The 70,490-nt window shown below is 48.4% G+C and overlaps 4 protein-coding genes across 6 annotated transcripts in view; 2 read left to right on the forward strand and 2 right to left on the reverse strand.

Annotated features, from left to right (window-relative positions):
* Window positions 1–4,744: 4,744 nt before the first annotated feature.
* LOC309562699 (uncharacterized protein) lies at window positions 4,745–10,036 on the forward strand. Its single transcript, XM_082266983.1, has 5 exons — window positions 4,745–5,142; window positions 7,666–7,782; window positions 8,465–8,620; window positions 8,693–8,771; window positions 8,970–10,036. Exons 1-5 carry the CDS (start codon window positions 4,780–4,782, stop codon window positions 9,836–9,838), a joined length of 1,584 nt encoding a protein of 527 aa, XP_082123109.1. The 5' UTR covers window positions 4,745–4,779; the 3' UTR covers window positions 9,839–10,036.
* An 11,968-nt stretch (window positions 10,037–22,004) lies between these two features.
* On the forward strand, window positions 22,005–37,704 carry LOC309562667 (uncharacterized protein). The gene is made up of 7 exons (XM_082266944.1): window positions 22,005–22,122; window positions 26,308–26,358; window positions 28,113–28,458; window positions 30,917–31,063; window positions 33,280–33,450; window positions 35,507–35,615; window positions 35,701–37,704. The coding sequence occupies exons 3-7, from the start codon at window positions 28,171–28,173 to the stop codon at window positions 36,795–36,797; spliced, it is 1,812 nt and encodes a 603-aa protein (XP_082123070.1). The 5' UTR covers window positions 22,005–22,122; window positions 26,308–26,358; window positions 28,113–28,170; the 3' UTR covers window positions 36,798–37,704.
* Window positions 37,705–48,829: 11,125 nt separating this feature from the next.
* LOC309562989 (uncharacterized protein) lies at window positions 48,830–56,032 on the reverse strand. Its single transcript, XM_082267315.1, has 5 exons — window positions 55,981–56,032; window positions 54,336–54,464; window positions 50,630–50,734; window positions 50,418–50,541; window positions 48,830–50,319 (listed from the first exon to the last, which is right to left on the reverse strand). The coding sequence occupies exons 2-5, from the start codon at window positions 54,405–54,407 to the stop codon at window positions 48,914–48,916; spliced, it is 1,707 nt and encodes a 568-aa protein (XP_082123441.1). The 5' UTR covers window positions 54,408–54,464; window positions 55,981–56,032; the 3' UTR covers window positions 48,830–48,913.
* A 10,110-nt stretch (window positions 56,033–66,142) lies between these two features.
* LOC309562625 (uncharacterized protein) overlaps window positions 66,143–70,490 on the reverse strand; it is a 12,647-nt gene continuing 8,299 nt past the window's right edge. For 2 of the 3 annotated variants that reach the window (XM_082266879.1, XM_082266880.1), the window contains exons 2-5: window positions 69,957–70,067; window positions 69,316–69,483; window positions 69,106–69,229; window positions 66,143–68,732 (exon numbers count right to left, since the gene is read on the reverse strand). In XM_082266879.1, the coding sequence (XP_082123005.1) occupies window positions 66,229–68,732; window positions 69,106–69,229; window positions 69,316–69,483; window positions 69,957–70,034 (2,874 nt within the window). In that variant the 5' untranslated portion in view covers window positions 70,035–70,067 and the 3' untranslated portion in view covers window positions 66,143–66,228. The remainder of the gene's footprint in view (window positions 68,733–69,105; window positions 69,230–69,315; window positions 69,484–69,956; window positions 70,068–70,490) is intronic. The other variant, XM_082266878.1, reaches the window with a different exon arrangement.

The raw sequence follows: 70,490 nt of genomic DNA on the forward strand, positions 1-70,490 counted from the left end.
TGTGATCAGGAAAGAGGGAAGAACACTGAGGTGTCATGTGATCAGTGAAGAGGGAGGGAACACTGAGGGGTCATGTGATCAGTAAAGAGGGAAGAACACTGAGGTGTCATGTGATCAGGGAAGAGGGAGGGAACACTGAGGGGTCATGTGATCAGGGAAGAGGGAGGGGACACTGAGGGGTCATGTGATCAGGGAAGAACACTGAGGGGTCATGTGATCAGTGAAGAGGGAGGGAACACTGAGGGGTCATGTGATCAGGAAAGAGGGAAGAACACTGAGGTGTCATGTGATCAGTGAAGAGGGAGGGAACACTGAGGGGTCATGTGATCAGGGAAGAGGGAGGGGACACTGAGGGGTCATGTGATCAGGGAAGAGGGAGGGGACACTGAGGGGTCATGTGATCAGGGAAGAGGGAGGGGACACTGAGGGGTCATGTGATCAGTGAAGAGGGAGGGAACACTGAGGGGTCATGTGATCAGGAAAGAGGGAAGAACACTGAGGTGTCATGTGATCAGTGAAGAGGGAGGGAACACTGAGGGGTCATGTGATCAGGAAAGAGGGAAGAACACTGAGGGGTCATGTGATCAGTGAAGAGGGAGGGAACACTGAGGGGTCATGTGATCAGGAAAGAGGGAGGGGACACTGAGGGGTCATGTGATCAGGGAAGAGGGAGGGGGACACTGAGGGGTCATGTGATCAGGGAAGAGGGAGGGGACACTGAGGGGTCATGTGATTAGGGAAGAGGGAGGGGACACTGAGGGGTCATGTGATCAGGGAAGAGGGAGGGGACACTGAGGGGTCATGTGATCAGGGAAGAGGGAGGGGACACTGAGGGGTCATGTGATCAGGGAAGAGGGAGGGGACACTGAGGGGTCATGTGATCAGTGAAGAGGGAGGGAACACTGAGGGGTCATGTGATCAGGAAAGAGGGAAGAACACTGAGGGGTCATGTGATCAGTGAAGAGGGAGGGAACACTGAGGGGTCATGTGATCAGGAAAGAGGGAGGGGACACTGAGGGGTCATGTGATCAGGGAAGAGGGAGGGGGACACTGAGGGGTCATGTGATCAGGGAAGAGGGAGGGGACACTGAGGGGTCATGTGATTAGGGAAGAGGGAGGGGACACTGAGGGGTCATGTGATCAGGGAAGAGGGAGGGGACACTGAGGGGTCATGTGATCAGGGAAGAGGGAGGGGACACTGAGGGGTCATGTGATCAGGGAAGAGGGAGGGGACACTGAGGGGTCATGTGATCAGGGAAGAGGGAGGGGACACTGAGGGGTCATGTGATCAGGGAAGAGGGAGGGAACACTGAGGTGTCATGTGATCAGTAAAGAGGGAAGAACACTGAGGTGTCATGTGATCAGGGAAGAGGGAGGGAACACTGAGGGGTCATGTGATCAGGGAAGAGGGAGGGGACACTGAGGGGTCATGTGATCAGGGAAGAACACTGAGGGGTCATGTGATCAGGAAAGAGGGAAGAACACTGAGGTGTCATGTGATCAGTGAAGAGGGAGGGAACACTGAGGGGTCATGTGATCAGGGAAGAGGGAGGGAACACTGAGGGGTCATGTGATCAGGAAAGAGGGAAGAACACTGAGGTGTCATGTGATCAGTGAAGAGGGAGGGAACACTGAGGGGTCATGTGATCAGGAAAGAGGGAAGAACACTGAGGTGTCATGTGATCAGTGAAGAGGGAGGGAACACTGAGGGGTCATGTGATCAGTAAAGAGGGAAGAACACTGAGGTGTCATGTGATCAGGGAAGAGGGAGGGAACACTGAGGGGTCATGTGATCAGGGAAGAGGGAGGGGACACTGAGGGGTCATGTGATCAGGGAAGAACACTGAGGGGTCATGTGATCAGTGAAGAGGGAGGGAACACTGAGGGGTCATGTGATCAGGAAAGAGGGAAGAACACTGAGGTGTCATGTGATCAGTGAAGAGGGAGGGAACACTGAGGGGTCATGTGATCAGGGAAGAGGGAGGGGACACTGAGGGGTCATGTGATCAGGGAAGAGGGAGGGGACACTGAGGGGTCATGTGATCAGGGAAGAGGGAGGGGACACTGAGGGGTCATGTGATCAGGGAAGAGGGAGGGGACACTGAGGGGTCATGTGATCAGTGAAGAGGGAGGGAACACTGAGGGGTCATGTGATCAGGAAAGAGGGAAGAACACTGAGGGGTCATGTGATCAGTGAAGAGGGAGGGAACACTGAGGGGTCATGTGATCAGGAAAGAGGGAGGGGACACTGAGGGGTCATGTGATCAGGGAAGAGGGAGGGGGACACTGAGGGGTCATGTGATCAGGGAAGAGGGAGGGGACACTGAGGGGTCATGTGATTAGGGAAGAGGGAGGGGACACTGAGGGGTCATGTGATCAGGGAAGAGGGAGGGGACACTGAGGGGTCATGTGATCAGGGAAGAGGGAGGGGACACTGAGGGGTCATGTGATCAGGGAAGAGGGAGGGGACACTGAGGGGTCATGTGATCAGGGAAGAGGGAGGGGACACTGAGGGGTCATGTGATCAGGGAAGAGGGAGGGAACACTGAGGTGTCATGTGATCAGGGAAGAGGGAGGGGGGTGTTCCGTGAAAAAACCATACCCGTGAGAAAACCATACCCTCGTCACTTCCGGTTCAACTACGGAGGGTATGGATTTCTCACGGTAGTTAAACTTGCGGCGCTTACATTAAAACAGCTCCTCTGCAACATAAATCATCTCCGCTCTTCGCCCTGTCACTGCCCTCATCTCCGGTAATAAATATAAAAGCGGATCACGGAGCCGCGATCGCCGTCACATTTACATCTCATACACCCACCGCCGCTTTTATATTTATTACCGGAGATGAGGGAAGATACAGCGATAGCAGAGGAGATGATTGATGTTGCACCCGAAGTGTTTTAATGTACCCGCCGCAAGTATTACATCAGACACTGTGCCGTGAGAATTTCATGCCCACCGAGCATGCGCACTTCTCAAATTCTTTCATGTTTATTTACGTCTCCGGGGCTCTGAGCATGCGCACTACTGCGCTGCTCAGCTGTTTCAGACCGGAAGTGACGAGGGTATGGTTTCTCCACGGGGTATGGTTTTTTAACGTTACAGGGGACACTGAGGGGTCATGTGATCAGGAAAGAGGGAGGGGACACTGAGGGGTCATGTGATCAGGGAAGAGGGAGGGAACACTGAAGGGTCAAGTGATCAGGGAAGAGGGAGGGGACACTGAGGGGTCATGTGATCAGGGAAGAGGGAGGGGACACTGGGGGGGGTCATGTGATCAGGGAAGAGGGAGGGGACACTGGGGGGGTTAATGTGATCAGGGAAGAGGGGGGGAACACTGAGGGGTCATGTGATCAGGGAAGAGGGAGGGAACACTGGGGGGTCATGTGATCAGGGAAGAGGGGGGGAACACTGAGGGGTCATGTGATCAGGGAAGAGGGAGGGAACACTGGGGGGTCATGTGATCAGGGAAGAGGGGGGGTGTAACATTAGAATTCCATACCTCGTTAGAATTCCATACCCTCGTCACTTCCTGTCCGAAACAGCTGAGCAGCGTAACAGTGCGCATGCTCGGAGCCCCGGAAACCTCATTGAACAGCTGTGAATTAGAGAAGTGCGCATGCTCGGAGGGAATGGAATTATAACGGAAGTGTATATAATGTTATACTTGCGGCGGTTACATAAAAACAGTTCGGCTGCAACATCAATCATCTCCTCTCCCTGTCACTTCCCTGATGTCGGCTAGTAAATGTAAAAGCAGCGGCGGGTGTATGAGATGTAAATGACGGAGATCTCACTTGGGGGTCATGTGATCAAGGAAGAGGGAGGGGACACTGAGGGGTCAATGTATAATGGCGGGACAAAGAGGAATATCAATGTATAATGGTGGGACAGAGAAGAGGAATGTTCCATCACATCAATGTATAATGGTGGGACAGAGAAGAGGAACGTTCCTCCACATCAATGTATAATGGTGGGACAGAGAAGAGGAACGTTCCTCCACATCAATGTATAATGGTGGGACAGAGAAGAGGAACGTTCCTCCACATCAATGTATAATGGTGGGACAGAGAAGAGGAATGTTCCCTCACATCAATGTATAATGGTAGGACAGAGAAGAGGAACGTTCCTCCACATCAATGTATAATGGTGGGACAGAGAAGAGGAACGTTCCTCCACATCAATGTATAATGGTGGGACAGAGAAGAGGAACCTTCCTCCACATCAATGTATAATGGTGGGACAGAGAAGAGGAACGTTCCTCCACATCAATGTATAATGGTGGGACAGAGAAGGGGAACGTTCCTCCACATCAATGTATAATGGTGGGACAGAGAAGGGGAACGTTCCTCCACATCAATGTATAATGGTGGGACAGAGAAGAGGAACGTTCCTCCACATCAATGTATAATGGTGGGACAGAGAAGAGGAACCTTCCTCCACATCAATGTATAATGGTGGGACAGAGAAGAGGAATGTTCCCTCACATCAATGTATAATGGTGGGACAGAGAAGAGGAATGTTCCCTCACATCAATGTATAATGGTGGGACAGAGAAGAGGAATGTTCCCTCACATCAATGTATAATGGTGGGACAGAGAAGGGGAACGTTCCTCCACATCGATATATAATGGTGGGACAGAGAAGGGGAACGTTCCTCCACATCAATGTATAATGGTGGGACAGAGAAGTGGAACGTTCCTCCACATCATTGACCTTTTTATGTGTTTTCTCTACAAATATTTCTTATTTCGATTTTTCAGAATTCCAGGTAGAAAGATGCCAAAATGCATCGTGGACTACTGCCGAAACTATGCCGGAATGAAGAAAAACTACACCAATGTCATTCTCCATGCCTTCCCCACCACACTGGACCGCATTAAATTATGGCTACAGGCTATTGAACAGAGTGGACAGCTCTTTGACAACCTGGATGAGATGGCAAAAAAAATCTATGAAGGAAAAAAATTTGACTCGTACCGAGTGTGCTCCGAACATTTCACCATTCAATGTTACTCTGTGAATGGAGACAAGAGAGTCCTGAAAAAGGAATCCATTCCCACGGTCTTTGTTAATAGACATGCCATGCACGTTTCCAAACAGATCAGAAAGAGGAAGAGGCAGGAGATGCTGAATGCCCTGGTAAGTGAAGGGGCACCTCTGACTACCAGGAGATCGGTGGGGGTAAATTGAGAAAGTAGTATTTACCTGAACATTGGCATAGCTCCTGCAATGGAGTAGCCATAGATTAAGGCCTGTGTGTTCCTGTAAAACTTGGGAATTCCTTTAGCGTTACCAGGAAGGCTGTTGAAGACTTGTTCAATTCAGTCCCTGTGCTTTTAAAAGCTAGGAATTGACTTCTCAGAAAGTCTACGATGGCATAATTCTCATGTCACAAGCAAGGAAGTTTCTTCCCAGAATATACTCCATAGTATGACTCCGTTTTTTCTCCAGTCTGGTCTAGGTGAACATTAGACCTTGAGTATTATCTAGGATCAAATCTTGGCCATAGTATTTCCTTGTCTAGAACCTTTAGTGATAGTCTTTATGCAGGGTGTTGCTCACAATGTTCCCCGGTGACTCCTTTGAACCTGTTAGGCATATTCCTCTGTCTACTCTCATTTATGAGGGGAGTCAATGAGTTGGGTTCCTTAACCTGTACAAAAACCTTTCTTGTGCTACACAAGGACCAAGTTGTCTGAAGCCTCTTGTCTTCTCAAGGTTTTTTTTTCTTTTCACTGTACCCAGGACATTACATAGTAGGTGAGGTTGAATAAAGACAATAGTCCATCCAGTTCAACCTGTGTAGGTGTGTGTGGCTGTAATCATCTCTCATACCCCTGAATGTTCTGATCCTTGAGATGTAAGTCTAAGAGTCTTTTGAAAGCCACCATACTACCCGCAGAAACCACCTCTTGTGGTAGAGAATTCCACAATCTTGTAGCCCTAACAGTAAACAACCCCCCACGTTGCCTGAGGTTAAATCTCTTCTCCTCTAAACGCATTGTGTGCCCCCGAGTCCTCATGCAATCCTTGTGACTGAATAGCTTTTTTTCTATGCTGAGATCACCATTGAGGTATTTATAAATTGCTATCATGTCCCCTCTCAGGCGTCTCTTCTCCAGGGAGAATAAATCAAGCAATTGCAGACGCTCTTCATAGTTTAGGTCCTCCAATCCCCTAATCAGTTTAGTTGCCCTTCTCTGGACTCTCTCCAGCTCCAACACATCCCTCCTGAGGACTGGCGACCAGAACTGGACAGAATACTCCAGATGCGGTCGGACCAGAGTTTTATAAAGTGGAAGGATTATAGTCTTATCTCTGGAATACATCCCTTTCTTTATGCATGCTAATATTCTGCCGGCTTTGGCAGCTGCTGCTTGACATTGCATTCTATTACTAAGTCTATCTTCTACTAAGACTCCCAGATCTTTCTCCATTTTTGATTCCCCCAAGGGTTCCCCTCCTAACGTGTATTGTGCTTTTACGTTTTTAGTCCCCAAGTGCAAAATCTTACACTTCTCCACATTAAACCTCATTTGCCATGTGGTTGCCCACTCCGTTATTTTGTCCAGGTCATTCTGTAGGATATCTGCTTCATGCTGTGCAGTTATTGCCCTGCCCAATTTTGTGTCATCTGCAAAAACTGATAACGAACCACTGATCCCGTCCTCAATGCTGTTTATGAATAAATTGAACAAGGTTGGTCCCAGGACTGAGCCTTGGGGGACCCCACTTACCGCCCCAGACTAGTCTTAGTATGCGCTGCTTTTTACCACCCTTTGGACACATTGTTCTCCTATCTCCTGCTTTATGACATCCTTAGGAGATCTCCTTCCATTGTCTGTACGGGGTACGCACTGTTCTGAATCTATCTCTCAGTTACAGATGGTCTGACTCTCTGTTGTTCCACATAGCCTCCGTAGGGGACAGCCTGCTTCTTCATTATCGCCAGGTAGATAAACCCATCAATCAAGCCTATGGACTGAACGACAAGGTTTCACCTTTCCTTGTAAAAGCACTTCACTGGATAGGTCAGTGCTTCTTTGCTTGTCCAGCATTGTGCATCTGTTTCTCAGATTTGTTGGTCAGCTTGTGGACATCCTCATAATCCAGAATGACTTCACTCTTTGTCCTACAATGAGCCGTTCATAAAACAGGATTTTATGTCTGACTGTAAAGTCCTTTTCTTGGAATACATTACAGGACGTGGGTCCCTCACCTCTCTTCTTATCTTCACTCCTAATATTGCTTTGCTACAAAACTTGATGGGAGTGGAAGGGATTATACAGGGCTGTCCTTACAGTCTACTGAAGGTGGCAGCATAACCCAGAGTACCTGAATGCTTCATCCTGTGCCCCGTAATCTACTCCAAGAAAAGGATATTATAGTAAGTCAGAAATCCTGTGTTTGTCACCAGCAATAAAACGGGGATAGTGAAAACAACGTTTGGAAGCCACCATCATACTGAGAACAGGTTGGATGTTTTTCTGACTGTCTATGACCAGGCCATCCCGAAGCTCCAGTAGTCTGGTCCCTTAGGTAACTCCATTTATAAAGGAAGAGGAAAAGGCTGAATAATAAGAGGAGAAGAAATGTCCATTGCCTTCAATATATTATTCTTCTATAGATCCTGTACAAAAAAAGTGACATTTGTGTTTTTAGGACAACAGACATCTAAAGAAAAAAGGCACCGAATCCACTAATACAAAAAATGGGCAAGAACTAGCACAAAAAATACTGAACCTCACCCTGGAGATCATCGCTCTACTGACCGGAGAGGTGAGGAGGATTCTGGGAGGTCACATGACATCACTCTTATCTCTATTAATAAAACACAGACCTGCCCGGAGAGGTGAGGAGGATTCTGGGAGGTTACATGACATCACTCTTATCTCTATTAATAAAACACAGACCTGACCGGAGAGGTGAGGAGGATTCTGGGAGGTCACATGACATCACTCTTATCTCTATTAATAAAACACAGACCTGACCGGAGAGGTGAGGAGGATTCTGGGAGGTCACATGACATCACTCTTATCTCTATTAATAAAACACAGACCTGACCGTAGGGGTGAGGAGGATTCTGGGAGGTCACATGACATCACTCTTATCTCTATTAATAAAACACAGACCTGACCGGAGAGGTGAGGAGGATTCTGGGAGGTCACATGACATCACTCTTATCTCTATTAATAAAACACAGACCTGACCGGAGAGGTGAGGAGGATTCTGGGAGGTCACATGACATCACTCTTATCTCTATTAATAATACACAGACCTGACCGGAGAGGTGAGGGGTATTCTGGGAGGTCACATGACATCACTCTTATCTCTATTAATAATACACAGATCTGATCAGAGAGGTGAGGGGGATTCTGGGAGGTCACATGACATCACTCTTATCTCTATTAGTAAAACTGGAATGGAGAAGGATTTAGTAATTGTTCCTCCTGTTTTGTAGGATTATATTGTTGTGAAGAAGTCGTGTCCAGAGGTCAACTTTGACAGAAGGACCCAATGTTCTGAAATGGTGCCTCAGTCCCAAATGCTGGACTGGGTTAATGAACACAAGATCCTGGAACTGACCAGCACGATGTTTGATCTTCTGACCGGAGAGGTGAGCGGTGCTGGGAATTCTGGGACATTATTCATATTTGATTGAAGGCTTAGTGTCTGTTTCTTTATGCAGGAGGAGGATGGCACAGATGAAAATGAAGAGGCCTGTACAGAAGTCATGATGAAGAATCCCCAGAGCTTCCCCCCACCAGGTAAGAAGAAAGTTGTTCTCTCAGGTATTGGTCTGCAGTCACCTTCTGTTCATTTTCTGGTCTTCTTATCATTGTCCATATTAAGTAGATTTTGGGCTGATTGTATATCTAAAGGTAAGGGTGGGTGGGGAGTATGGACAATTGGGGGGGGGGTCTAGTATCAAGGTGACACCATCATTTATGTGGTTTATATTCCAGGTGTCTTCCAGGAGACCAATACAGCCCCCCCACGTTTATCATCTTCCGGTTCTACGGATGTGGAAGAAGTTGTTGTCCAGGATGTCCGAAAGGCCAAACTCTTTAAAAAATCCACGTGGACGGCCATATCAGAGGCAAATGGGACCAAAAAGCTGGTCTTGTGTGAAGAAGATGCCGTACAGGATTCAGGTCCCAATGAGATACAAACTTCATCTGCACATGTTGTGGAGAAACCTCTCTTATCTAGAGGGGGAAATTTTAAAGTTTATACCCAACATGTGTCTACTCAAGAGAAGCCGTTACCCCAGAGCCGAGGAAATCAGCCACACACAGACCTGTACACTCATTGCTCATCAACTGGAATTAAAGACCATTCCCCATGTGACGGTGTCATCCCGCCCCCGGACCACACAGAGCAGAGCGCTGATAACATGGACAAGGAACCCGGAACATCAAAAAGGCAAAACATGACAGTGACCGGCTTTACTGAACAGTCAGACCATCAGCAACAGGATTCATCGGCACACATGAAGGAGGAAACCCAAAGTCTTCCATCATTGGAGCATGTACAATATACGTCTGTTATCATCAATGAGGAACACCTCTCACTATCAGCAGAGAACCCCCATATCCTGGACACTCATACATCCGTCGTCCATCCACAGCATACAGATTTATTTATTAAAGAGGGACCTGAATACTGTGCAGACGGCCATTTCACCCATACAGACACTGCAGCTGGAGATCAGACACGGATAACAGCCGGGTGTCTGAAGGAAGAACCTGGCTCATGTGGAGAAACCTTTACCCAACCTACTATCCATACTGTCACCAGTGATACACACTTTATATCTTACACCATAAAATAGAGGAACCCTGGGATGGACATTATGGAAGTCCTACCTCACTGAGCTTGAGAAGTTTACACAGCCATTAGGCCTCATGTAGATTGGCAGCTCCTAAACTCAACTCCATTAAAGTCGATGTGTCCATGTTCACATAGGCTTCTAGCAGAGTTTAGGAGATGCTGCGGTTAGGGGAGCTTCAACCTCCCTCTCCTGAACGCAGAAGAATCGCGCTCAGGATAAAAATGGTTTGACTGCCAGCCGTGGGAAAACGCAAAACTGCTGCAAAATCGTGGCGTAATTTTGTCGCAAGTAAATGTAGGCAGGATGTACATAAATGTAGGCAGGATGTACATAAAGCCTTAGAGAAGTGGACCTACCAAACCACAAGGAGGATAGGACCTTTGTGAGGGCTGAAGATGTAGCCTATGAGAGAGGTAACAATAGCTTCTGTAAAATCAAAGGCCTCCCCTTGGGTAATTCAGATTGGCCATGCTCTTTATCCATGGAGGCTGTGATCCTTGACCTCTCCTGAGAATGGCAGCTGTTTGGCTCTCATTTTGACCCTTTGGTTTCATGTTGACTTTCATGATATGCATACTGAACTTCTGAAGGGGCTGGGTAGGTCGGGGTATGCTCTTCTGCATGTAGAAGGTGATAAGGTGTCCCGGGAGCCGCCCATCAAGTCCCCAATGAGTAAGCTGCAGTGGGTGGAGTAAAATGTGTTGGGTGTGGCCTGGGGGGAGGGTCCAGGCTGAGACTGCCATTTACTATCATACAGCATGTTTTGACTTGATGTCCAAAGGACACCTAGTTTACTCTACAATTTCCTGGAGCATTGACGGGCTCCCTTCCTGACCGGCACTCACAGCGGTGAACACAGGACTCCATTCACATACAGCCTGAGCGGCTCACACACATATCTTGGTTCGCTCTGCATTTAGAAGGTCGCCTTAGTGCATAGTACAGTAGGTGCTGATGGTCCCACACTGCAGCGCACCACAACACAGACGTCACACTATAGTAGTACACTGCTATGAAAAGCAGAAGGTGCAGTCAAATGCTTGTTCCATCGCCCTGTCATTCTACACAAATGGGCTGCCTTAACCCAACACATGTTACCACACAATGGAACGTGCAGGTGTAAAGGGACCTCAATGCCAAGCCAACAGAATTTGTAAAGATCATCTGTGGCTGCCCTTGTAAGAATCCAGCTTCTAGAAGATCGGAACCACCCATACAGAACAATGCTCCACATGGACACCACATGACTACTGAACCTCTAGGCAGACTACCAGGAGGAAATACACCAAGAAATAATTCTCCCATCTCTGGGGAAGGGTGCAGGTGCTGGGCAGGACAGTACGATCCTTCACATGCGTATCATTTTCTCTTTGTCTAATTAATAAAACATTTTTTTACCTGCCTGTTCCCACACGTGCTTTAAATGGAAACTAGAATGGTTTTAGGTTCATTTTATTTTTTAATTTACACTTTTTTAAACTGATATTTATATATTTTTATTTTATGGTGGGTATGCATTGTGGGAATTAAATGTGACGGAAATGACCCAGATTCCACTTGTGGGCTTCCGTCAGTATACCGCTTCCTCAAGTCTTGAACATAGATATCACATATTATAGCCGCCCTACATACAAGACTAGCCGACAAATAGCTTGTATGAGATCTGGAACTGTTTATTGAAAAAACTCACATAATATATTATAAATAACATAACTAAGGAACAACCCACACAAACAGTATTCTACTTCCCCACTAACAACTAATAGCTGACAGTGATTTAATTAACATACTAATTAACTCAGCACTTAAACCAGCCTGGATGACCAGACTAACCAGGAAACAAGGCTAAAACAAAGTACATTACACATTATCCTACGTAAAGACAATAGCAGGAGACCCCAGTAGCAGACTGTCCGGCTTCGACCTACAATAGTCTATGTGGCAAAGCTTTTACAATGTTCCATCATTCTGATACAGTGGAATTAATGTATTATAGATTTCTTGAGGGATATTGTGAATAAATATTACTGTCCCATTTGATGTAATAAAAATCATACTCTCAGTGTCCATTAAGTAGTAAGTAGTTGAAGTAGTTGTCCATCATTTTCGTGGTCAACCTGTGCCCCTAATAGACACAGGGTGTCTTACACATAAGAGGGACCTGGGGAGCTGAGACAGGGATTTTCCAACCTCTCTAAGGTAAGCTGGATTCCAACTTAGAGCCTGAGCCAGCCACTCCCACCCCCTCCACAGCCCAGTGTTCCAATGAGCACGGGGGGGGGGGGGGCAAAGCAGACAATGGTGACTGACAGTCACCAGCTCTCTGCTCAGGGAGCTCTGAGAACCGACCAATCAACAGTGTTTGGTATGAGTCTTGAAAAGAAAATAAAAAATTCCCGAACTTCTCTTTTAAGTGTGTTTAATAAAAGTGGGCTGCAAGGCCCTGAACTCCAGTTCAGACTGCTGTGGACTCACTAAAATGGCTTCTACCACTGAGCTAAATTCCTGAATATCACAATATATGGTGGTATAATAAATGACGGTGGAGGAGGGATATATTATATCTAAAACTGTGGGTACCAAGCTGCGGATCCATCTACTGTACAATACAGTCTAATGTTCTGTCTTTGGACTAGTCTGTGTATTATTCTGTTGATCCGTTCAAGGACCAGACCAATATGGATTGGTCTGTGCAGGAGTCTAGGGATCCGTCATTGTTTCAGTCTATGGAGCAATCTACGAGAACACTCTATAGATCAATCTAGGGATCACTCTGTTGGGCAGTCTAGGGTTCCATCTGTTCCATCTCTGAACCAGTCTACAGATCAGGCTACCTTCCAGTCTATGGAGAAATCTAGGGATCCATTTAGGGATTAGTCTATGTTTTAGTCTACAGTGCATTGCAAAAGTATTCAGCCCCCTTGAACTTTTCAACCTTTTGCCACATTTCAGGCTTCAAACATAAAGATATAAAACTGTAATTTTTTGTGAAGAATCAACAAGTGGGACACAATCATCAAGTGGAACGAAATTTATTGAATATTTCAAACTTTGTTAACAAATAAAAAACTGAAAAATTGGGCGTGCAAAATTATTCAGCCCCTTTACTTTCAGTGCAGCAAACTCTCTCCAGAAGTTCAGTGAGGATCTCTGAATGATCCAATGTTGACCTAAATGACTAATTATGATAAATAGAATCCACCTGTGTGTAATCAAGTCTCCGTATAAATGCACCTGCACTGTGATAGTCTCAGACGTCCGTTTAAAGCGCAGAGAGCATCATGAAGAACAAGGAACACACCAGGCAGGTCCCAGATAATGTTGTGGAGAAGTTTAAAGCCGGATTTGGATACAAAAAGATTTCCCAAGCTTTAAACATCCCAAGGAGCACTGTGCAAGCGATAATATTGAAATGGAAGGAGTATTAGACCACTGCAAATCTACGAAGACCTGGCCGTCCCTCTAAACTTTCAGCTCATACAAGGAGAAGACTGATCAGAGATGCAGCCAAGAGGCCCATGATCACTCTGGATGAACTGCAGAGATCTACAGCTGAGGTGGGAGACTCTGTCCATAGGACAACAATCAGTCGTATACTGCACAAATCTGCCCTTTATGGAAGAGTGGCAAGAAGAAAGCCATTTCTTAAAGATATCCATAAAAAGTGTTGTTTAAAGTTTGCCACAAGCCACCTGGGAGACACCAAACATGTGGAAGAAGGTGCTCTGGTCAGATGAAACCAAAATCAAACTTTTGGCAACAATGCAAAACGTTATGTTTGGCGTAAAAGCAACACAGCTCATCACCCTGAACACACCATCCCCACTGTCACACATGGTGGTGGCAGCATCATGGTTTGGGCCTGCTTTTCTTCAGCAGGGACAGGGAAGATGGTTAAAATTGATGGGAAGATGGATGGAGCCAAATACAGGACTATTCTGGAAGAAAACCTGATGGAATCTGCAAAAGACCTGAGACTGGGACGGAGATTTGTCTTCCAACAAGACAATGATCCAAAACATAAAGCAAAATCTACAATGGAATGGTTCACAAACATATCCAGGTGTTAGAATGGCCAAGTCAAAGTCCAGACCTGAATCCAATCGAGAATCTGTGGAAAGAACTGAAAACTGCTGTTCACAAACGCTCTCCATCCAACCTCACTGAGCTCGAGCTGTTTTGCAAGGAGGAATGGGCAAAAATTTCAGTCTCTTGATGTGCAAAACTGAGACATACCCCAAGCGACTTACAGCTGTAATCGCAGCAAAAGGTGGCGCTACAAAGTATTAACTTAAGGGGGCTGAATAATTTTGCACGCCCAATTTTTCAGTTTTTTATTTGTTAAAAAAGTTTGAAATATCCAATAAATTTCGTTCCACTTCATGATTGTGTCCCACTTGTTGTTGATTCTTCACAAAAAAATACATTTTTATATCTTTATGTTTGAAGCCTGAAATGTGGCAAAAGGTCGAAAATTTCAAGGGGGCCGAATACTTTCGCAATGCACTGTATATATAGGGACCAGTCTATTGAGCAACCTGGGGTTCAGCCTATAGGGCAGACAGTGGATCAGTCTAGGGACCAGTGTCAGCGTCACCTGCGAGACCAAGTGATGGGGAGTGCACAGCAGAGATTGTGAACCCAACGACTGACTGGTGAGGGTCGATGGCTCAGAGAAGCAGCTACACAGGGTCACAGCCACGGTCTTGGACAGTGAGCTAGAGCATAAGATTCCCCAGGACGTGGAGTCTAAGATCCAGCAGGATTTTACCAGAGCCTCTGATGGTGAGGATGGACTTGGCTGCAGCTGTCTCCAGGTCCCGGCCCCCAGGGTCTCCCAGCTCATGCTCATGGATGGAGGGGAAGCAGCAGTTCAGGACCACAAGGGATAGTCAGGAGAAGAAGCCAAAGGTTGGGGCAACAAGCAGACAGGGATGGTCAGGTGAACAAGCCAAAGTCAGTACACAGAAATCAGACGTAGAGCACACGGCAAGAAACACTCACACAATTGTTGCTCGGACAAAGCTGGCTTGCAGTGCGGGGGTTAATAAAGTGATTCCTGTTAGAGGCTGGGGTCGAGTCATGCAGAGAGAAGATTACTTAAACGCACAGGTGTGAAAGTACGGTCCCTAAAGCTGATACACAGACCAGAGAGGTAAGCAGACACTCAGGGCATGAAACATTACTGCAGATTCATGACAGTACCCCGCCCCCTCTTCGAGGCACACCCCCCTCCCCCGCTTGGGCCCAGGCGTGGAGGGGAGCTTCAAATGAAACCTCCTCAAAAGATAAAGTGCAAAGACATCAGATGCAGGGATCCAAGACTTCTCCTCAGGACCAAAACCTTTCCAATGGAGGAGGTACTGAAGAATGACTTTACAGAGCCGAGAATCCAAAATTTGACCAACCTCGTACTCCTAATTATTCTCAGAGACCGGAAACCGAGGTAGGGAGAGGACGAGAGAACTCATTGAGGACTAAAGGCTTCAGAAGGGAAATGAGAAAGGAGTTTAATACCTCAAGGTTTTTAGGGATCTGAAGTTTAAAACAAACTGGATTAAGCTTAGAAATTATAGTGTATGGGCTAATAAATCTTGGGGTGAATTTCAGAGAAGGAACGCGGAGCTTGATGTTCCTGGTGGAAAGCCAGACTTTGGCTCCTGGCTGTAGAGAAGGCAGGTTACGCCTGCGACGTTCGGCAAAGCCTTTGAATTTGTCGGCAGCTGCCCGGAGGGAACCATTAACGTCACCCCAAATAGAATTGAATGATTCTTGAACCGTAGCCAAAGCTGGAATATCCGGAGAACAGGCCATAGGAAGAGAGAGCTGAGGGTGTCTTCCATAAATTGTGAGAAAGGGAGTTTTCTGAAAACTGATTTTAACATGTCTATTGTGAGAGACTTTTGCACGCGGGAGTAGAGAGGAACAATCATCTTGATGAGCAGAAACTAAAGTGCGGAGAAAGACCTCTAACTCCTGATAAACCCCTCAGTCTGTCCATTGGATTGAGGGTGGTAAAAAGAGGAAAAATCCAAGATAATTCTGAGGGATTAAAAAAGGCTCTCCAAAAGCGAGGTGTGAATTGAACACCCCTGTCAGAAACAATATCGGAAGGAACCCCATGGAGGCGGAAGATTTCTCGAATAGAGATGGGAACCAGAGCAGAAAGGAGACCAGGAAGAGGAACAAAATGAGCCATCTTGGAGAATCGATCGATTACCACCCAAATGACCATATTATTTTTAGACGGTGGAAGATCGGTGATAAAGTCCATTGCAATGTGAGACCAGGGCTCCTTCGGAATGAGCAAGGGCATAAGAAGACCAGCAGAAGCTTGCGTGGAGGATTTAGACTGGACACAGACATGACAAGCCTTAATGTAGTCTTTGACATCCGAAGGGTGTCCGAAGTAGACCACCAGTAGTGGGGACTGATGAGAAGGAAGGATTGGAGGAATCCAGCATGACCTGCCAGTTCCCCAGTCCATAAAATTGCCAGCGGCTCCGGAATCCAGATATGCCGAGACCGAATGAGAGGAAATGCCAACATGGAGAAACATAGAAAGAAGGAGGCGAAAAGGTGATATCTCTGGGTCCAATACTCCACCTTCCAGATGTATTAGAACCGAGCGTTTCCCGGACGAAGTGAACATTTCTCCTCTACAGGTAAAGGGGCCACACACACTCCTGGGGGGCCCTAAATCCCACCACCCTCAGAGGCCCCATCCTTTAAACACGGTGACAGGGTCTCTTTAAACACTGTGTGCTATGCAGTGAGGAAAACAAGTATTTGACCTCTCTGCTGATTTTGTATGTTTGCCCGCTGACAATGAAAGGATCAGTCTATAATTTTATTGGCCGGATTATTTTACCAGTGAGAGACGGAATAACAACAAAAATATCCAGAAAAACGCATTTCATAAAAGTTATAAATTGATTTGCATTTTAATGAGTGAAATAAGTATTTGATCCCCGACCAATCAGCAGATTTCTGGCTCCCAGGTGTCTTCTATACAGGTAATGAGCTGAGATTAGGAGGATTCTCTTATAGAGAGTGCTCCTAATATCAGCTTGTTACCTGTATAGAAGACACCTGTCCACAGAATCAACCAATCAGATTCCAATCTCTCCACCATGGCCAACACCAAAGAGGTGTCCAAGGAGGTCAGGGAGAAGATTGGAGACCTACACAAGGCTGGAATGGCTACAAGACCATTGCCAAGCAGCTTGGTGAGAGGTGACAACAGTTGGTTGGAAGAAACAGAAAATAACTGTCAGTCTCCCTCAGTCTGGGGCTCCATGGAAGATCTCACCTCATGGAGGTTCAATGATGATGGAGAACGGTGAGGAATCAGCCCAGAACTACACAGGAGAATCTTCTCAATGATCTCAGCTGGGACCATCGTCACCAAGAAAACAATTGGTAACACTGCACCATGGAGGACTGAAATCCTGCAGCACCCGCAAGGTCCCCCTGCTCAGGAAATCACATGGTACAGCCCGTCTGATGTCTGCTAATGAACATCTGAATGATTCAGAGGAGAATTGGGTGAAAGTGTTGTGCTCAGAGGAGACCAAAATCAAGCTCTTTGGCATCAATTTGTTGTGTTTGGAGGAGGAGGAATGCTGCCTATGACCCCAAGAACACCATCCCCCACCGTCACACATGGAGGTGGAAACATTATGCTTTGGGGGTGTTTTTCAGCTAAGGGGAGAGGACAACTTCACCACATCAAAGGGGCGATGGGCGGGGCCTTGTACCATCAAATATGGGGTGAGAACCTCCTTCCCTCAGCCAGGACATTGAAAATGGGTCATGGATGGGTCTTCCAGCATGACAATGACCCAAAACACACGGCCAAGGCAACAAAGGAGTGGCTCAAGAAGAAGCACATTAAGGTCCTGGAGTGGCCTAGCCAGTCTCCAGACTCAAATCCCATAAAAAATATGTGGAGGGAGCTGAAGGTTGGAGTTACCAAACGTCAGCCTGGAAACCTCAATGACTTGGAGAGGATCTGCAGAGAGGAGAAAATCCCTCCTGAGATGTGTGAGAACCTGGAGGCCAACTACAAGAAACGTCTGACCTCTGTGACCCCAACTACAAGAAACGTCTGACCTCTGTGACCCCAACTACAAGAAACGTCTGACCTCTGTGACCCCAACTACAAGAAACGTCTGACCTCTGTGATGGCCAACAAGGGTTTCTCCACCAACTACTAAGTCATGTTCTGTGAAGGGGTCAAATACTTTTTCCCCTCACGGTAAACTCGGGGCATCGCATAAACCTCAGGGGCCCCTACACCCCACCTCAGGGGCCCCCATCTCTCTCAGACACAGTGACGAGGTCTCTTTATACACTTCCTCCTCTATAGGGGGAGGGGGGGGTGACATATAACACTGAGGGGCCTCTTTGTCACCCCTCAGGGGCCCCCATCTCTCTCAGACACAGTGACAGGGTTTCTTTATACACTTCCCCCTCTGTAGGGGGAGGGGGTGACATATAACACTGAGGGGCCCCTACACCCCACCTCAGGGGCCCCTATCTCTCTCAGACACAGTGACAGGGTCTCTTTATACACTTCCCCCTCTGTAGGGGGTGACATATAACACTGAGGGGCTCCCATCTCTCACAGACACAGTGGCAGGGTCTCTTTATACATTTCTCCTCTATAGGGGGGGTGACATATAACACTGAAGGGCCCCTCTGTCACCCCTCAGGGGCCCCCATCTCTCTCAGACACAGTGACAGGGTCTCTTTATACATATCCTCCTCTATAGGGGGGTCGACATATAACACTGAGGGGCCCCTCTGTCACCCCTCAGGGGCCCCCATCTCTCACAGACACAGTGACAGGGTCTCTTTATACATTTCCTCCTCTGTAGGGGGGGGGGACATATAACACTGATGGGCCCCTCTGTCAACCCTACACCCCACCTCAGGGGCCCCCATCTCTCTCAGACACAGTGACAGGGTCTCTTTATACATTTCCTCCTCTATAAGGGGGGGTGACATATAACACTGAGGGGCCCCTCTGTCACCCCTACACCCCACCTCAGGGGCCCCCATCTCTCTCAGACACAGTGACAGGGTCTCTTTATACATTTCCTCCTCTATAAGGGGGGGTGACATATAACACTGATGGGCCCCTCTGTCACCCCTACACCCCACCTCAGGGGCCCCCATCTCTCTCAGACACAGTGACAGGGTCTCTTTATACATTTCCTCCTCTATAAGGGGGGGTGACATATAACACTGAGGGGCCCCTCTGTTCCCCCTCAGGGGCCCCCATCTCTCACAGACACAGTGACAGGGTCTCTTTATACATTTCCTCCTCTGTAGGGGGGGACATATAACACTGAGGGGCCCCTCTGTCACCCCTCAGGGGCCCCTACACCCCACCTCAGGGGCCCCCATCTCTCTCAGACACAGTGACAGGGTCTCTTTATACACTTCCCCCTCTGTAGGGGGTGACATATAACACTGAGGGGCCCCTCTGTCACCCCCCATCTCTCTCAGACACAGTGACAGGTTCTCTTTATACATTTCCTCCTCTGTAGGGGGGGGTGACATATAACACTGAGGGGCCCCTCTGTCACCCCTTAGGGGCCCCTCTGTCACCCCTCAGGGGCCCCCATCTCTCTCAGACACAGTGACAGGGTCTCTTTATACACTTCTTCCTCTATAGGGGGGGGGGTGACATACAGTTGTGTTCAAAATGATTCAACCCCCACTGAAATTGATTGTTTTGGCCAGTGTGACATTGATTTTGATCATTCAGTCATCCTGCTTACAATGAAATGAAAGAGGCAGACAAATATAACATTTATAATGAAATAACCACAAATGTCTTTTCTGTGCTCACATCATTATCAGTTTTATTCAATCTTAGTACTTAGTACAACATCCTTTTACAGTTATAACATGAAGCATAGCTTGACACAAGTGTCTTGCAGCGATCTACGGGTATCTTCACCCATTCGTCATGGGCAAAAGCCTCCAGTTCAGTCACATTCTTAGGCTTGTGCACTGCAACTGCTTTCTTTAAGTCCCACCAGAGGTTCTCAATCGGATTTAAGTCTGGTGACTGTGATGGCCACTCCAAAATGTTCCAGCCTTTAATCTGCAACCATGCTCTAGTGGACTTGGAGGTATGCTTGGGACCATTGTCCAACGTCTCCCAAGCCTCAGGTTTGTGACGGACTGCATCACATTGTCATCCAATATCTCCTGGTACTGAAGAGAATTCATGGTACCTTGCACACGCTGAAGCTTCCCTGTACCTGCAGAAGCAAAACAGCCCCAAAGCATGATTGACCCCCCGCCATGCTTCACAGTAGGCAAGGTGTTCTTTTCTTCATAGGCCTTGTTCTTCCTCCTCCAAACATAGCGTTGATCCATGGGCCCAAACAGTTCTAATTTTGTTTCATCAGTCCACAGAAAACTTCTGTGGTTTGTCCACATGACTTTTGGCATACTGCAGTCGACTCTTCTTATTCTTTGGAGACAGCAAGGGGGTGCGCCTGGGAGGCCTTCATTACGCAGTGTGCGCCGTATTGTCTGAGCAGAAACTTCAGTACCCACATCTGACAAATCTTTTCTCAGTTCCTCAGCAGTCACACGGGGACTTTTCTCCACTCTACACTTCAGGTAGCGCACAGCAGTCGAAGTCAGCATCTTCTTTCTGCCACGACCAGGTAGCGTTTCAACAGTGCCCTTTGCCTTGAATTTGTGAATGATGCTTCCTATGGGGTCTCTTGGTATGTTTAACATCTTTGTAATCTTCTTATAGCCATTGCCCTTCCTGTGAAGAGTAATCACCTCTTCTCTTGTCTTCCTGGACCATTCTCTTGACTTCACCATGTTTGTAACCACACCAGTAAATGTCTAGAAGGAGCTGAGTATCACAGTCATTATAAAGCTGCCTAATTGGTGCTTATTAGGCTTTATTGCTGCTCCCTGATTGAAAACACTTCAATGAACCTCTGTTCTTCAGAGTGGTCGTCTTTATGGGGTTGAATAATTGTGTGAATGAAGAAACATTTACTACTGTATTACAAATTGATGTCATTTTAGTTGCATTTGGTTCTTTAAGAATTCCTTGTAGGATTTCATTCTGAATACAAATGTGCACTAAATTCCCTAAACCCTTTACAGCATTGGGGGTGAATAATTTTGAACACAACTGTATAACACTGAGGGGCCCCTCTGTCCCCCCCTCAGGGGCCCCCATCTCTCACAGACACAGTAACAGGGTCTCTTTATACATTTCCCCCCCTATAGGGGGAAACATATAACACTGAGGGGCCCCTCTGTCACCCCTCAGGGGCCCCTACACCCCCCCTCAGGGGCCCCTCTGTCCCCCCTCAGGGGCCCCCATCTCTCAGACACAGTGACAGGGTCTCTTTATACACTTCCCCCTCTATAGGAGGAGGGGTGACATATAACACTGAGGGGCCCCTCTGTCCCCCCCCTCAGGGGCCCCCATCTCTCACAGACACAGTAACAGGGTCTCTTTATACATTTCCCCCCCTATAGGGGGAAACATATAACACTGAGGGGCCCCTCTGTCACCCCTCAGGGGCCCCTACACCCCCCCTCAGGGGCCCCTCTGTCACCCCTCAGGGGCCCCTCTGTCCCCCCTCAGGGGCCCCCATCTCTCAGACACAGTGACAGGGTCTCTTTATACACTTCCTCCTCTATAGGAGGAGGGGTGACATATAACACTGAGGGGCCCCTCTGTCCCCCCTCAGGGGCCCCCATCTCTCTCATACACAGTGACAGGGTCTCTTTATACATTTCCTCCTCTATAGGGGGAGGGGGTGACATATAACACTGAGGGGCCCCTCTGTCCCCCCTCAGGGGCACCTACACCCCCCTCAGGGGCCCCTTTATCCCCCTCAGGGGCCCCCATCTCTCTAGACACCGTGACGGGGTCTCTTTATACATTCCCTCCTCTATAGGGGGGAGGGGTGACATATAACACTCAGGGGCCCCTCTGTCACCCCTCAGGGGCCCCGTCCGGCCATCATGGCGGAGGAGAACAAAATGGCGGCGGAGGACAATGAGCGCCTGTCAGGCAGTGAGCGGAGGCCCCGCCCCCGGGATCACGTGGTGCGGAGGGGCTGCCAGGCTAGGGAGGAGGCGGCCGCTGATTGGCCGGCCGGTGATCAGGTGACGCGGAAGGAAGGGTGAGGGGGAGGGCAGACGGTATCCAGGGAGGAAGGCCGGATAGCAACCAGAACCGGGGAGATCCAGACTGACCCACCGATACCGACCGGAAGAAGGTACCGACCGCCCCCCTACACCGTCCTCCGACCCCAGAGAGGGGGAGGAGCCAGGAGAAATAGTCTGCAGCCCTGACCGCCCCTCCCCCATATATGGGAGAGATACTCTGCAGAGAGATCAGATCTTATTAGGTGTAATACTCTGCAGAGATCAGATATTATTAGGTGTAATACTCTGCAGAGATCGGATCTTATTAGGTGTAATACTCTGCAGAGATCAGATCTTATTAGGTGTAATACTCTGCAGAGATCAGATCTTATTAGGTGTAATACTCTGCAGGAGAGATCAGATCTTATTAGGTGTAATACTCTGCAGGGGAGATCAGATTTTATTAGGTGTAATACTCTGCAGAGAGATCAGATATTATTAGGTGTAATACTCTGCAGAGATCGGATCTTATTAGGTGTAATACTCTGCAGGGATCAGATCTTATTAGGTGTAATACTCTGCAGAGAGATCAGATCTTATTAGGTGTAATACTCTGCAGGAGAGATCAGATCTTATTAGGTGTAATACTCTGCAGGGGAGATCAGATTTTATTAGGTGTAATACTCTGCAGGGGAGATCAGATTTTATTAGGTGTAATACTCTGCAGAGAGATCAGATCTTATTAGATGTAATACTCTGCAGAGAGATCGGATCTTATTAGGTGTAATACTCTGCAGAGAGATCGGATCTTATTAGGTGTAATACTCTGCAGAGAGATCGGATCTTATTAGGTGTAATACTCTGCAGAGAGATCAGATATTATTAGGTGTAATACTCTGCAGAGATCAGATCTTATTAGGTGTAATACTCTGCAGAGAGATCAGATCTTATTAGGTGTAATACTCTGCAGGAGAGATCAGATCTTATTAGGTGTAATACTCTGCAGAGAGATCAGATTTTATTAGGTGTAATACTCTGCAGGAGAGATCAGATCTTATTAGGTGTAATACTCTGCAGAGAGATCAGATATTATTAGGTGTAATACTCTGCAGAGATCAGATCTTATTAGGTGTAATACTCTGCAGAGATCAGATCTTATTAGGTGTAATACTCTGCAGAGAGATCGGATCTTATTAGGTGTAATACTCTGCAGAGAGATCAGATTTTATTAGGTGTAATACTCTGCAGGAGAGATCAGATCTTATTAGGTGTAATACTCTGCAGAGATCAGATCTTATTAGGTGTAATACTCTGCAGAGATCAGATCTTATTAGGTGTAATACTCTGCAGAGATCAGATCTTATTAGGTGTAATACTCTGCAGGAGAGATCAGATCTTATTAGATATAATACTCTGCATGGATCAGATCTTATTAGGTGTAATACTCTGCAGAGATCAGATCTTATTAGGTGTAATACTCTGCAGGAGAGATCGGATCTTATTAGGTGTAATACTCTGCAGAGATCAGATCTTATTAGGTGTAATACTCTGCAGAGATCAGATCTTATTAGGTGTAATACTCTGCAGAGAGATCAGATCTTATTAGGTGTAATACTCTGCAGGAGAGATCGGATCTTATTAGGTGTAATACTCTGCAGAGATCAGATCTTATTAGGTGTAATACTCTGCAGGAGAGATCAGATATTATTAGGTGTAATACTCTGCAGAGGAGATCAGATCTTATTAGGTGTAATACTCTGCAGAGATCAGATCTTATTAGGTGTAATACTCTGCAGAGATCAGATCTTATTAGGTGTAATACTCTGCAGAGATCAGATCTTATTAGGTGTAATACTCTGCAGAGAGATCAGATCTTATTAGATGTAATACTCTGCAGAGATCAGATCTTATTAGGTGTAATACTCTGCAGAGAGATCGGATCTTATTAGGTATTAGGTGTAATACTCTGCAGAGAGATCAGATCTTATTAGGTGTAATACTCTGCAGAGAGATCGGATCTTATTAGATGTAATACTCTGCAGAGAGATCAGATCTTATTAGATGTAATACTCTGCAGAGATCAGATCTTATTAGGTGTAATACTCTGCAGGAGAGGTCAGATCTTATTAGATGTAATACTCTGCAGGAGAGGTCAGATCTTATTAGGTGTAATACTCTGCAGGAGAGGTCAGATCTTATTAGGTGTAATACTCTGCAGGAGAGGTCAGATCTTATTAGGAGTACTCCTGAATATACAGGATCTGACAAAAGTAAGTACACCCCTCCCATGTGACAACACTGAAGAAATGAGACTTTGCTACAATGTAAAGTAGTGAGTGTACAGCTTGTATAACAGTGTAAATTCAGACTCGGTTCACACTATTGCGATGCGGGAAGGCTGCGAATTTGCAGCGTGTTCCCGCATTGCACACGCACCCCCGGCAGTTCACACTGCCATATGCGATCCGCTGGGGGTGTCAATGTAATCTTAACGACACCCCCAGTTTGATCGCATATCGCAGTGCGATTGTGCAGTTCGCACAGGATCGGATTGCACAAGTGTGAACCGCTGTGCGATCCGATTCTGATGCGGCAGCAAAAATGCCTCCTGTGCGTCTTTGCTGCGGGTGCGATGCAAATTTAGCCATACAAACTGTATGGCTAAACTCGCACCGCACAGCTGATCGCATGTCATGTCGGAGCAGTGCGCTCCAACATGACATGCGAACCACGCACACGCAGTAGTGTGAACCGGGTCTTACTGTCCCCTCAAAATAACTCAACACACAGCCATTAATGTCTAAACCACTGGCAACAAAAGTCAGTACACCCCTAAGTGACAATGTCCAAATTGGGCCCAATCATTCATTTTCCCTCCCCGGGGTCATGTGACTCGTTAGTGTTACAAGGTCTCAGGTGTGAATGGGGAGCAGGTGTGTTATATTTGGTGTTATCGCTCTCACTCTCTCATACTGGTCACTGGAAGTTCAACATGGCTCCTCATGGCGAAGAACTCTCTGAGGATCTGAAAAAAGAATTGTTGTTCTACATAAAGATGGCCTAGGCTATAAGAAGATTGCCAACACCCTGAAACTGAGCTGCAGCACGGTGGCCAAGACCATACAGCAGTTTACCAGGACAGGTTCCACTCAGAACAGGCCTCACCATGGTCCACCAAAGAAGTTGAGTGCCGTGCTCAGCGTCATATCCAGAGGTTGTCTTTGGGAAATAGAGGTATGAGTGCTGCCAGCATTGCTGCAGAGGTTGAAGGGGTGGGGGAGGGGTCGGCCTGTCAGTGCTCAGACCATACGTCGCACACTGCATCAAATTGGTCTGCATGGCTGTCATCCCAGAAGGAAGCCTCTTCTAAAGATGATGGACAAGAAAGCCTGCAAACAGTTTGCTGAAGACAAGCAGACTAAGGACATGGATTACTGGAACCATCTCCTGTGCTCTGATGAGACCAAGATAAACTTATTTGGTGTCAGATGGTGTCAGGCGTGTGTGGGGGCAACCAGGTGAGGAGTACAAAGACAAGTGTGTCTTCCTACAGTCAGGCATGGTGGTGGGAGTGTCATGGTCTGGGGCTGCATGAGTGCTGCCGGCACTGGGGGGCTACAGATCATTGAGGGAACCATGAATGCCAACATGTACTGTGACATACTGAAGCAGAGCATGATCCCCTCCCTTCAGAGACTGGGGGGCAGGGCAGTATTCCAACATAACGACCCCAAACACCTCCAAGATGACGACTGCCTTGCTAAAGAAGCTGAGGGTAAAGGTGATGGACTGGCCAAGCGGCTCCAGACCTAAACCCTATTGGGCATCTGTGGGAATCCTCAAACAGAAGGGGGAGGAGGGGAAGGTCTCTAACATCCACCAGCTCTGTGATGTCATCATGGGGGAGGGGAAGAGGACTCCAGTGACAACCTGTGAAGCTCTGGTGAACTCCATGCCCAAGAGGGTTAAGGCAGTGCTGGAAAATAATGGTGGCCACACAAAATATTGTCACTTTGGGCCCAATTTGGACATTGTCACTTAGGGGTGTACTGACTTTTGTTGCCAGCGGTTTAGACATTAATGGCTGTGTGTTGAGTTATTTTGAGGGGACAGTAAATTTACACTGTTATACAAGCTGTACACTCACTACTTTACATTGTAGCAAAGTCTCATTTCTTCAGTGTTGTCACATGGGAGGGGTGTACTTACTTTAGTCAGATACTGTGTGTATATGTGATATATAATATAGGTATACGGCCCGTTCACTCTGATGTTCTTCTCCTGATATGTCCCCATTCATTCTCCGTTGGTTTCAGATATTGGATGGTGATTGGATGAGAGGACTCCCGCTACGAAGAACTGAGCTGAGGGTAAGTAGTGGATATGTTTTCTGTAGTCGGGGCCCCGTAGGAGGTGGGGAGTTCCTCTGGATAAAGTAGTGGATATTGTTTTCTGTAGCCGGGGCCCCGTAGGAGGTGGGGAGTTCCTCTGGATAAAGTAGTGGATATTGTTTTCTGTAGCCGGGGCCCCGTTGGAGGTGGGGAGTTCCTCTGGATAAAGTAGTGGATATTATAGTTTTCTGTAGCCGGGGGCCCCGTAGGAGGTGGGGAGTTCCTCTGGATAAAGTAGTGAATATTGTTTTCTGTAGCCGGGGGCCCCGTAGGAGGTGGGGAGTTCCTCTAGATAAAGTAGTGGATATTGTTTTCTGTAGCCGGGGCTCCGTAGGAGGTGGGGAGTTCCTCTGGATAAAGTAGTGGATATTATAGTTTTCTGTAGCCGGGGGCCCCGTAGGAGGTGGGGAGTTCCTCTGGATAAAGTAGTAGATATTGTTTTCTGTAGCCGGGGCCCCGTAGGAGGTGGGGAGTTCCTCTGGATAAAGTAGTGGATATTATAGTTTTCTGTAGCCGGGGGCCCCGTAGGAGGTGGGGAGTTCCTCTGGATAAAGTAGTGAATATTGTTTTCTGTAGCCGGGGGCCCCGTAGGAGGTGGGGAGTTCCTCTAGATAAAGTAGTGGATATTGTTTTCTGTAGCCGGGGCTCCGTAGGAGGTGGGGAGTTCCTCTGGATAAAGTAGTGGATATTATAGTTTTCTGTAGCCGGGGGCCCCGTAGGAGGTGGGGAGTTCCTCTGGATAAAGTAGTAGATATTGTTTTCTGTAGCCGGGGGCCCCGTAGGAGGTGGGAGTTCCTCTGGATAAAGTAGTGAATATTGTTTTCTGTAGCCTGGGGCCTGTTGGAGGTGGGGAGTTCCTCTGGATAAAGTAGTGAATATTGTTTTCTGTAGCCTGGGGCCCCGTAGGAGGTGGGGAGTTCCTCTGGATAAAGTAGTGGATATTGTTTTCTGTAGCCTGGGGCCCCGTAGGAGGTGGGGAGTTCCTCTGGATAAAGTAGTGGATATTGTTTTCTGTAGCCTGGGGCCCCGTAGGAGGTGGGGAGTTCCTCTGGATAAAGTAGTGGATATTGTTTTCTGTAGCCGGGCCCCGTAGGAGGTGGGAGTTCCTCTGGATAAAGTAGTGGATATTGTTTTCTGTAGCCTGGGCCCCGTTGGAGGTGGGGAGTTCCTCTGGATAAAGTAGTGGATATTGTTTTCTGTAGCCGGGGCCCCATTGGACGTGGGGAGTTCCTCTGGATAAAGTAGTGGATATGTTTTCTGTAGCCGGGGCCCCGTAGGAGGTGGGGAGTTCCTCTGGATAAAGTAGTGGATATGTTTTCTGTAGCCTGGGCCCCGTAGGAGGTGGGGAGTTCCTCTGTATAAAGTAGTGGATATTGTTTTCGGTAGCCTGGGGCCCCGTTGGAGGTGGGGAGTTCCTGTGGATATTGTTTTCTGTAGCCTGGGCCCCGTTGGAGGTGGGAGTTCCTCTGGATAAAGTAGTGGACATTGTTTTCTGTAGCCGGGGCCCCGTTGGAGGTGGAAGTTCCTCTGGATAAAGTAGTGGATATTGTTTTCTGTAGCCTGGGGCCCCGTTGGAGGTGGGGAGTTCCTGTGGATATTGTTTTCTGTAGCCTGGGGCCCCGTTGGAGGTGGGGAGTTCCTCTGGATAAAGTAGTGAACATTGTTTTCTGTAGCCCGGGGCCCCGTTGGAGGTGGGGAGTTCCTCTGGATAATTCTGGATGTATTCCCACAGGGTGGCCGCCATTGGATGATGACAGAGGAGCACTGACCGGCCCACCCGGTGACACCATGGACAGGATGGCGGAGGGACTTTCAGACCGGATCGGCTACTTTCCGATGGACGCCTTTGAGCCGAGTGGGCTGCAGAATATATTGAAGAAAGTTCCCGTTTCATCGATCTTCCCCAACGCATCCCGCCGAGGACGCAAGGCAAACGCACCTCGTAAGAGAACTCACCCGCTCTCCATAGTGCTGAACGCATCTCAGGGACCAGATTTTGGTGGAGAACCTACCTCCCTCCCGTCTGGAGCAGTGGACCTGGCTGGTGTCAGCTCCGTACTTCTTCCAGATGGCCCAGTAAGTCTCAAACGTTCCTTGAGTTCCATGAGTTCCTTTCCTTATGGATTGGTGGGTTTTGCGATTGTTGAGGTGTCCTCCAGCCAATGATGTACAGGAGCCTGGCTAGGAGAGTCATGGCCCCAGACTAATAAACATATTCCTATAGGCTGGGAGACAAATATGCTAAAGAGATCAAATCATTGGGGCATTTTATTCCAGGGGGTTGTATTGGGGACCCTTCATGCCCAGCACTATATTCCAAGGGTTGTATTGGGGCCCCTTCATACCAAGCACCTTATTCCAAGGGGTTGTATTGGGGCCCTTAATGCCCTGCACCTTATTCCAGGGGGTTGTATTGAAGCCCTTCATGCCCTGCACCTTATTCCAGGGGGTTGTATTGGGGCCTCTTATGCCCAACTCCTAATTTCAGGGGTTGTATTTGCACCCCCATCATGCCTAGGACCATATTTCAAGGGGTTGTATTGGGGCCCCTTCATACCAAGCATCTTATTCCAGAGGGTTGTATTGGGGCCCTTCACGTCCTACCCCCTATTCCAGGAGGTTGTATTGTGGCCCCTTATGCCCAACACCAAATTTTAGGGATTGTATTGGGGCCCTTCATGCCCTGCACCTTATTCCAGGGGTTTGTATTAGGGCCCATTATGCCCAGCACCGCATTTCAGGGTTTTTTTTTCTGGGGGCTCTGTCATGCCCAGCACCACACTTCAGGGGGTTGTATTGGGGGCTCTGTCATGTCCAGCACTACACTTCAGGGGGTTGTATTGGGGGCTCTGTCGTGACCAGCACCACACTTCAGGGGGTTGTATTGGGGGCTCTGTCATGCTCAGCACGATATTTCAGGGGGTTAAGGAGTATTGACTGGAACGTAGTCCTCCTTTCGCTGTGTTCTTATGGGAAGCTTCCTTTGGCTGCTAGAACAATTGAGGTGTGATTGAAGTTAGTAAAGCTAATAGATGTAATTTCCACGTCCTCCTGCAGATGTTGTGTTCAGTGGTGGTCAGAGCATTGTGCATTTTCTTCTACTGGAATAAGGTCAGAGCTTTGTGCGGGTTCTTCCTTCGGAGGTCAGAGCTTTGTGCGGGTTCTTCCTTCGGAGGTCAGAGCTTTGTGCGGGTTCTTCCTTCGGAGGTCAGAGCTTTGTGCGGGTTCTTCCTTCGGAGGTCAGAGCTTTGTGCAGGTTCTTCCTTCGGAGGTCAGAGCTTTGTGCAGGTTCTTCCTTCGGAGGTCAGAGCTTTGTGCAGGTTCTTCCTTCGGAGGTCAGAGCTTTGTGCAGGTTCTTCCTTCGGAGGTCAGAGCTTTGTGCGGGTTCTTCCTTCGGAGGTCAGAGCTTTGTGCAGGTTCTTCCTTCGGAGAGCTTTGTGCGGGTTCTTCCTTCGGAGGTCAGAGCTTTGTGCGGGTTCTTCCTTCGGAGGTCAGAGCTTTGTGCGGGTTCTTCCATCGGAGGTCAGAGCATTGTGCGGGTTCTTCCATCGGAGGTCAGAGCATTGTGCGGGTTCTTCCATCGGAGGTCAGAGCTTTGTGCGGGTTCTTCCATCGGAGGTCAGAGCATTGTGCGGGTTCTTCCTTCGGAGGTCAGAGCTTTGTGCGGGTTCTTCCATCGGAGGTCAGAGCTTTGTGCGGGTTCTTCCATCGGAGGTCAGAGCTTTGTGCGGGTTCTTCCATCGGAGGTCAGAGCTTTGTGCGGGTTCTTCCATCTGAGGTCAGAGCATTGTGCGGGTTCTTCCATCGGAGGTCAGAGCTTTGTGCGGGTTCTTCCTTCGGAGGTCTGAGCTTTATGCTGGTTCTTCCATTGGGTGAAGGTCAGAGCTTTGTGCTGGTTCTTCTTTTGGGTGAAGGTCTGAGCTTTGTGCTGGTTCTTCCATTGGGTGAAGGTCAGAGCTTTGTGCTGGTTCTTCCATTGGATGAAGGTCAGAGCTTTGTGCTGGTTCTTCCATTGGGTGAAGGTCCGAGCTTTGTGCAGATTCTTCCATTGGGTTGAGGTCATAGCTTTGTGCAGGTTCTTCCATTGGGTGAAGGTCAGAGCTTTGTGCAGGTTCTTCCATTGGGTGAAGGTCCGAGCTTTGTGCAGGTCTTTTACAATACCGTCTTTAGCCAGCAGAGCAAAATAAATTATCTGATAGTTGGGATCTTGTGGAGGAACCACCATGATTATATATGGGACGATGTCTTATAGACCGTGAAAACCAGTTTCCGTGTAAGACGATTCATAGAGAATCACACTTTTTTTCTTGGTGCTCCTGGTTCATTGGACTTTCAGGTAGTTTTTCCGACTCAGAATTCGTATTTATTCTCTGCACATTAACACAGCAAAAGACCTCACAGCTTGGAGTTCCTAAAATCCTGTAGGACATGAATGCAGCATTAGAGCAAGAAGTATGTTTTCATGTAGATGTACGAATGTTCCATACTGTATTCAGACTAGCTGTATTTCCTTTTTTATTTCTTTCATTTGAAGGCCAATAAAAAAACAAGAACAAGCGAGCGTTCCCAACTACGCAAGGCTGGAATGAAACCCAAAGCCAGAGCTGCCAAGGAAAGGAAGGAGATGTCAGAGAAGATTCTGAACCTCACCATGGAGATCATTTCTGTCCTGGCTGGAGAGGTGAGGGATTCTGGGAGTGTCACATAACCAGGAACGGGCAGGAGCCAGGGTAGCTTGAGTACCCAATGCATGGACTGCTCCTAAATTCTGTAGAAGTTTGTCCAGTGCCCCCAACTTTGATGTCCCTTCCATCTGGTGTAATGCTGAGGCGCTAAACAGAGCTGGAGACTTTTTAGCCACATATTGCTTGCAATGGTGAGTGCTTATTGGACAACACTGGCCATGTGATCGCACTGACCAATAAGAATCCTCTTTGTTTCGGACACTGTCCCGGAAGAAAGGGACCTCGAGGAGTGTGGTCACTGTTTTTTGCTTTGTAGTAAAAGCAAGGAAGCATAAACCTCCTGTAGTGTATTCCATGTTTTTACTGACCTAGAGTGTTGTATATACAGAGTATTACAGATCTACATACAACACATGCACACGCTACCTAACCTTCCTAAAGGAAGAGCATGGACTATGGTCTGTGTACAATACTCCTCTCCGGTTATAGCGGCTTTACCATCTCCATAGGCAACCTGAGCTCCCGGCTCTACAGGCTCTCGCAAGAAATACAGTTCTAGCGTCATCCCCAGGTGACATTTTTTACAGACCTTCATGGTTGTTATGGAACCCCCCCCCCCTGTACAGACCTTCCTAGTCATTATGGAGGCCCCCCCTTGTATAGACCTTCCTGGTTGTTATGGAACCCCCCTTGTACAGACCTTCTTCCTAGTCATTATGGAGCCCCCCCACCCCTTGTACAGACCTTCCTGGTTGTTATCCCCCCCCCCTTGCACAGACCCTCCTGGTTATTATCCTGGACCCCTCTTGTACAGACCTTCCTGGTGGTCATGTAGATGTAGCCCCCCCCCCCCTGTACAAACCTTCCTGGTGGTTTGGATTCCCCCTTGCACAGACCTTCCTGGTAGATATGGAGCCCCCCCCCTCTTACAGACATTCCTGGTCTTTATAGAGCCCTTAACCCTGTACAAACCTTCCTTGTTTTCATAATGGAGCCCCCCCCTCGTACAGTCCTTCCCATTTCTTTTATAAAGACCCCCCTTCCCCTTACTGACCCTCCTGGTCATTATGGAGCCCCCCCCCCCCCTTGTACAGACCTTCTTGGTTGTTTACTGAGCCCCCCTTGCACAGACATTCCTGGTCGTTATGGAGCCCCCCCCGTACAGACCTTCCTTGTTTTCATGGAGCCCCCCCCCCCCCCCCCCCCCCATTCACAGACCCTCCTGTTATTTTATGGCGATCCCCCTTGCAGCTTGTCCTGTATGAGTAAACATTCCCCTACCCAAACTCTAGATGGCGCTGTGGTATCATTCATGCCATAGGTCAAATATGTCAAAAGGTCAGGCTGTTGTTGACCCTCTACCTGTCTGGGTGCAGCGTTTAAACATAACTCCTTCACAGTCACATGACCAGTATTGTCCAATGAGCGGCGGCCTCTGCTTGTGTCATGCTGTTATTCTTCCATCGGTGTGTAATTTTAATGTGGCGGGCAGTTATACCAGCTGCAGTGGGTGTCGGACGATGGGGTCCATAGAAGGTACATGCAGCAGGGACCAGAGGGGTGGGGAGGTTGTAGTGTGTTCACTTTTTCAGTTGTTTGTGAAAAGGTGAACTGAACCTTTCGACCAATAGCCAGCATTCCTATAAAGTCCGGGCCGTGTGAAGGGCTTCTCAACAAAGCTGATCCCCTATTGTGGACGCGGTACAAAACTTTCCAGAGGTCCGGAGTGAATAGCTAGAACTGGGATCCCGAGGGCTTGTTGGTATTCTCACCAAAGCTACACATATGGGTGTGGAATCCGATGTTACCACGGCTCTAAATCCAACAAGGGCATGGGATTTTCCATTCACTTCTGGAGGAGTTTTGTTCTATCCTCTGCTCCGTGATGCTCCATAGCGGTCCATGGTAATTCATTGCGCCCTGCAGTGCTCCATAATACTCTTTGGTGCTCCATAGCAGTCCATGGTGCTCTTTGGTGCTCTATAGCAGTCCATGGTGCTCTTTGGTGCTCTATAGCAGTCCATGGTGCTCCATAGTGCTCTGTGGTGCTCCATAGTGCTCTGTGGCCCTCCCTGGGTGTTTGTAGAGTAGACATTCCTATGTGTAATGTAAGTAACTTTGATTTTGTGTCCCACAATTGTGCTGCAAGAATCCTTCCCTGGATCTGGTGGGTGTATGTGTCAAGATGTTATTATGACGTCTTCTTGTCTAGGAATGTACGGTCATGACAAAGTCTGGTGAACCTGTCATCCCCGGGAACTACCCACCAGCCCCAGGAGGTCCAGTATCGGCATCTGTAGCACAGACTCTGAAACAGGAGAGGCAGAGCGACCAGAAGATCCTGGATCTCACCTTCCGAATCATCCAGCTGCTGACCGGAGAGGTGAGGTTCTGGGATGTATCTTTGGATGGTTGGGGATGTGTCGGGGAGGTGAGGTTCTGGGATGTATCATTAGATGGTGATTGTTGGGGATGAGTCGGGGAGGTGAGGTTCTGGGATGTATCATTAGATGGTGATTGTTGGGGATGTGTCGGGGAGGTGAGGTTCTGGGATGTATCATTAGATGGTGATTGTTGGGGATGTGCCAGTGGGGTGAGGTTCTGGGATGAATAATTGGATGATTGGGGATGTGTGGGGATGGTGAGATTCTGGGATGTGCCTGGATGGTGAGGTTCTGGGATGTATTATTGGATGGTGATGGTTGGGGACATCCTGGGATTGTAAGGTTCTGGGATGTATATTTGGATAGTGATTGTTGGGGATGTGCCGGGGAGGTGAGGTTCTGGGATGTATTATTGGTTGGGGATGTGTCGGGGAGCTGAGGTTCTGGGATGTATCATTGGATGGCGATGGTTAGGGATGTGTCGGGGAGCTGATTTTCTGGGATGTATCATTGGATGATTGGGGATGTGCGGGGATGTTGAGATTCTGGGATGTGCCTTTGGATTGTGATTGTTAAGGATGTGCTGGGATGGTGAGGTTCTGGGATATATTATTGGATGGCGATGGTTGGGGATATTCTGGGGAGCTGACGTTCTGGGATATATCATTGGATGGCGATGGTTGGGGATTTGCCAGGGAGCTGAGGTTCTGGGATGTATTATTGGATGGGGATGTGTCAGGGAGGTGAGGTTCTGGGATGTATCTTTGGATGGTTATTGTTGGAGATGTTCCAGGGAGATGAGGTTCTGGGATGTATATTTGAATGGCGATTGGTTGGGGAGGTGAAGTTCTAGGATGTATCTTTGAATGGTGATTGTTAGGGATGTGCCGCGGAGGTGAGGATCTGGGATGTGTTGTGATGGTTGGGGATTTGCCAGGGGAGGTTCTGGGATTTATCTTTGGATGGTTGGGGATTCGCCAGGATGGTGAGGCTCTGGAATGTATTATCGAATGGGCATGTGCCGAGGAGGTGAGGTTCTCGTTCTGGTATATGCTGGGGAGGTGAGGTTCTGGGATGTATATTTGGATGACGATGGTTGGGGATGTGCTGGAGGAGGTGAGGTTCTGGGATGTCCCAGGGTAGTGGAGTTCGGGATGTATATTTGGATGACGATGGTTAGGGATGTGCCGAGGAGGTGAAGTTCTGGGATGTATCTTTGGATGTTTTGGGATGGTGATCGTGTCAGTGTGTCTTACGGCCCCGGAGGAGGTGAGGTCTTGGGATGTCTTGGGGTGGTGAGGTTCTGGGATGTCTCGGGGCGGGGGGGGGGTTGGTGGTGAGGTTCTGGGATGTCTCGGGGGGGGGGGGTGTTGAGGTTCTGGCATGTCTCGGGTGGGGGGGGGGGGTGAGGTTCTGGAATGTCTGGGGGGGGTGGTGAGGTTCTGGAATGTCTGGGGGGGGGTGGTGAGGTTCTGGGATGTCTTGGGGAGGGGGGGTGATGAGGTTCTGGGATGCCTTGGGGGGGGGGGGGGGGTTGATAAGGTTCTGGGATGTATCGGGGGTGGTGAGGTTCTGGGATGTCTCGGGGGGGGTGGTGAGGTTCTGGGATGTCTCGGGGGGTGGTGAGATTCTGGGATGTCTCGGGGGGGGGGGGGGTGGTGAGGTTCTGGGATGTATTATTGAATGGCGATGGTTGGGGATTTGCCGGGATGGTGAGGTTCTGGGATGTATTTTTTGATGGCGATGATTGGGGATGTGCTGGGGAGGTTAGGTTCTGGGATGTATCTTTGGATGGTTGGGGATGTGCCGGAGGAAGTCATGTTCTGGGATGTATCTTTCAATGGTTAGGGAGGTTCTGGGATGTATTATTGGATGGGGGATGGTTAGGGATGTGCCGGGGAGGTGAGGTTCTGGCATGTCCCGGGGTGGTGAGGTTCTGGGATGTATATTTGGATGACGGTGGTTAGGGATGTGCCGGGGAGGTGAGGTTCTGGGATGTATCTTTGGATCTTTGGGGATGTGCCGGGATGGTGATTGTGTCATTTTGTGTCCTAGGGCCCCGGAGGTGGTGAGCATTCCACTAGTTCACATGTTGGGAAAGGGAAGAACAAAGGTGCGCACAAAAGTGTGATAGTGGAGAGGAGCCGACCTTCCACCTCCCAGGGTAAGAGGCGTTTTGTCTTATCATCTTCACTGAGTCGTACAATGTGTAGAAATGACATGAAAATCTGTGTTCTTCTTTATTCCAGGTGCAAGGCTGGCTGAGGAGGTCATTTCCGGGGATGCCAACGTCTATAGTGGTGCAGATCACAATAATAAGGATGAGGTGGCCAGCCACAAGGGGGAAATGATCACCGAATCGGGAACCTACGTCCAGACGGTCAATACACCCTTTAAGGTTCAGAGCATCAAAGACGAGTCGAGCGTAGAGGATAATCTGGGAGACCCGGATCCTGCAGACTTCACGACTATCCGTGTCAAGGAAGAATCTGCGTCTTGTGAAGATGGGAACGCCATGGATAACGCGCAGTTCTTATCCGTAAAGATCAAAGAGGAGTCTGTCTCTGAAGATGAAGGAAATTCCAGCTATCCTGAAACCTATACAGCCCGGAAATACAAGAAACGCAGCTACACGCCTACATACCGTGCAGAAGATACCGACTCTGGAGAAGACGACAATGATTCTAACATGTACACCCCAGCTGACTATGAGCAGTTTCCAGCTACGCACACCGAACCCCCTCCAATGCTCTTCCCAAACAGTGGTGGCCCCGTGGACTTCTTGGGGTTTGACGACAACAGTAACTTGGATACGGATGTAAACGCCCTAATAAAACATGCACATACAAAGTTTTCATTCGCCCCAATCGAGGGAGGATCGGGCTCTGAGGAAGACGAGCCGGTTCAAGAACCTGAAATCCATCCTCCACCCCAAGAGGACGCACCCCAAAAATCAGCTCCCAGTACAGAGGAGCCCAATTCAGGGGAGGAAGGAACAAGCGAAGAGGCGACCGTCTCCTCCACCAAGAAAGACCGCACTCTGAAGACTTACACCTGCTCCGAATGTCAGGAGTGCTTCGTCAGGCGATCAGACTTCGCCAATCACCGGAGAGATCACCGGAGGGAGAGACTGACCTGCCCGGAGTGCGGGAAGGTGTTCGCAAACAAGCCGACCCTTCTCAATCACCTGACTGGTCACACCGGAGAGAAACCGTATTCCTGTTCTGTATGTGGCAAATGTTTCACCAGAAATAGCAATTTGATCGTCCATCAGGCCACCCACATAGAGCGGAGCCCCTTCACCGCCTTGAACGTCGCAGATATGCTGGTCAAGCAGATCTTGTGAGATGGATCATCGTTGGATCTTGTCGTGGAAGAAGCCATTTCTAACATACAGACACCTATTAATATTAGACCTTGTTTACCGGAGTCCCCACCCCCTTTGTGACCTCGTGGACAGTAGCATGTGCGTCTTGTCTGTCAGTCCCCGCCCCTTTCCCCAATTTATGCAATATTCTCACCGTGGCATCAGGGAGACTAACCATCTAAAATCTCGTTGTTTCTGTTTTTTCCTCTGAGAGTCGGAGGGTGTTTTTCCTTCGTGTTACGTGGCCAAAGTCTTCGAACTCGAGTATTTCTGTCTTTCCAGGAAGGATCTTTTTGCCAATGGCCGAGGACCGCTAGCCCAGAGCCGATACACGAGGGCCACCACCCCGCCTGGAAAACGGCCATCTTTGTTTCTTCTCATTTGTATCGTATATCTCGGGACTATTGCAAATGATTCACAATAATGTTCGAGGATAGTTATTTTTTTATTTCCAAAAATAAAAGCAGGCGTTCGCCGGGGCCGAGGAGCATTCAACGAGGACGAAAGTTGAAGATTTTTTTTTTTTTTTTTTTTCCTGCAATTTCATCTTATAATTTTTTTCATATTGAAAATAACTAAAATGTCTTAATTAAAGGCTGTTAATTAACCACCTGACAATATCTGGATGCGTGCTGACGCTTGCTATGTGACGATGATTTCTCACCACCCCCTCCCCCCATCTTTCTTGTCCCTTGTTGAGAGATGACGCGTCTTTAAACCTCTGTCATGGCAAGCCGTTGTTTCTGATTTTATTTCTGAGTTCATCTGTAACCTGCGTTACCATTTCCCCATTTTGTCCTGCCATATTTTATTTTTAGTAATGGGCTGGAATGAATAAATATATATACTGCCTTGTTAGCAGCCGTGCATGATATGAGCGGCCTGTGTCTGCCTTATTTGTGTCTGTACTGGGGGCCCCTGCCGGCCTCTCCTTCCGTTCCATACGGATAGGATGCTGTGTGACTCTAATAGGGATTAGCCATTGGAAAAGTATGGGGGGGGGGGGGCGCCATCTCTGACCTCTGCTATAGTCAATGCTAGTTCCCTGGCTAGCTTTCTGATGCTTTAACTTTATTGCTGTCTAAGTCACGGACTAGGAGCAGAGATGGGAAAAAAAACATGCTTGTTGGGGTCTCTGACCAAAGCCCTGGTGCCCAACCTACAGTCCAAGGGCTATATATGGCTCTTTGGTGTTTGAAATGTGGCCCTTGGGCCCCTGCAGTCAGTAATAGAAGCATTCCTTTGTAAAGAGACCTTCAATACCAGTAATCCCAGTTTATTATATTATGTCCCAGGTCTCAGACTGTCTCCTATGTCATGAAAAAAGTTGCAAACCACCTCTGTAGAACAGTCCCTGACCGTTGCCGCTAGTAAGTCTTCATCTATGACAGTCTTCTGTAGAACAGTCCCTGACAATTTCCCAGAGTAAGTCTTTATCCATGACAGTCTTCTGTAGAACGGTCTCTGACCATTTCCTCTAGTAAGTCTTCATCTATGACCATCTTCTGTAGAACAGTCTCTGACCATTTCCTCTAGTAAGTCTTCATCTATGACCGTCTTCTGTAGAACGGTCTCTGACCATTTCCTCTAGTAAGTCTTCATCTATGACCATCTTCTGTAGAACAGTCTCTGACCATTTCCTCTAGTAAGTCTTCATCTATGACCGTCTTCTGTAGAACGGTTTCTGACCATTTCCTCTAGTAAGTCTTCATTTATGATAGTTTTTTGTAGATCGGTCTCTGACCATTTCTTCTGGTAGGTCTACATCTATGACTGTCTTCTGTAGAACGGTCTCTGACCATTTCCTCTGTTAAGTCTTCATTTATGATAGTCTTCTGTAGATCGGTCTCTGATCATTTCCTTTGGTAAGTCTTCATCTATGACTGTCTTCTGTAGAACGGTCTCTGACCATTTCCTCTGTTAAGTCTTTATTTATGATAGTCTTCTGTAGATCGGTCTCTGATCATTTCCTTTGGTAAGTCTTTATCCATGACAGTCTTCTGTAGAACGGTCTCTGACCATTTCCTCTAGTAAGTCTTCATCTATGACCATCTTCTGTAGAACGGTCTCTGACCATTTCCTCGAGTAAGTCTTCATCTATGACAGTCTTCTGTAGAACGGTCTCTGACCATTTCCTCTGGTAAGTCTTCATCTATGACCATCTTCTGTAGAACAGTCTCTGACCATTTCCTCTAGTAAGTCTTCATCTATGACCATCTTCTGTAGAACAGTCTCTGACCATTTCCTCTAGTAAGTCTTCATCTATGACCGTCTTCTGTAGAACAGTCTCTGACCATTTCCTCTAGTAAGTCTTCATCTATGACCATCTTCTGTAGAACGGTCTCTGACCATTTCCTCTAGTAAGTCTTCATCTATGACCGTCTTCTGTAGAACGGTCTCTGACCATTTCCTCTAGTAAGTCTTCATTTATGATAGTCTTCTGTAGATCGGTCTCTGACCATTTCTTCTGGTAGGTCTACATCTATGACTGTCTTCTGTAGAACGGTCTCTGACCATTTCCTCTGTTAAGTCTTCATTTATGATAGTCTTCTGTAGATCGGTCTCTGATCATTTCCTTTGGTAAATCTTCATCTATGACTGTCTTCTGTAGAACGGTCTCTGACCATTTCCTCTGTTAAGTCTTCATTTATGATAGTCTTCTGTAGATCGGTCTCTGATCATTTCCTTTGGTAAGTCTTCATCTATGACAGTCTTCTGTAGAACAGTCTCTGATAATTTTTCATATTTATCTTGTAGGTGACAGACTGTGCACCATGGGCCTAGCTCCATCCGTCTTTAGGGTCCCAGAGAAAAATCCTGAAGACCGCCATGGATGAAGCCTAATGCACAAAACTGAAGCATTGTATGGGTGATGTGGGGGGAAGGGTCTGGGGTTAGCTTTTGATTGCTAGTGCTCAATTCTCCAATAGGGTGGCAGTATGGCTCAGTCATCTCAGAATCCTGCTGACTCTCCAGGAAAAGGATATAAAAAGTTCTGTTTCCTCTTTCGTTCATTGATGGACACAGCTCCTGATCTTCATAATCATTGGGTTATACTGCCCCCTACATGAGTAGGACAATAGGCAGAAAAATAATCTGGCTACGCCTATGGGCAGTCCCAGGGGGTATACTCCCTATCTCTGCTATAGTTATTCAGTTTTTTTTCTGCCTAGTCTGGAGTAAGGTCCTAGTTCATTGCTGGGATCTCTGTTCCTGGCAAATTTTTTCTTCTTAGATAGAAATTTTTCTCCTGGTTTCTTCCTGTGAGATCTACAATCAACTGCTGGACTGAGCAATGGGCTCGACAATCTAGACCCGGTGGTCACCCCAGTCTGGCCAGCGAGCGCGCGCAGACCTCAGCTTCGCTCTAGGTCGGCCACAAAATAGCCCCACTGGACTGGGGCTAGCCTGCGAGTTAAATGCCCTGCGAGGTTGCATACGACCTAGTCTTTGCCCAAGTCACAGCGTTCCTCTTGGCCGACTGCCCCCCCATTGCGATGGAGAGGGGTCCTGTCTGGAGGGGTGCCGACCGGGTTCTTGGTATGGTGAGTAGCTGTCTCCCCCTGGAGGGTTTTGGGGGTGGACGTTGGCCCCTCCTTGGGATGGTCATCAGATTCCTCTCCTTCCTGTCAGGCACCCCAGTTTCATCTGTCCCCCATCCTACCCCTCCACTTATGCTGGGGCTGTTTGGGTGGTGTGGTCCACCTCCTGGGGTGCGGGCAGGGCGCTAAACTGGCAATAGGGGCTCGGGGGGTGCGCCACAGATGACTGGATAATCGGCTGTGTGGGGGGGGGGCTCCTGCCAGGGCCCTTCGTCCTCCCTGGGTCTGTCCTTAAGGCCTAGGGATCCCTCCTGGGTCCCTGGAAGCCCCGTGGTGCCACACGGGGCCGCCATTTTGTTGCAGCCTGTGTGTTTCTATGCACAGTGGCCTTGTTTGTGTAGTCTGGCGGCCATTTTGCGGTGGGTTACCATTGAAAATAGCGGAGGCCATGACAGTGGAGCCCTGTGGGTGGCGATTTCGGCAGTGGGAGCCCCTGGTGCTGACTTCTGGATCCTTGCACTTCCTGATCACTGTACATGCAGTGCAGATTATCCCGGTGGCTGCAGGTGCCGGTTTCTCTAGGATGGTGAGACTGGTGGGGGTTCTCTCCCTCTGTGCTAAGGATCGCCTGGTGCTTTGTGCCTGGTGACCAGGTGGTGCTGCCAGTGCGGTGGGGGTTGTCCCTTGCAGTGTTTTACACATTTTTTGTGGGGTCCCCTGGTGACTCAGGGAGTCTTTGGAGCACATCTCTTCACCTGATTCCCTCTCTGAGGCTGCGGGGCCCCCTGGGTCCCAACCATTCATCGATGCACGGACAACGGTCCTGGAGTCCTTTCTGATTCAGCACCACAGACGTGGGTCACCTTGCTGGGTCTGAAACCACACGCCCAGGATCCTCTGATAGTGAGGCTGATTCCTCCACATCTGCAACCGAGCACGAAAAGACGCTGGTGGACGCACTGATTGTATCTATGCGTGAGACCTTGAAGATGGAGGATGCAGCTGCAACATTGGCGCAGGTTCCCTTTGGCACTCACAAGCCATCCAGAGCGGCAAAGGTGTTGCCTTTCCCCACCTATTTTGACAAAATTGTCGCTAAAGAGTGGGGATGACCAAAGTGTCCCCTTAGGGTCACTAAGTGATTTTTTTTTAGGCGTTACCCCTATGAGGAGTCTCTTATTAAGAAGTGGACTGTTCCACCGGTGGTGAACCCTCTGGTTTCCAGATTGAAGGCAACCATTATTCTGGTTGAAGAGCCCCCGGCCTTTAAGCGGAGGCTGTGGCCCGCAATATGTACACTCTCTGGCTGGTTCGACACTAAGGACGGTATTCATCCTTGCCCTGGTGGCGCAAACTTTGACTGAGTGGGCTAAGCTTTTACGCCGTGACCTGGAGGGAGAACAGCTGCCTCTGCTGAGCTGGCAGACCAGCTGATCCAGGGGCTGCAGTTTATCTGTGATGCCTCTTTGGATGCAGCTCCCCTAGTGGCTCGGCTCTCCTTTTCAGCAGTGATCCTTCGGAATGTCTTTTGGATCAAATGCTGGTCTGTGGCCCAGACTTCTAAAAAGGCCTTGACAGATCTTCCCTTTCAAGGTTGACATCATTAAAGGTCCTGTTCCTTCAAGGGGTGATTGTCCTGGTTCCAACTTCGGAGGGTTTTCAGGGTTTTTACTCAAACCTGTTTACAGTTCCCAGGAAGGATGGCAAGGTGCGTCCAATCCTGGACCTCAAGGCGCTGAACTGCATTGTGTAGATGCAGAAGTTCAGAATCACCAGTCACCAGCGCTTCCTCCGCTTTGCTGTGGGAGAAGAGCATTATCAGTTTGTCCATTTGGTCTCGCCTCTGCTCATTGGATCTTCACAAAGGTGTTAGCACCGATGCTAGCTTTGTTACGCCAACGGGGGATCGCGGTACTGGGCTACTTGGATGACCTCCTTCTGCGAGCGGAGTCTCCTACTGCTCTGGTGGAAAACCTGGAGAACACCATACAAACTCTGTGGGAGTTCAGCTAGATTCTGAATTTTCAGAAGTCTGCTCTGGTTCTGTCCACAAAGCTGTACTATCTGGGTCTGACTCTGGACTCGGCCTTAGCCAGAGTTTTCCTTCCTCTGGACAAACTCCAGAAATTGTATGCTGCAATTCATCTCCTGCTGTCCAGCAGATGGTAATCCCTCCGGACTTGCAGGCGCATGCTGGGCCTGATTGTGTCTACCTTTTGAGGCGGTTCCGTTTTCACAGTTCCATATGAGGTCCCTGCAAAGGGAGATTCTGGCCAAATGGGAAAAGACTCTGTAGTCTCTGGACAATCAGATCCGGCTGAGTCAGGAACGATAGAGTCCCCGATATAGTGGCTTTGTTCTCTGCTGCTTCGTCTGGGGAAATCCTTCCTCCCCTTGTATTGGACAGTGGTCATCACCGATGTCAACTTGCTCGGCTGGGGAGGCGTCCTCCTGCAAACATTCTGCTCAGGGGATCTGGACTCTGGAAGAGTCCAGACTACCAATCAATGTCTTGGAACTCTGAGTGATCAGACTGTGTCTGGACCATTGGACGTATCATCTTCAGGGATGCCCAGTGCGATCCTCTGGCAGATGCGCTGGTGACCCCGTGGGGTCAGTATCGTCTGATTTACGCCTTCCCTCCTTTCAAGCTTCTGCCAAGACTTCTACGCAGGATCGAGGCAGAAGGGATTCCGTCATCTTAGTGGCTCCGAACTGGCCTCGTCGGGCTTGGTACGCCGATCTGGTGCGGCTGGTCGCCGACTTTCTTTGGAAGCTTTCTCACAGGGAGGATCTGCTGTCCCAAGGACCAATCTTCCATCCTGCTTTACAGTCACTGGCTTTGAAGGCTTGGCTGTTAAACGCCAGGTGCTGAAGGATAGAGGTTTATCTGAGTTGCTGTTAAAAGCTAGGAAATCTACCTCTAGAAAGATCTTTAATCGTACGTGAAAGACATACATTGTGTGGTGTGAGTCTCTTTGGGTTCATCCTCGCTCTTTGGGTTCATCCTCGCTCTCTCGGTGGCTCAGATTTTGACCTTCCTTCAATGGGGGGTTGAACAAAAATTGGCCTTGAGTACCATCAAGGGCCAGGTGTCGGCTTTGGCCATCTTTTTCCAATGACTCTTTGCCGCACACTCCCTGGTGCGTACCTTTTCTTCAGGGTATCTGACATTTGGTTCCTCTAGTGCGGTCCTAGTTGCCGCCTTAGGACCTCAATTTGGTGCTTTCGGTCCTCCAGAAACCTCCCTTTGAGAAACTTCAGGAGATTCCCTTGCTTTCACTCTCAGGTGTTTTTTTTTGGTGGCCATTACCTCTGCACATAGGGTGTCGGAACTGGCAGCGTTATCCTGTCGTTCACCTTACCTGATGATTCACAGACATAAGGTGGTTCTTCGCCCTTGTCCGTCGTTCCTCCCAAAGGTTGTCTCTGTCTTCATTCAAATGAAAATAATTGCCTTCCCTGTCCCAGGCCTAAACATCTGAAGGAAATTGCCTTGCATGCCTTGGATGTGGTCTGGGCAATTCGGCTGTACCTGGCAGCTACGGAGTCTTTCAGGAAGTCCGACTCCCTATTTGTGCTCACGGATGGGCCTCGGAAAGGGTTGTCCGCTTCCTCTGCGACCATTTCCAGATGGATGAGACAGACGGTGATTCAGGCTTATTCCATCAGGGATCAGGGTCCTCCTTTCCCTGTTAAGGCGCACTCTACTCGGGTGCTTAGTGTCTCCTGGGCCTTTCGTCATCAGGCATCAGTGACGCAGGTTTGCAAGGCAGCCACCTGGTCGTCGGTGCACTTTTACAAAGTTTTATATAAAGTGGATGTGTTGGCATCTGCGGATGTTTCCTTTGGCTGCAAGGTTTTGCAGGCTGCTGTTTCGAGGACCTGATTCTCTTCGAGGGTGTATTTTTTTTTTTTTTTCAGGTGGGCTCCAGTTGTTTTGGTTGAGCTCCTGTTGGCTACTGTTTAGCCTTGGGAATTTTTTTGTTGTTCCCACCCCTCATGTTTTACACTGCTTTTGGATGTCCCAATGGTTATGAAGATCAGAAGCTGTGTCGGTCAATGAACGAAAGAAAAAATGGGATTTTTGACTTACTGTAAAATCCATTTCTCTGATGTACATTGACAGACACAGCACCCACTCCTCTGTGGAGTTGCAATTCTTTTGACACTGCTTGTAACAAAACTGAGTACCTATAGCAGAGAGAGGGAGTATACCCCCTGGGACCGCCCATAGATGTAGCCAGATTCTTTTTCTGCCCAGTGTCATACTCCTGTAGGGGGCGCAGTATAACCCAATAGTTATGAAGATCAGGAGCAGTGTACGTCAATGAACATCAGAGAAATGGATTTTACGGTCAAGAATCTCATTTTCCCACCCCCTCTGTGGCTGCTGACAATCAGGAGGAACAAGACATATACTATGTACTGAGATTTATGTTTGGAACAGTCTGGACACAAGGCTGAGCAGCTACCTGTACAGTGCTAACAGTTTATTGAAATACACAGTGCAAAAAGAGGTCGTCGGTTCCTACAAATACAAAATGTAAAACCATAAATAAATATTTCTGTGTTCGTTCATTTTCTATTTTGTAGCAAAGGAAGCGTTTGGCATCCCCAGCCAGTTCCCTGAAATGTCACTGAGGGGTTGATTTACTAAAGACAAATCCACTGTGCACTACAAGTAGATCTGAGGGGAAGCTCTGCTGATTTCTATCATCCAACCATGTAAGCAAAACTGCTGTCTTTTTATTTTCCTTGCATGTCCCCCTCAGATCTACAGCGACTGCACTTGTATTGCACGGTGGATTTGCTTTTAGTAAATAAAGCCCAATGTTTTCCCAGAAGGGACTCTGCTGGGTCCCTCCGGCATCCATGTGGGAATGTAGAACACCATAAAACTCCCAATGAATGGGAAGTATTGCCCCTGTATAGATCACGTGTAAGGCCACACCTAGATTATGACGGAAAGATATGGGTACTGTATAGAGGACACAGATCCTCCTGTCTTAATGAATAAAAGAAACAGATGGGGGAGGGGCTTACAATAAGAAGTTTGGCAGAGAGAGGGGGGGGGGGGGCGGTGTATTTAGACTTTGAATGGAGTCTAACACACATTTAACTATATAGCTCTACTATAAAGATTAGCAGCCTTTTATCCCACTAAGCGGGGAATGTCTCTGGTGTACAGAAGACCAATATGAGTATAGGGCTGAGAGCGCCTGATAGGAATGGTCAATGTAGCTCAAAGTATTCAGAATATCCAACATATTTTGGGGGTGAGAGAATGCCTCTTCCTTCTTCAGGGCTTACAATCTATGGAGTTTAAATCCGGACAGTATTTTTCTAGACAGCTTGTTTTTGGGGCTAAATAAGCCAGGGGTGTCACTGTATCCTCGTGGAAAAGGGGTGGCCAGTGTTCAGTTATATTTACACTTTGTAGATTTAAGGCCATATAGAAGGAGGGAGGACTTATTCCCTCGAAACATGTTGGGTGTTTTTAATACTTTATACTGAATATTGACCTCCATGACTGTCCTCACAAGGTGCTCCTAACCCTATAGTCAGAGATAAGTATCTGGTGCATGGTGCACTCACTGCGACTAGATCTCTATACATTTCACCTCCATCGCAAGATGGTCTCTGGACTACATTTCTATACTGATGAATACAATCTAAAGCCCCGTACACACGTACCGATCGTCGTCATACAAACGTCGGCGGACGAAAGATCTGCCAAATGTACGCTTGTTAGTATGGTGCCTCCGACAGCTGTCTGCGCACATTCTGCGGACAAGAGTCTTTCTTGCAAACATGAAAATTTTTGTATGCCGACACCAGAACGGACGATTGTTCGCCAGTCAGTACAGAATTCTGCCGACAGACCGCAGATTTGCAAGACTGGGCATGCTCAGAAAAGAAAAAACACAGGGAAAGTTAACCATTACATGACATCACTTCTGCAGTCGGCTGTAGTCGGCGGACAAAATTCTTGGGCAGTCTTTGCACTTTTCAACAGACACCGACATCCCAGGGAGAAAAGACGAACGTTTGTATGCCGACGATCGGTACGTGTGTACGGGGCTTTAGCCTTCATTTGTCAAGTGCTACCTTGTATCCACAAGAGTTTACCATCAGTTTAGAAAGGGTTTCTTTATAGTAAGGATGGATAAGCTGAGGCATTCCTCATGAGGTAGTCATTGCAGAATCAATAATGGTACTTGGGAAAGTTCTTACAGCTAATAATATCTACATTATTACAGAATAGCATCATTCTGATCTAGGAAATTGACCTCCTGTAGACAGAGACTGCTGGAGTCACCAAGAGGCCAAACTGGGTGGACTGTAGGACTGGTCTGTTGGTTAAGCAATGATTCTAGAGGGGATGGTCAGGTCCTGGCCGCTATGTGACTGATCTAGTCATTGGGCAATGATTCTAAAGGGGTTGGTTGGATCCTGTCTACTGTAGAACTGGTCTGGTGGTTGGACAATTATTCTAGAGGGGCTGGTTGGGTGTTGTCCGCTGTATGACTGGTCTGGTGGTTGGACAATGATTATAGAAGGGCTGGTCCGGTCCTGTCTGCTGTGTGACTGGTCTGGTCGTTAAGCAATGATTCTAGAGGGGCTGGTTGGTCCTGTCTGCTGTATGACTAATCTAGTGGTTGGACAATGATTCTAGAGGAGCTAGTTGGTTCCTGTCCGCTGTGTGACTGGTCTGGTGGTTGTGCAATGATTCTAGAGTGGCTGGTCAGGTCCTGTTCTCTGTGTGACTGGTCTGGTCATTCGGCAATGATTCTAGAGGGGCTGGTCGGGTCCTGTCTGCTGTATGACTGGTCTGGTGGTTGGGCAATGATTCTAGAGGTGCTGGTCGGGTCCTGTCTGCTGTATGACTGGTCTAATGGTTGGACAATGATTCTAGAGGAGCTAGTTGGGTCCTGTCCACTGTGTGACTGGTCTGGTGGTTGGATAATGATTCTAAAGGGGTTGGTTGGATCCTGTCTACTGTAGGACTGGTCTGGTGGTTGGACAATTATTCTAGAGAAGCTAGTTAGGTCCTGACTGCTGTGTGACTGGTCTGGTGGTTGGACAATGATTCTAGAAGGGCTGCTTGGGTCCTGTCTGGTGGTTGGACAATGATTCTAGAAGGGCTGGTCCGGTCCTGTCTGCTGTGTGACTGGTCTGGTCGTTGAGCAATGATTCTAGAGGGGCCGGGTGGTCTTGTCTGCTGTATGACTGATCTAGTGGTTGGACAATGATTCTAGAGGAGCTAGTTGGTTCCTGTCTGCTGTGTGACTGGTCTGGTGGCTAAGAAATGATTCTAGAGGGGCTGGTCGGGTCCTGTCTGGTGGTTGGGCAATGATTCTAGAGGGGCTGGTCAGGTCCTGTCCTCTGTGTGACTGGTCTGGTCATTCGGCAATGATTCTAGAGGGGCTAATCGGGTCCTGTCTGGTGGTTGGGCAATGATTCTAGAGGGGCTGGTCGGGTCCTGTCTGCTGTATGACTGGTCTGGTGGTTGGACAATGATTCTAAAGGAGCTAGTTGGGTCCTGTCCACTGTGTGACTGGTCTGGTGGTTGGGCAATAATTTTTAAGGAGCTGGTGTGGTCCTGTCTGCTGTATGATTGGTCTGGTGTTTGGGCAATGATTCCAGAGAGGCCAGTCGGGTCCTGTCTGCTGTATGACTGGTCTGGTCATTGGGCAATGATTCTAGGGGGGTTGGACGGGTCCTCTTTGCTGTATGACTGGTCTGGTCGTTGGGCGATGATTCTAGAGGGGCTTGTTGGGTCCTGACCACTGTATGACAGATCTGGTGGTTCAGCATATGTTTGGACAATGATTCTAGAGGAGCTAGTTGGGTCCTGTCCACTGTGTGACTGGTCTGGTGGCTAAGCAATGAGTCTAGAGGGTCTGGTCGGGTCCTGTCTGGTGGTTGGGCAATGATTCTAGAGGGACTGGTCAGGTCCTGTCCACTGTACGACTGGTCTGGTGTTTGGGCAATGATTCTAAAGAGGCCGGTTGGGTCCTGTCTGCTGTATGACTGGTCTGGTCGTTGGGCGATGATTCTAGAGGGGCTTGTTGGGTCCTGACCACTGTATGACAGATCTGGTGGTTCAGCATATGTTTGGGTAATGATTCGAAAGGGGCTGGTTGAGTCCTGTCCACTGTGTGACTGGCCTGCTGCTTGGGGAATGATTCTAAAGGGGCTGGTCAAGTTCTATCTACTGTTTGACTGGTCTGGGAGTTGGGGCAATGATTCTAGAGGGGCTGGTCAGGTCCTGTCCGCTGTACGACTGGTCTGGTGGTTGAGCAATGATTGTAGAAGGGCTGCTCGGGTCCTGTCCGCTGTATGCCTGGGCTGGTGGTTGGACAATAATTCTAGAGGAGCTAGTTGGGTTCTGTCCGCTGTCTGACTAGTCTGGTGGTTGGGCAATGAATTTTAAGGAGTTGGCCAGGTCCTGTCTGCTGTTTCTGTTCTGGTGTTTGGGCAATGATTCTAGAGAGGCTGGTCAGGTCCTGTCTGCTGTATGACTGGTCTGGTGGTTGGGCAATGATTCTAGAAGGGCTGGTCGGGTCCTGTCCGCTGTAGTTGTGATTTCCTTTCATTGGGAAGCTCTTCTAGCAGTCGGAGGGAAAGGTGAGTTCTACGGTGTGTAATGAGATTGGAGCTGTTAGAGAAACATTTCCCGCACTCTGGACAGGAGAATGGCTTCTCTCCAGTGTGGACACGCCGATGTCGGAGTAGATGGGGATTGCTGGTGAAGAACTTGCCACAGTCCAAGCACATGAAGGGCCGCTCTCCTGAGTGTGTGCGCTGATGTTTTAAAAGGTTGGAGTCCTGGTTAAACCTCCTGCCACACTCGGCACACTCAAATGGTTTTTCTCCAGTGTGAATTCGGAGGTGGCGAACCAGGTGGGGGTTCCGGGCAAAGCGTTTCCCACACTGGTGGCAGGCGAAGGGTTTTTCTCCTGTGTGGGTCCTCTGGTGCATGAGAAGGTTGGAGCTGCTGGAAAAGAATTTGCCGCATTCTGTACACTTGAAGGGTCGCTCACCAGTGTGGGTCCGCTTGTGGCGGACTAGGTGGGGGCCGCATGAAAAACACTTCCCACATTCTAAACATACAAAGGACTTCTCCCCCAAGGCCTGAGTACTGGGAACACTTGTAGAGTTATGATAGGATAATGAGCTTCCATCCATCTGTGGCGGCTCCGTATCCCAGGAGGCCAGCTGACTGGCAGAGTCTCCTTCACAAGTACTCAGAGCCGGCATGTAGATATTGTCTGATAAGTTTCCATCACTAAATGCAGAGCCAGACTGGTCCTTAAAGTTCTGAGACATATATTCTGACTGTCTGTTACCTGTCGTGCTGTAAAAGTAACCAAGATTTGCTTCCTCGAATAATCCACCTTCCTCTTTAACGTCACCAGATGTATAAAGTCTCTGATTTATGGGCGTATACACATCAGAATCAAGGTCCTCCTCCCCTGAGTAGGGTTCCTCTTTAACAATGGTAGTTGTGTACTCGTCAGGATCTAGCGGTATAGCGACATCGGTGCTGGGAAGTTCTTCCTCGTCACTTGAGTGGGGTGGCCCCTTCACATAATTACAAGTGAAAGGAGTAGGGACTGTTGTGTAACGACCAGTAGTGGTAAGATTTCCATGTAGAGATGAGTATGGTTCCTCTTTACGAAGTTCCGATGTACATACAGCTGGTGTATAAATGTCCATGCTAAGAAGACTTTCTGAACGGGAATGCAGTTCTTCAGTGAAGGAATATTGTGCGGCATGTGGAGAATCCTCCTTTTCCTCCAGATTCTGCCTTTCTTCCACCATGTTCTTCACCTCATCTGCTTTAAGAACATTCATGTCTTCTCCATGACTGTTAATACTAGTGCTGCTGCTGTATATGGCGGGACGGCTATGAAACTCTTCAGGTGACAAATATTTGGTTGGAGGTCCATCTGCATGATACAAGGATACAGTGAAAGGACATATAGTGTAGTCATCATAACCCATGCCATGTCTTAACAGCAACACAATAATGAGTGTAATCTCTTACCTGGAGCCGGGAGGGTGTGGTGATCCTCCATCATGACGTCCTTGTAGAGATCCTTGTGTCCTTCTAAATACTCCCACTCCTCCATGGAGAAATAGACAGTGACATCCTGACACCTTATAGGAACCTGACACACACAATGATACAGTCACCACCCAGACACATCCCTTGTCTGTTACTGGATAATGTCCCAGAATTCCCAGAATCCTCCTCACCTCTCCTGTCAGCAGCTCGATGATCCTGTTGGCCAGTTCCAGGATCTTCTGCTTCTTATTCCTTTCAGGTGTCACACAGCGAGGTGGAGGAACTGTGGTAGAGCTCTGCCGTAATCAGAGACAAAATATAAAAATGGAATCAAAAGGCAATAAAAACACTGCGTTAAAGTAAGAAGGCTGCTAGCACTGAGAGCGAAGATACATCCTACAAAATAATATAAAAACAAAAAAGCAGCGCTAAAATAAAAATTCAAATGAATACATTTAAAATATAAGCTGAAAGAGTCCAAAGAAGCATGTGGACAGCCAGATCTAAAGGAGTAGTCCCAGCAGGGAGAACAACCACCGGGGAGGACAGATGTAAGTATTGCAGATAAAGGGTAACGGAAAAGTTGTTACTTCACACCCAAAGTGAGTAATAAAATCTGCTTACCAGATTGAAGTGACCACTAATTTACCAAGTAATAGGTGGTCTAAGCATATGAAAATGGACCTCTCTCAGATCATTCAGATGATATGGCCGATTCCAAAAGATAGAAAACACAAGGTGCTCTCATAGTGCAGTAAAAGAAGATAACACTTTTTAATGGTGTATAAATAAATGCACTTACAAGCTCCAAGATTCAAGACATCATGTAGAGAACGGGTGTTTGCGGCGTTCCTGTGGGCTTCCCCTCGTGCAGACGGCTCGAACAAAGAACCAGGCAATCGGGTAGGGATAGCATAAAACCTCACCGTTGTAGACCCCGCCCCCAACATGTTTCGTCACAGATAATGTCGTCAGGGCATAGGACCTATCATCATCTGAGTAATCTCAGCCTTTACGATCTGAGAGGTCCATTTTCATATTCTTAGTTAGTCCACCTATTACATAGTGGTCACTTCAATCTGGTAATGTCTGCCAAGTCCTTGATGTCCTCAGAGGCCAGGAAGTCTCCCAGACAGTGGGAGGCAGTGACTGACCTGTGAGATTCCAGGCAAAATCCTTCCATCCAAATAAAGACATTGGGTTCTTAGGGCTTTGGAAACAATGAACAGGTTTGAGTAAAAACCTTGAAAATTTGAGGAACAACATCAATGATTCCTTGACCTGGAAGTTCTGCAAAGGCATTATGAAGGCAGTTAGTCTTTGCAGAGAGGTTGGTATATTGTGTGGTGGAGGGGGGTGGCTTGAGAACCCACTATTTAAACATCACCAACCAAAGGCCACAGCTGGAGGAACCACTATTAGATCATCCCCAACCAAAGGCCACAGCTGGAGGAACCACTATTAGATCATTTCCAACCACAGGACACAGCTGGAGGAGCCTCTCTTAGGTTATCCCCAACCAAAGGCCCCAGCTGGAGGAACAACTATTAAGTCATCTACAACCAAAGGCCACAGCTGGAGGAACCTCCATTAGATCATCCCCAACCAAAGACCACAGCTGGAGGAACCACTATTAGATCATCCCCAACCAAAGGACACAGCTGGAGGAACCTCTATTGGATCATCCCCAACCAAAGGCCACAGTTTGAAGAACCACTATTAGATCATCCCCAACCAAAGACCACAGCTGGAGGAACCACTATTAGATCATCCCCAACCAAAGACCACAGCTGGAGGAACCTCCATTAGATCATCCCCAACCAAAGGCCACAGCTGGAGGAAATACTATTAGATCATCCCCAACCAAAGACCACAGCTTGAGGACAAACTATTAGATCATCCCCAATCACAAACTATTAGATCATCCCCAATCAAAGGGCACAGCTGGAGGAACCACAATTAGATCATCCCCATTTAAAAGTCACAAGTGGAGGAACCTCTATTAGATCATCCCCAACCAAAGGCCCCAGCTGGAGGAACAACTATTAGATCATCCCCAACCAAAGGCCACAGCTGGAGGAACCACTATTAGATCATCCCCAACCAAAGACCACAGCTGTAGGAACCACTATTAGGTCATCCCCAACCAAAGGCCACAGCTGGAGGAACCACTATTAGATCATCCCCAACCAAAGACCACAGCTGGAGGAACCACTATTAGATCATCCCCAACCAAAGGTCACAGCTGGAGGAACCACTATTAGATCATCCCCAACCAAAGACCACAGCTGGAGGAACCACTATTAGATCATCCCCAACCAAAGGCCACAGCTGGAGGAACCACTATTAGATCATCCCCAACCAAAGGCCACAGCTGGAGGAACCACTATTAGATCATCCCCAACCAAAGACCACAGCTGGAGGAACCACTATTAGATCATCCCCAACCAAAGACCACAGCTGAAGGAACCACTATTAGATCATCCCCAACCAAAGGCCACAGCTGGAGGAACCACTATTAGATCATCCCCAACCAAAGACCACAGCTGGAGGAACCACTATTAGATCATCCCCAACCAAAGACCACAGCTGGAGGAACCACTATTAGATCATCCCCAACCAAAGACCACAGCTGGAGGAACCACTATTAGATCATCCCCAACCAAAGGCCACAGCTGGAGGAACCACTATTAGATCATCCCCAACCAAAGGCCACAGCTGGAGGAACCACTATTAGATCATCCCCAACCAAAGGCCACAGCTGGAGGAACCTCTATTAGATCATCCCCAACCAAAGGCCACAGCTGGAGGAACCACTATTAGATCATCCCCAACCAAAGACCACAGCTGGAGGAACCACTATTAGATCATCCCCAACCAAAGGCCACAGCTGGAGGAACCACTATTAGATCATCCCCAACCAAAGACCACAGCTGGAGGAACCACTATTAGATCATCCCCAACCAAAGACCACAGCTGGAGGAACCACTATTAGATCGTCCCCAACCAAAGGCCACAGCTGGAGGAACCACTATTAGATCATCCCCAACCAAAGGCCACAGCTGGAGGAACCTCTATTAGATCATCCCCAACCAAAGGCCACAGCTGGAGGAACCACTATTAGATCTTCCCCAACCAAAGACCACAGCTGGAGGAACCACTATTAGATCATCCCCAACCAAAGACCACAGCTGGAGGAACCTCTATTAGATCATCCCCAACCAAAGACCACAGCTTGAGGACAAACTATTAGATCATCCCCAACCAAAGACCACAGCTGGAGGAACCACTATTAGATCATCCCCAGCCAAACTGGAATTTTGGCCACACGCAGTCTTATCAAGGACAGACTGACAACTAAAACCTCGGACTCCAAATGAAAAAAGTCAGAACTTTTATGGACTCTTTTCTCAAAACATGGACATTCAGAAACAAAATCTACTCCAGAATCCTCCTCACCTCTCCGGTCAGATCTGCGTTTTATTAATAGAGATAAGAGTGATGTCATGTGACCTCCCAGAATCCTCCTCACCTCTCCGGTCAGGTCTGTGTTTTATTAATAGAGATAAGAGTGATGTCATGTGACCTCCCAGAATCCTCCTCACCTCTCCGGTCAGGTCTGTGTTTTATTATTAGAGATAAGAGTGATGTCATGTGACCTCCCAGAATCCCCCTCACCTCTCCAGTCAGGTCTGTGTTTTATTAATAGAGATAAGAGTGATGTCATGTGACCTCCCAGAATCCTCCTCACCTCTCCGGTCAGGTCTGTGTATTATTAATAGAGATAAGAGTGATGTCATGTGACCTCCCAGAATCCTCCTCACCTCTCCGGTCAGGTCTGTGTTTTATTAATAGAGATAAGAGTGATGTCATGTGACCTCCCAGAATCCTCCTCACCTCTCCGGTCAGCAGGTAGACGATCTCCAGGGTGAGGTTCAGTATCCTCTTGGCTATGTTGGTGCCGTCCATCCCGGGTGAAGTGGTCAGAGTGGTGGATGTTGGTGTGCAGAGCTGACCATTGGTGACCTTAAAAGAGAGAAGGCATCACATGAAGAGAATACGATGGACAATAATATTTCCTAACGATCACCTATGTACACCTGACAGGCCGTGACTAATGCCCCCCTGTATATAACACAATGCCCCCCTCTGTATAAATTACCCCCCTGTATAAAAGACACTGCCCCCCTCTGTATAAACAAGCCCCCCTGTATAAAACACACTGCCCCCCTCCGTAAAAAATACCCCCTGTATATAAAACACTGCCCCCCTCCGTATAAAATACCCCCTGTATATAACACACTGCCCCCCTCCGTAAAAAATACCCCCTGTATATAAAACACTGCCCCCCTCCGTATAAAATACCCCCTGTATATAACACACTGCCCCCCTCCGTAAAAAATACCCCCTGTATATAAAACACTGCCCCCTCCGTATAAAATACCCCCTGTAATATAACACACTGCCCCCCTGTATATAACACACTTTCCCCCTCCGTATAGAATACCCCCCCATGTATATAACACACTGCCCCCCTGTATATAACACATTTTCCCCCTCCATATAGAATACCCCCCCCCATGTATATAACACACTGCCCCTTGTATATAATACTCTACCCCCTGTAATAACCCCTCTCTGTATTACACACACTGCCCTCCTGTATAAAACGGACAACCCCCATCCCGTATTTCATACATACCCCCCATATATAATACACTCAGTACAGATATCAGGGGACAGTTAAATCGGGTCGGTCGGAGGACGGTTATATCGGGTCGGTCGGAGGACGGTTATATCGGGTCGGTCAGAGGACGGTTATATCGGGTCGGTCAGAGGACGTTTATATCGGGTCAGTAGGAGGATGGTTATATCGGGTCAGTAGGAGGATGGTTATATCGGGTCAGTAGGAGGATGGTTATATCGGGTCGGTAGGAGGATGGTTATATTGGGTCGGTAGGAGGACGGTTATATCGGGTCGGTCGGAGGACGGTTATATCGGGTCGGTCAGAGGACGGTTATATCGGGTTGGTCGGTAGGAGGACGGTTATATCGGGTCGGTCAGGGGACAGTTATATCGGGTCGGTAGGAGGACAGTTATATCGGGTCGGTAGGAGGACAGTTATATCGGGTCGGTAGGAGGACAGTTATATCGGGTCGGTAGGAGGACAGTTATATCGGGTCGGTAGGAGGACAGTTATATCGGGTCGGTAGGAGGATGGTTATATCGGGTTGGTAGGAGGATGGTTATATTGGGTCGGTAGGAGGACGGTTATATCGGGTCGGTAGGAGGACGGTTATATCGGGTCGGTCGGAGAACGGTTATATCAGGTCGGTTATATCGGATCGGTTAGAGGACGGTTATATCGGGTCGGTCAGAGGACGGTTATATCGGGTCGGTTATATTGGGTCGGTCAGAGGACGGTTATATCGGGTCAGTAAGAGGACGGTTATATTGGGTCGGTTAGTCCACAGACATACGTGATCAGTCAGAGGGATTACACTACGGAGGTGATTATAACACACGGCACAGTCTGATTACCTCTCAGCACAGCAGAAGGGGACCCCCATTCATGGTGACACAGGAAGTGGTGATGTCACAGCCCAGGGGGATTCTGGGAGTTCCAGTCTCAGCCATTGTTTCGGAGTCTCTGGAGTCACACTGACATGAAACGTGGACATAGTTCTTCCCTTTTAGTGCTGAGCTGGAGGAGTCACATGACCAGAGCACACCAATCAGAGAATAAAGGATGAGTCAGCTGGGATGATAGAGGCAGAAGGAGTGGATGGTTGCAGTGTCTCCTCTATGGAGGCGGCCATGTTTTGTTATACCAACTCTGACGTCTCGTCTCAATATTACCTGATAGAACACCGATGTCATACTTGCCAACTGTCCCATTTTTCCTGGGACAGTCCCTGCAAATAGGAGCCTGTCCCAGGTAATTTATATTGTCCCTGGAAGCGCTGCCCATAAATGTTACCCAGAAGTAGTGCAGCTGAATGGGAGAATTATTCCAACTCTGCTACTGTGGCCTTAAGTTTGAAATTCACTTTTTAATTTCCTGTAATTCTCTCTATATTGGAGTAGACTCTATAATCTGATAAGGAGGCAATATTAATTATGCAGAGTGGGCGGAGCTTCAGGGAAGTGGGTGTGGTAATTGATAGCTGTGCTCCAAAGTGTCCCTGGAAATTTTTTTTTAAATGTTGGCAACTATGCGATGTCACCCCGGCTTCAGCTGGTAGGGGAGCCGAGGGAACGGTCAGCCGCAGGGTGTGGAGGTTACACAAATCCTAATGGGGGAGGTGCATCCAATGGATAAATCAAATAATAACCAATTGGTGCAAAAAAGGGAAGCACCGATACCGTTATTTTTACAGCAAGTACAGATACCGATACCAATCACCGATACCAATTGCCAATACCGATACCAATCACCGATACCAATTACCAATACCAATCAACGATATCAATTATCAATACCGATACCAATCACCGATACCAATTATCAATACCGATACCAATCACCGATACCAATTACCGATACCAATTATCAATACCGATACCAATCACCGATACCAATTACCGATACCAATTATCAATACCGATACCAATCACCGATACCAATTATCAATACCGATACCAATTACCGATACCAATTATCAATACCGATACCAATCAACGATACCAATCATCTATACTAATCACCGATACCAATTACCGATACCAATTATCAATACCGATACCAATCACCGATACCAATTATCAATACCGATACCAATCACCGATATACCAATCACCGGTACCAATTATCAATACCGATACCAATTACCGATACCAATCACCGATACCAATACCGATACCAATCATCTATATTAATCACTGATACCAATCACTAGTTTACTATCAGATATATCAGTCTGGATGTCACACCATTTGCGGACCAGCAGCCATAGTTATACAGCGGGAGGTCGGCTCTGTTACGTGAAACATTGTAAATGTACATCGCATCGTGTAGCAGTTAGGGTGCGTGCGCGAGCGCCGATTGGCTGGAGGGGGAGCCAATCAGCGGGTCCGGCTGTGATGTCCCTCGATCGCCCCCCATGGTAACAGAACGGCGGTCTGCCAATAAAAGCACAGCTGTTCTGCCAGAGAGGTACACAGGGATCCTCCTATTTAGGAACACAGATCTCATTTAGAAAGCACCCCCTAGGCACACATTTAACCCTTTGATTGCCCCTGGTGTTAACCCCTTCCCTGCCAGTGTCATTAGTACAGTTACAGTGCATATTTTTCGCACTGATTACTGTATTAACCATTTAAGGACCGCCCCACGTACATATACGTGATTTTGTTTTAGGGCTCTAGGGGGCGCGCGCGCGCCGCCAGAGACGTGCACCCGCTCTGAATAGCCAGTCCGCGCGGCCGCCGACCACCTGCGATTGTGAAGGAGACAAGGCAGACGGCCGTTCTGTCAGACAGGAAGGGAGAGATTGTGTGTCAGGAACTAATCAGGAACACAGATCTCTCTCTTCCTGCAGTCAGTCCACTCCCCCTACAGTTAGAAAGCACTCCCTAGGAGCACACTTAGCCCCTTGATCACCCCTGATGTTAACCCCTTCCCTGCCAGTGTCATTTATACAGTAACAGTGCATTATATTTAGCACTGATCCCTGTTTTGGTGTCACTGGTCCCCAAAAAGTGTCACTTAGTGTCAGATTTGTCCGCCGCAATGTCGCAGTCCTGCTAAAAATCGCTGATCGCCGCCATTACTAATAAAAACAATAAAAAATAAATAAAAAGTCCATAAATCTATCTCGTAGTTTGTACATGCGATAACTTTTGCGCAAACCAATTAATATACACTGTTTGCGATTTTTGTTTTTACCAAAAATTTGTAGCAGAATACAAATTGTCCTAAAAGGATGAAAAAATTAGATTTTTACATTTTTTTTATTTGAAATGTTTTATAGCAGAAAGTAAAAAATATTGTTTTTTTTTTTTAAATTGTCGCTCTTTTTTTGTTTATAGCGCAAAAATAAAAACCACAGAGGTGATGAAATATCACCAAAATAAATTTGTGTGAAAAAAAGGACATCAATTTCATTTGGGTACAGTGTCGCACGACCGCGCAGTTTTCAGTTAAAGCAACGCATTCCTGTATCACAAAAAAATGGCCTGGTCATTAGGGGGTAAAACCTTCTGGCGCTGAAGTGGTTAATGTCACTGGTCCCCTCAAAAGTATAAAAATTGTCAGTTAGGGGTCCGATCTGTCCGCCGCAATCTCACAGTCCCAATAAAAATCGCTGATCGCCGCCATTACTAGTAAAAAAAGAAATAATAAAATAAAAATGACAGAAATCGTTCCCCTTAGACGCGATAACTTTTGCGCAAACCAATCAAAATACGCTTATTAACCATTTCAGGACCGGGACTATTTCTGACACTTGTTGTTAACAAATTAAAATCAGTATTTTTTGCCAGAAAATTACTTAGAACCCCCAAACATTATACAGTATATATATATATATATATATATTTTTTTTTTTTAGCAAAGACTCCGGAGAATAAAATGGCGATCTTTGCAATATGTTTTGTCATGCGGTATTTGCGCAGCGGTCTTTCAAACGCAATTTAAAAAAAATAAATAAACAGTAAAGTCAGCCCAATTTTTCTATAATGTGAAAGATAATGTTATACCGAGTAAATAGATACCCAACATGTCATGCTTCAAATTTGCGCACGCTCGTGGAATGGCGACATACCAGGGGCGTAACTACAGGGGTTGCAATTGCAACCGGGCCCCATGCTCCAGGGTCTGTGCGTCTCCCCTGTACACCTGGATAGGAGGGGCAGCATGTAGAGAAATCACTGTCCTCCTTTTTCCCCCTGTAGCTGCAAACAGGCAGGTTTGCAGCTACAGGTCCTCTTTAATGTGAGATCTGGGGGTCAAAAAACCTCACACCTCACATCTACACTAAAGAGCAAAAAAAAAAAGTCATTTTTTTTCACCATGAAAAAAATTGGGCCCTTCAGGCCGTTGGGAGAAAGTGATGTATGACGTGACTCCGGTCCTCCAAGGCCATAGAGTGGAGTGAGTGTCATCTTGCTCTCACTCCACTTCCTCCCTAGGAGGGGAAAGGACTGGTTTTCTCCACTACCGACGGCTCCGGTAAGCAAGGAAAATGACCGGGAAGCAGCAGGAAGAAGTTAAAGGGGGAAAACTTTTTTTTTGCATTTTGGATTGAGTAATGGAGGGTTAGAACCTCGGTCAGATTTTATCCCATTGCAGAGATTTCCCTTCACTTCCTGTCCCATAGCCAAACAGGAAGTGAGGGGGAAAACCCTGCAAATTAAAGCGTTTGTTACCCCAAAAAAATAAAAAAAGATCCTGTTCCTTTAAAGCATGATATACAGCACAGTGCTTGTGCCGCATAATTTGGCCCCTTCTACCACCTAAAATACCCGGCTGATCCTTCCAGTTTCTGCCCTCCCCCCTGTACACTGACCACAGTATATCATGGCTGCTGAGTCCTGACACCGTGGTCAGTGTAAATGCCTTCATCATCCCTAGCTCTCTGCCCTCCTCTCCCCCCTTCCTCCCTGTCTGCTCCTGAGTCAGAGCCCGCCCACTCCCCTCCCTGCCTGTCTGCTCCTGTGTCAGAGCCCGCCCCTCCCAGCCTGTCTGCTCCTGTGTCAGAGCCCGCCCCTCCCTGTCTGCTCCGATGTTAGAGCCCACCCCCTCCCTGTCTGCTCCTGTGTCAGACCCTGCCCCTTCCCTGCCTGTCTTCTCCTGGGTCAGAGCCTGCCTCCTCCCCTCCCTGCCTGTCTTCTCCTGTGTCAGAGACCGCCCCCCTCCCTGCTCCTGTGTTAGAGCCCACTCCCTCCCCTGCCTGCTCCTGTGTCAGAGCCTGCCCCCTCCCTGCCTGTCTTCTCCTGTGTCAGAGCCAGCACCCTCCCCTTCCTGCCTGCTCCTGTATCAGAGCCCACTCCCTCCCTGTCCACTCCTGTGTAAGAGCCCGCACCCTCCTCTCCCCTTCCTGTCTTTCTGCCTCCATGTCAGAGCCCACCCCCTCCCCTCCTGTGTCAGAGCCCGTCCACTCCCCTCCCTGCCTGTTTGCTCCTGTGTCAGAGCCCATCCCTTCCCCTCCCTGCTTGTCTCCTCTTGTGTCAGAACCCGCACCCTCCCTGCTCCTGTGTGAGAGCCCGCCCGCTCCCCTCCCTACCTGTCTGCTCCTGTGTCCGAGCCCGCCCCCTCCCTGCATGTCTGCTCCTGTGTCAGAGTCCACATCCTCCCCGCTTTTCTGCTTCTGTGTCAGAGCCTGCCCCTCCCTCCCTGCCTGTCTTCTCCTGTGTCAGAGCCCTCCCCCTCTGTCTGCTCCTGTGTCAGAGCCCGCCTCCTTCCCTCCCTGCCTGTCTTCTCCTGTGTCAGAGCCCACCTCCTCCCCGTCTTCTCCTGTGTCAGAACCGACCCCCCCCTGTCTGCTGCTGTGGCAGAGCCCGCCCCCTCCCTGTCTGCTCCCATGTTAGAGCCCACCCCCTCCCTGTCTGCTCCTGTGTCAGAGCCTTCCCCCTCCCTGTCTTCTCCTGGGTCAGAGCCCTCCTCCTCCCCACCCTGCCTGTCTTCTCCTGTGTCAAAGCCAACCCCCTCCCCGCCTGTCTGCTCCTGTGTCAGAGCCCGCCCACTCCCTTCCCTGCCTGTCTGCTCCTGTGTCAGAGCTCACCTCCTCCCCGCCAGTCTGCTCCTGTGTCAGAGCCCGCACACTCCCCTCCATGCCTGTCTGCTCCTGTCAGAGCCTGCCCCCTCCCTGCTCCTGTCAGAGCCCGCCCCCTCCCTGCCTGTTCCTATGTCAGAGCCCGCCCACTCCCCTCCATGCCTGTCTGCTCCTGTCAGAGCCTGCCCTCTCCCCTACCTGCTCCTGTGTGAGAGCCCACCCTGCCTGTCTGATCCTGTGTCAGAGCCAGCACCGTCCCCTCCGTATTTCTGCCTCTGTGTCAGAGCCCACCCTCTTCCCTCCTGTTTGCTCCTGTGTCAGAGCCTGCCCACTCCCCTCCCTGCCTGTTTGCTCCTGTGTCAGAGCTCGCACCCTCCCCTCCCTGCCTGCTCCTGTGTCAGAGCCCACCCGCTCCCTGCATGTTTGCTCCTGTGTCAGAGTCCGCATCCTCCCCGCTTTTCTGCTTCTGTGTCAGAGCCCGAACCCTCCCCTCCCTGCCTGTTTGCTGCTGTGTCAGAGTCAATCCCCTTCCCTCTCTGCCTTCTCCTGTGTCAGAGCCCGCCCACTCCCCTCCCTGCCTTTCTGCTCCTGTGTCAGAGCCTGCCCCTCCCTGTCTACTCCTGTGTCTGAAACTGTCCCCTCCCTGCCTGTCTGCTTCTGTGTCAGAGCCCGCCCCCTCCCCATCTGTCTGCTCCTTTGTGAGCCCGCCCCTCCCCTCTACTTCTGGGTCAGAGCCCGCCCCCTCCCTGCCTGCTCCTGTGTCCGTGGCCATCCCCTCCCTTTCTGCTCCTGTGTCAGAGCCCACCACCTCCCCTCCCTGTCTGTCTGCTCCTGTGTCAAAGCCCGCCCCCTCCTGTGCCTGAGCCCGCCCTCTCCCCTCCCTGTCTGCTCCTGTGTCAGAGTCCACCCCCTTCCTGCCTGCTCCTGTTTCAGAGCCCGCCCCCTCCCTGTCTGCTCCTGTGTCAGAGCCCACCCCCTCCCTGCTCCTGTGTCCGTGCCCGCACACTCCCCTCCCTGTCTGTCTGCTCCTGTGTCAGAGCCGCCCTCTCCCCTCCCTGCCTGTCTGCTACTGTTTCAGAGCCCGCCCCCTCCCCTGCCTGCTCCTGTGTCAGAGTCTACCCCCTCCCTGTCTACTCCTGTGTCAGAGGCCTCCCCTCCCCGCCTGCTTCTGTGTCAGAGCCCGCCCCCTCCCTGTCTGCTCCTTTGTCAGAGCCCGCCCTCTCCCCTCCCTGCCTGCTTCTGTGTCAAGGAAATGATGGACAGGTACTTAATGGACACGGAGAATATGGTTTGGATTATTTGGGACATTAATATTTATCCACCATATATCTCAGGAAACATATGAAGACTGCTTCACACAGTCAGACTCATAGCAGATGCTAATATCATCAGCTCAACCAAGTGTCTTCCACACATTGTTGAATATGCTGATTTACTCACCTGTTATCTACTGGGGGTTCTGTGTTTACATTTATGATAATGTGTATTGTACTTCAGGACCTCTAGGACAGCCGTCTGCTAGTTAGTTGGCTGAGGTTGATTGAATCATTGTCATCTGTTAGTTACTGGTGGAAAAGTAAAATACTGTTTGTGTTGGTGGTTCCTTAGATAATTAGTTCAGGTTAATTATATTTCTGTATACAATTTAACCACTTTACCGCTGAGTACCGTAGTACTGCTGCGGCAAAGTGGCTCGTTATCGTCTGACGACGTAGTACTACGTTGTCAGACACTCCCCCTTCTGGGCGGCGCTTGCGCGCCTCCGGAGGCTCGCACCCGCTGTATTCAGTCACAGCGATCGCCGCCGCTCTTCCCCGATCGTTGGGGATCTAGTGGGAAGATCCGCCCGCCTGTGTAAACACAAGCGGGCGGATCTCCCAAGTGACAGGGAGTGACAGATCGGAGCGTTCAGCATAGCTGAACACTCCGATCTGTCCCTGACTCACACAGTCACCTCCCCCCACACACGTCAGTAAGCACAGGCATACATTAACCCCTCCCTCTCCAATAAAATTAACCCCTTCACTGCCAGTGTCATTTTTACAGTAACAGTGCATATATATAGCACTGATTACTGCAGTAATGTCACTGGTACCCCCAAAAGTGTCAAAAATGTCAGTCAAGGGTCCGATCTGTCCGCAGCAATGTCACAGTCCCGCAAAAAAAAATTGCAGATCGCCGCCATTACGCGTTAAAAAAAAAAACACCAAAAATGACAGAAATCTTTCCCTTTGTTAGTAAACGCGATAACTATTGCGCAAACCAATCAAAATACGCTTATTGTGAATTTTTTTACCAAACATAGGTAGCAGAAAACAAATTTGCCAAAAATTTAAAAAAATTTAGATTTTTACATTTTTTTGGGGGGAATTTCATATAAAAAATGTGAAAAATATTGTTGTTTTTTCAAAATTTACGCTCTTTTTTTGTTTATAGCGCAAAAAGTGAAAATCGCACAGGTGATCAAATACCACCAAAAGAAAGCTCTGTTTGTGGGAAAAAAAGGACGTAAATTTCGTTTGGGTACAGCGTCGCACGACCGCGCAATTGTCAGTTAAAGTCGCACAGCGCCGAATCGCAAAAAGTGGCCCAGACGTAAGACAGCAAAATGCTCTAGTGGTAAAGTGGTTAATCTGCATATGATAATGTAATCAGGTATCTGACCTGTGTGTGGTAATCTGATCAGGAAGGGGATGTCCATCCTGTATATATTCTGTGTGATTTGTTCAATAAAAGTTCCAGTTCTATACAAGCTAAGTTGTCAGCTAGTTTTGTAAGGGGGGCGGCTGTAATATCTGATATCTATGTTCAAGACTGGAGGAAGCCGTATACTGACGGAAGTCCACAGACACAGTGTGGGGTCTCGGTTCCGTTACATTTGGGTTTATTGTTCATGTGGGGGCTGCACCTGTTTTTGAAGTTTATAAAAACCTGTATTTCTGTTCAATAATTTGTTATACCTCACCCTCTTGCCTGTGTACGATGCTTGGGGTATTGGCTTTAGGTCTGCTGGAAGGGTTTGGAGGACAGGAGGCACCCAGTCGGGGTGTCAGGCGGTCCGTCACAGTGCATCATCTCCCAACCCTTATGATCCTACATGTCGTGCTTCTACCACCCCAAAAAAGATGAGTTCTGTGGATGAACATGGATGAAAATGCAACACCAGCCAAAATTTTTTTTGGAGGTTGAGGAAGGGTCAGACCCGTCAGGTTTTTTCCTGCTGTTTCTGCCCCCATCAGCGAGACTTTCTGTCCTGGAGATAGAGGCCAGCTCCCCAGAATTAAGGGAGACCCATGCAGATAGTCCTCAGCTGAACAGATGTCTCATTTCCTCCCACAAAGTGACCAGGATAAAGAGAAAAGTCCCCCCCCCCCCCAGCCGGGCAGAGTTACTCTTTAACACCTTCCCATCCGGCCTATAGCAGAATGATGGCCGGGCGGTGGCTTTACAATCCTGACTGGACGTCAAATGGTGTGGCGATCAGTGGTGAGCGCATCACCGATCAGATCAGGGTAAAGAGAGGATGACGAAGGATCTTTACCATGTGATCGGCTGTGTCCAATCGCGTGTAAACAAATGCCGGTTATCGCCATTTCCTTTCCTCAGTGGTCAGTGTCTGAGGAAAGGAAAGCCGATAACTGAATTTCCAGTTACACTGATAATCTGGGCACTGATCGGTGCAACACATCAGTGTCCATCAGTGCCAACTTATAATTGCCTGTCAGTGCCCATTAGTGTTGCATATCAGTGCCACCTATCAGCACCCATCAGTACCCCCTATAAATGCCCATCAGTGCCGCATATCAGTGCCACCTCACCAGTGTCGCCATTTAGTGTCTATCATTGCCGCCTATCAGTGCTCACCGGTGCCATATATCAGTGCTGCCTGTGAGTGCCCATCAATGCCATATATCAGTGACCATCAGTACTGCCTATCAGTGACCAACAAGGCTGCCTATCAGTGACCATCATTACTGCCTATCAGCGCCCATCAGTACCACCTATAAGTGCCCATCAGCGCCGCATATCAGTGCCACCTCACCAGTGTCGTTATTTAGTGCCTATCATTGCCGCCTTTTAGTGCCCCCTATCAGTGCTCATCTGTGCCACATATCAGTGCTGCCTGTGAGTGCCCATCAGTGCCATATATCAGTGACCATCAGTACTGCCTATCAGTGACCAACAAGGCTGCCTATCAGTGACCATCAGTACTGCCTATCAGTGCCACCTCACTATTATCACCTATCAGTGCCACATATCAATGCCCATCAGTGCTTATCAGTACTGCCTATCAGTGCCGTCTCACCATTGTCACCTATCAGTGCCACATATCAATGCCCATCAGTGCCACCTATCAGTGCCCATCAGAGCAACCTATCAGTGCCGCCTCCCCATTGTCACCTATCAGTGCCACATATCAATGCCCATCAGTGCAGTCTCATCAGTGAAGGAGAAATTTACTCAAATTTTGTATATAACTAGGAAAAACTTTTTTTTTTTTTCGGTCTTTTTTCACTTGTTTAGCAAAAATGAACCCCCGTGGTGACTGAATACCACCAAAAGAAAGCTCTATTTGTGTGAGAAAAATGTCATATGGGTACAGTGTTACATGACCGTGTAATTGTCATTCAAAGTGTGACAGTGCTGAAAGCTGGCCGGGGCAGGAAGTGGGTGAAAGTGCCCGGGATTGAAGGGATTACCCTTTGGCTGGTGTTGACATGGAGCCTATAAGGATTTGGGTGGAGGAAGCAGCAGAGTCCCAACACAGAGACAATGGAAGGACCCCGCTCACAGTGATTGGCTCGTATGGCATTTTCAGTTTTATATGTTTAATAACTCTTATAAATTCCATAAATAAATATAGAAGGGTGGAAAAAGAACAAGTCCATCCAGACTCACAGGAAACACAGTTCCGTCCAATCAGCAGAGTCAGAGGAGTGAAATACACTCGGCACTTTGTCCCTGACACATTGTGGAGGAAGACAGAGGAGCAGAATGACAAAAGATGCCCTGACCGAGGACTGGGGGGGATGGGAGGCACCCCACACTGACCTCCACCACCAATCCCAGCTTCTCAGAAGAAAGGGAACTGCCTCCTTCCTCGGTGAGTCCTTTGGTGAGCTACAAGACTGGAACTTTTCATGAAGGACTTCCCGCAGTCTGGACAGCAGAAGGGCTTCTCTCCGCCGTGGATCCGCTGGTGGGTGACAAGGTTGGAGCTCTTGATGAAGGACTTCCCACACAGCGAACACACAAATGGTTTCTCCCCCGTGTGGGTCCTTTGATGAGTCACCAGGATGGACTTCTGATTGAAGCTCTTGCCACATTCAGTACAGGAAAAGGGCTTCTCGCCAGTGTGGATGCGCTGATGGCGGATGAGGTGCGGGTTACTGGAGAAATACTTCCCGCATTCGAAGCAGAAGAAGCGCGGTGTGTCTCTAGGAGGAAACCGCGGCTGCCTTGAAAAGCGCCTTTCTCGTTCATAGTGAGATAAAGACTTCCCGCTGCTGGCCCCCCTCCCAGCTACCGCCACATTCGGGCTCCCGCTAAAAGTTCTCCACCAATCAGGATAAGGGATCGGTCTATCCGTCACACAAGATCTCTGATTGGTCTGAGAAGGCATCCTATTGGAGAAGTTTTCCCCACGCTTAGTGCAAGTTACAAACATAGAGTTGTGGAGGGGATCAGATCCCACATCCCAGCTGTTGTATCCCAGAATTCCAGTGTCAGCGTACAGCTGGTCGGTTGGTGCGTACGTGGTGAGCTCCGGTTCTTCATACATGTCTATGGGGAAGAAAATGTCTGGGAAATCTCCTCCCACACATGACGTGGGCTCCACCCTAATACGAGAAGGATATGCTGTGCTGCTTGTAGGGAAGTTCATTCCGCTCCTGGGAAGATCAACTTCCTCACAAGAGGGGGGTTCTTCTTTAATATGAGAGGATGGAAATGATTGTGGATGGATGTCAGACTCAGCAGGGTTTACTGCCTCACATGAACGGGGCTCCTCCTTAATTTTAGTACAGAGAACCTGCTGAGCGTCTCTATGGTTATAAATGTCTTTTTTTGGGGGGTTCCCTTCTATGGACAGGCAGGGCTCCTTCTTCACCAGGGTACAACCTCTGAGATCTTCTCCGTACCAGCCTGGACTTTCATGGCTATGCTGGGTGGATGGAAGGCCAGTGAGATGTTCCCTCTCCTTCATCGTGGTAGATATAAGTTGTGTCTGATCTTCTTTCTGCAAGGCTGGACCTTCATGACTATCAGATGTATGCTGGGGGTTGGGAAAGTCCATGAAATGATCCCCCTCCTTCACTGGGGAAGCTATATATTGTGTCGGATCTCCTCCATACAAGGCTGGACCTTGACTATGGTGGGTGGTGAGGTCAGTGAAATGATCCCCCTCCTTCATCGGGGTAGATGTATATTGTGTCAGATCTCTATATGAGGCTGGACCTTCATGACTATGGTGGGTGGTGGGAAGGTTAGGGAGATTCTCTTCCTCTTTCACCGGGGAAGCTTTATATTGTGTCTGATCTCCATACGAGTCTGGGCCCTTATGACTATGGTGGGTGGTGGGAAGGTTAGGGAGATTCTCTTCCTCTTTCACCGGGGAAGCTTTATATTGTGTCTGATCTCCATACGAGACTGGACCCTCATGACTATGGAGGATGGTGGGAAGGTTGGTGAAATGATCCCCCTCCTTCATCGGGGTAGATGTATATTGTGTCTGACCCTTATGACTATGGTTGATGGTGGGAAGGTCGGCAAAATGATCCCCCTCCTCCATCGGGGTAGATGTATATTGTGTCTGATCTCCTCCAAATAAGGGTGGACCTTCATGACTATGGTGGGTAATAGGAAGGTTGGTGAGATCCTCTCCCTCCTTCATCGGGGTAGATGTATATGGTGTCTGAGCTCTATACAAGGCTGGACCTTCATGACTATGGTGGGTGGTGGGAAGGTCAGTGAAATGATCCCCCTCCTTCATCGGGACAGTTGTATATTGTGTCTGATCTCCTCCATATGAGGCAGAACCTTCATGACTGTGGTGGGTGGTGGGAAGGTTGGTGAGATCCTCTCCCTCCTTCATCGGGACAGTTCTAGATTGTGTCTGATCTCCAAACGAGGCAGAACCTTCATGACTGTGGTGGGTGGTGGGAAGGTCAGTGAAATGATCCCCCTCCTTCATCGGGACAGTTGTATATTGTGTCTGATCTCCACCATACGAGGCAGAACCTTCATGACTATGGTGGGTGGTGGGAAGGTCAGTGAAATGATCCCCCTCCTTCATCGGGGCAGTTCTATATTGTGTCTGATCTCCATACGAGGCAGAACCTTCAGGACTGTGGTGGGTGGTGGGAAGGTTGGTGAGATGCTCTCCCTCCTTCACATGGGTCACACAGTTCATGGCTCTATTCTTCCCCTCCCGTCTCTGGCACATCTTCTGCTTTCCACATCTCAGGCCATTACCCCCTCGATGGCTTTCCATACATTTCTTCTCTTTATTTTTAGAACAGCGTATGGAGAGACAGGGATGGAATCCTCCAGAAGAGACATCTTCAGCCAACGGCTCCTCTAGAGGGAATGAGAAAAGTTTTGTCAGAACAGAAAAGAAAAAGGATTCTAAGAACTGTCCACACATAATTCCATCCATCACTTCTGACCAACCAGAACTCCAAGAGTGGAATCCTGAACTTCAGACATGGATCGGGCAACATCTATCAGATAATCTGAGGTTGTAATGCCAAAGTTATGGATTCAGAAAGTGAATTCCCTGCAAACACTGCTGACTGGCAATGTGTATGTAACTAAGTATTAACTTCATACCAGGGATTCCATTGTTAGCAGCATCCATGGAGGAGAAGTCACTGGATAACAGCTAAAGTATAAACCCCCTATAGGTCAGAATGGACCAACTGTATAAGGTATAATGTAAATCACATCTTACCCGGATCCGGGAGGGTGTGGTGATCCTCCATCATGACGTCCTTGTAGAGATCCTTGTGTCCTTCTAAATACTCCCACTCCTCCATGGAGAAATAGACAGTGACATCCTGACACCTTATAGGAACCTGACACACACAATGATACAGTCACCATCCAGACACATCCCTTGTCTGTTACTGGATAATGTCCCAGAATTCCCAGCACCGCTCACCTCTCCTGTCAGCAGCTCCATCATCTTCTTGAGCAGTTCCAGGATCTTCTGGTCACTGTCTCCCTCAGGAGCCATGGAGGGAAGTGGAGGCTCTGTGATGGGGCTCTGGGTTCTGCTCTGACCTCCCAAAATTTGGTCCTCATCAGACTTCTTCACCACAACATAATCCTACAGAATCAGACAAAAGAAGTAGCCAAACTTCAGCCAAACAATGCCGGCTAAAAACAGCACACCGATAAAGGGTAATGTCATGTGACCTCCCAGAATCCTCCTCACCTCTCCGGTCAGGTCTGTGTTTTATTAATAGAGATAAGAGTGATGTCATGTGACCTCCCAGAATCCTCCTCACCTCTCCGGTCAGGTCTGTGTATTATTAATAGAGATAAGAGTGATGTCATGTGACCTCCCAGAATCCCCCTCACCTCTCCGGTCAGGTCTGTGTTTTATTAATAGAGATAAGAGTGATGTCATGTGACCTCCCAGAATCCTCTTCACCTCTCCGGTCAGGTCTGTGTCTTATTAATAGAGATAAGAGTTATGTCATGTGACCTCCCAGAATCCCCCTCACCTCTTCGGTCAGGTCTGTGTCTTATTAATAGAGATAAGAGTGATGTCATGTAACCTCCCAGAATCCTCCTCACCTCTCCGGTCAGCAGGTAGAGGATCTCCAGGGTGAGACCTAATATCTTGGTGGCCATCTTGTTTCGGTCCTTCTCCATCTTAGCACACGTTGATACCACAGTACATCACGTCTAAAAAGACAGCAAAACATACAGATTTTGGATACTGAGTCGGGATACAGAGTCAGGATATAGAGTCAGAGTCAGAATACAGAGTCAAAGTGGGGATATAGAGTCAGAATACAGAGTAAGGTTGAGTAAGAGTCAGGATACGGGGTCAGAGTCAGGACATAGACTCAGAGTTGGCATATAGAGTCAGAGTCTGGATACAGAGTCTAAGTCGGGATACAGATTCAGGAGGATACAAAGTCAGAGTCAGGATACAGAGTCGGATACAGATTCAGAGTCAGGAAACAGAGTAAGAGTCGGGATATAGAGACAGAGTCGGGATACAGAGTCAGGATACAGCGTCAGAGTTGGGATACAGATTCAGAGTCAGGAAACAGAGTCAGTCGGTATACAGAGTCAGGGTCAGGGTATAGAGTTAGAGTCAGG

Source organism: Pelophylax lessonae, assembly GCF_965119305.1.
Source record: "Pelophylax lessonae genome assembly, chromosome: 9".
In the NCBI taxonomy this organism is placed as follows: Eukaryota; Metazoa; Chordata; class Amphibia; order Anura; family Ranidae; genus Pelophylax; species Pelophylax lessonae.

What these genes read in the sequence shown, in the direction of transcription:
- LOC309562667 (XM_082266944.1), top strand. Translation starts at nt 28,171, where the DNA reads ATGGACAGGATGGCGGAGGGACTTTCAGACCGGATCGGCTACTTTCCG. An exon ending in TACTTCTTCCAGATGGCCCA is followed by an intron (nt 28,459 to 30,916) that starts GTAAGTCTCAAA and finishes TTTCATTTGAAG; the next exon opens with GCCAATAAAAAAACAAGAAC. An exon ending in CCGACCTTCCACCTCCCAGG is followed by an intron (nt 35,616 to 35,700) that starts GTAAGAGGCGTT and finishes TCTTTATTCCAG; the next exon opens with GTGCAAGGCTGGCTGAGGAG.
- LOC309562989 (XM_082267315.1), bottom strand. Translation starts at nt 54,407, where the DNA reads ATGGACGGCACCAACATAGCCAAGAGGATACTGAACCTCACCCTGGAG. An exon ending in TCGAGCTGCTGACAGGAGAG is followed by an intron (nt 50,542 to 50,629) that starts GTGAGGAGGATT and finishes TGTGTGTGTCAG; the next exon opens with GTTCCTATAAGGTGTCAGGA. An exon ending in CCACACCCTCCCGGCTCCAG is followed by an intron (nt 50,320 to 50,417) that starts GTAAGAGATTAC and finishes TGTATCATGCAG; the next exon opens with ATGGACCTCCAACCAAATAT.
- LOC309562699 (XM_082266983.1), top strand. Translation starts at nt 4,780, where the DNA reads ATGCCAAAATGCATCGTGGACTACTGCCGAAACTATGCCGGAATGAAG. An exon ending in AGGAGATGCTGAATGCCCTG is followed by an intron (nt 5,143 to 7,665) that starts GTAAGTGAAGGG and finishes TTGTGTTTTTAG; the next exon opens with GACAACAGACATCTAAAGAA. An exon ending in TTGATCTTCTGACCGGAGAG is followed by an intron (nt 8,621 to 8,692) that starts GTGAGCGGTGCT and finishes TTCTTTATGCAG; the next exon opens with GAGGAGGATGGCACAGATGA.